The following is a 62,066-nucleotide window of genomic DNA, read 5'->3' as shown; positions in this document are numbered from 1 at the left end:
AGATCCCTGCAGTCATCCCCTTGTTACCACCACCCTCCTATCCACCTTGGAGAGTCGGGACTGAAGGAATGAAAGACATAGGAAAAACATTCCAGGGAACTTTTTTCCATTTTATGTGGCAGGGTGGGGATTAAAAAAGCACACAGCAGTGTTGAAACAATTCAAGTTTAATTCGTTGCTATACGTTCTGTACTTAGACAAACACTAAGTTCTACAACATACATAATGTCAACATGGGAAAATACCAACTTTGTCGTTGCACAAACCAATAAATAAATACATTTGCTCCAGAATACCAAAGAGTTTATTCAAAAAGTCACTTAATAAAAGCACAGTTTTGCAAGTTTGTCTAAAACTCCAGATAATTTTGAACAAAAATAAAATGTCTGACCACTCCAAAATAGGAAAAGACAATCTTGTGCAAATAGACACACACATTCTAGGCATTATGGAAACGGGCTAACTGTATGCTCCCCGCGAGAGAAACGCCCATGTCTAGCCTGACCAGGTCGCCTCCGTCACCAAGTGCAGGATTAAAGAGGCAAGACTCGGCCTTCCCTTTCTGAGTCACTGAGTTACCCTCAAGGAGACTCCGGGGCACAGCCTCCTCTCCAGCTCTGCCTGGACCTTGATGGGGGGACAGGGAGGGGCAGGAGAAAGGGTGACGGGACGTCTGTCTGAGGAAAGGAAAAAGGCACCGTGATGAGCTAGAAAGGGAGTGATGAAAGCAAGGCTCAACTTTCATTCACTCTGAAGCCTGCTACAAGCTTGACCGTCCAACCTCATTTTGTAGATGAGAAAACAGACCTAAAGACATTACATGGTTTGCTCAACACCTCAGAAGCCACCGAATGTGGCAGGGCTTCCTGTAAAACCAACTTAACTCTCTCAACTTGGTTGGAAAACTTGGAAGCCAAACCCGTCCCGGGATTTCTGCTATGCCTCTTCCCCGCTATCCTGAAATGACAGAAAACTGCAAACTGGAGGTATGGAAGGACAAGAGCCTGTCCCTCAGCCTGTTCTAGAGGCAGCTTCAGGCCTACCAGCCAGGACCCAGGGCCGTGCAGGGTCCCAGCTCCAGACCCAGGTAGCAGGGAGTCAAGCCCGCCCAGCTGGGTATCCCAAGAAAGCACACAGCCATCAAGAAGAAAGTGCTGAGCGCCACCTGGCATCCTGAGGTCACAGAGATGTCATGACCAAGGTGAGCGATCCTAGAGGGGAAGGCCAGTGCTGCCGCAGGAAGGGAAAGCCAGGGCCTCCACCTAGGATGGGGTTTGTGCTTGCAGAACAGCCACGGACATGGCCAGCCTGGCCTCTTCCGTCACTGCAGACCCGCTGCGAGGAAAGCAAGGACTTCTGCTTCTACCATTCTATTACCTTTCTTGTCACTGCACGTGGGTGCCAATGGTTCTCTTCTGTGTTTATCACATGCCATGGCTCCCGGCCCGTCCTCAGCGTGGGTGTGGTCCTTACATGCTGCTTCTGAACTAGTGTCGTGATTTTTAAGGCACATTCACTAGAATATGTTCAAATTCACCCAAGAGCATGCTGTGCAACACACTGATTTCTTTAGGGAATGCAGAGTGGGGACTGAAAACTCAGTGGACGGTGTCCTCCTGGTCAGAGATGTTGGGAGAAAGTGCTGGCACTTTCCCAGGTATGCTTTCTGGTTAAAGGGCGTGAAATGAACAAAAGCCACAGGTGATCATAGCTACATCCTATTCCTTCCCTACTCGTCCTCATAATGTGATCTTAAGAAACCTCAGTTGATTGTTTGCAGATTGCCCTTTTCCCCGAGTACACACAGACACAGACAGACACACAGACAGACACAGAGCACCTTGAAGCCAGAAGGAAAGAAAAGCTAGAACTGGGGAAGTGAACTTCACCACTCTGCAGAGTTGTTGGGAGCAGAGGGTGCAGAATTTCTGGGGGCGGCTCCAGGAGTCACAGGGCCAGGAGCAGTTACAGAGGAGCTGCCTCAGCCCCCCGCTGCCCAACATGCCTAGGGATTACTCACGCCATCGAGTTTCCTGCTTGACCAAGGGCCACCTGTGTGGAGGGTGGGAGAGGCTGAGCCCAGGTGGTCTCCAGGGGCCCTGGCAGCTTTATGTCTTTGGGACCATGGCTGTGAGGCCAGTGGTCAGAGGAAATCAGCATCACAGGAACAGGGTTTCAAGAATAGACCTCGTGAGGCTAAGTCTTGAGCAGGTGACTCAGCTGACTTTTCGCTTGTCACTCAATGCCCAAAAGGGGTTTTGATGCCAAGGCTAACCTTTCTCCATGCCTTGGCTGGGAAGCTCAGTCCACGTTCCTAACCTCACTGAAATTTCCAACCAATCCTTCTCCCAATAACTCGAGAAGAAAGTAGAGGCCAAGAGTTTTCCATTGTGCTTCTGATTTCTCTACTCTGCCACTGGATCCCCCTTCTCACTAGGACCCAAGATCAGCCGGTTCACAGAAGAGAAACAACTTGAGCAGCCTTTAGAGAATCTTGTTTCCATCACCCCACATGTCAGCAGGTGTCTTCTTGAAGTCAGGGAAGGAAGAGCTAAGCTGGGACTATAGAAGGGAAGGGGACACCACAGTAGTTCACTGGGAAATGGACCCACCTGTGTGGAGTCCCATTGCCCTCAAAATGTCCCCAAGTTTAGAGCTGTCTAGAAGCCAGATCACCATGTGAACGAAACTAGATCACTGGAGGGGCTTCTCACAAAGACACAGGCCCGAGGTGCTGGCAGGTCCAAGCTGGAATAGGTAGGCCTGTCTTCAAGCACTCAAGGTAGATCACAAGGAAATGAGAGCACACTACCTCCACCCAAGCCCAGACCACCTCGGCACCCATTACGGAGCCTCACTAGCATGTTTCAAATATGCTTTTCATTTTTTTTTTTTAAATCCTACGTAGCCTGTCCAAACAGGCTGCAGTGAAGTGAAGAAGTGAAGAATAACGCCTGCCTGCTTCCCATGGATCTCCAACGAGGTAAGTAGCCTCTGATGGGGTAAGGGACAAGCAGGCGAGAGCTTGGAGCTTCCAAGCATGCAGGGTAGCTGGTGCCCTCTATGGAGAAATGTGGTGGGGGGAGAGATAGGCCCAGCCCCGGACACTCCACCCCATCATCACCTGCAGAGACAGGCCAGCCGCCCTGCAGGGCCTGCCCTCAGGGAGGAATTGGACAAGGGCCAGTGCTGATCAGACTGGCCTGTAAAAAGCCAGGCAGCTTTTCAGCAAGGAACTGCCCAGCTTCCCATGGAAATGGTTTCAATTTCCTGCATCAGTGCTGACAGTCCTAATTCTCTGGCATAGGCGAGAGGAGGAAGATATGTGATCTGGGTCCCAGGAAGGCCAGAGAGCCAGGGAGAGCTGTTTCTCGGGGAAGACTGTGGAACAAAGAAACCAAGAGAGCTGGGTTCTGAACTCTGCCACTAAACCAACCAGGTGATGCACTTTCCAAGCACGATCGACCAGAAGTGACAGGGTGGTTCTAGCTGAGCTCTAAGGGTCCTGCCACCTCTGATCTCCTTGGGTCCAAAATATTCCCTGCCGTCTTCGACTTGTACTATTCCCACCCAAGAAGAACCACACACAAGCCTCGGCATCCACGACCTCAGCTGGCCACACTGGGTGCTGCAGGGCTGGAAAGAGTACCTGAAGCCGGTCTGTCCTGAGACCAGCAGTTCTTCCTGGAGCGTGCCATGGCCCAGGAAAGGTGCCTTGCCAACAGGAGCCCGGCGCACCGATCTGTGTGCAGTCTAGGGGTGGGGGCCCGGGCCCCATCTGTTTCCTGGGGGTTGTGCAGGGGCTGCTGGGCAGAGCGCTCCAGGGGTAGCCAACCAGGCTCCTGGTCAGTCCCCATGGAGGGAGGCTGTTTCCTGCAAGCTCTGTTCTCTCAGACGCTGGGCCTCAAGGGCCAGCTGTCCACTGCCTGAGAGCACAGAGAAAACCTAGAGACATCAACTGAGCCAGAGCCTGCGGCCAGCTCCCACAGTCACTGACAGCCAGGCTTCTGCGGTCCTGGCAGGGTCCTCCACTCGCCTTCCTCCACCCCTGCCCCCCATAACCTTTCCCAGTCTTGGCTAAGGTTTTCTGAAGTTGGAGAACTTCTGCAGCTGGAAGGGCCAACCTGGTCAGCATGCACTCTGCCGGGTCGCGTGGCCACACCGCCTACCACGGACACGCACACTCACTGAGCCCCTTGCTGTGGGGTCCCCTTGTCTTCCGAATCCTGGGCCACAGGGAAGGTGGGGCCTCAGCCCTGCGTTGTGCTTCCTCTCCCTCTACACCACTTCCTGCCTTCCCGATTGAAGGGGTCTCCCCACATGGCAAACACCATAGCAGCAGGACCCACCCGAGTGGGGTGTGTGTTGACCTTGGGGCTCACAAATAATACACTCTGGTCCCTCCTCACACACACCCACCGACTCCTCTGCCTTGGCAGAGGGGACCGAGGAGCCAGATCCTGGCTGGCTGGGCCACGGAGCCCACTGAGAACCAGAGGTTCATCTGGCAGGAGGCCTATGTACAGAGAGCAGGCAGGGCTGTCTCCACGGCAGGCAGCGGCTCCACTCCAGGCTGGGCAACCCCAAGGGGCACGAGGAGGCCTCTACTCGCAGGCCAGCTTGCTGTCGAAGCTGGACAGGGCAATGGCAAAGGCCTGCAGCGCGCACAGTGGGTAGTTGTAATCCATGGTGAACACATCCTCTGCTACCCGGCCAAACTGCATCACGATGTAGTCCGCTGGAGCCGGGCAGGACAGGAAGACAGACAGAGAGCCAGGGCAAGGGTGGTGGAGATGTGGAAGGACAGACACCCAAACCACAAGGAGGGAAAGGAAGTGAGACAGAGATATGCCAAGGAAATTAAAAGTGGGCACAACAGAGCAGCGGAGGGAGGGGCGGGAGAGAGAGAGATGACAAAGGAGAGAGATGCGAACAGACAGCAGGAGATGGGGGAAGAGGAGAAAGAACATTCAGAGGGTGCCTCCATGTACACAGGACTGCCGAGTGCACAGATGAGAGGGGCAGGGCTCCAGGGAAGGTTCTTGCAGGCCCTCCCAGTCGTGGTTACGCAGTTCTTCATATCTAACCTAAGCCGTGTAACCAGTTTTAAACTCTGGCCTGTATGGGCTGGGCTAGGTGAGCTTAATCTGAGCGAAGGGGGCCAGGTAGCATGTGGACAGGAGAGAGTAGGGGCAGACACTCACGGTCATTGCCATGGATGATCTGGAAGTTCTTCACGGAGGCCTGAGTGACACGACCGTGGAAGTTGAGCACGTAGGACTGGGTGTCGTCATTCCAGACAGGTGTCTTGTTTTGCAGCTCAATGATGCTCTCTGTGTTCTTATTCTGCCAGCGTGCCAGCAGCGTCTCATGCTCCTGGGAGGGCAGCTTACTTGAGCCACGCCCAGGCTGTGGCACCATGACCACCCCAAAGAGAGCTCTGTCCCGGGGGCGAGGGTCCCTAGATCTCCCTAGACCCCTGGGGCTCCTCACACTGTGTCTCCTACGTTACATGCACCAGCAGGAATTATCCTAGAAGCTCATGGAGAGGTTGGGAAGACAGGAAGGGGTGCGGCAGGGCAGAGACTCACATTGCGGGGTCGGATGGAGACTCTCTCGTGAACCATGTTCATGCCCGGGACAATCACACTCATCTTCCGTGGCCCCTTGAAGCCTAGGACATTAGTCTCCTGAGAAAGAGAGAGAGACAGAGCTCAGCACCGGCCATCTGAGGACTCTGCCTGCCTACTGGAGACTGGGGAGGGGGAAAGGGAATGGGGATGATGAACTGGTTTTCACCATCTACTAGGAGGTCCAACAGGATCTCTAACGCATCCTGTCCAGAACTGAGGTCCTGAGTCTCCAGCTGCCAAACGCAGCTCTGCTCCGAGTCCTCCTCACCTCTCTTGTTTGCTCAGGCAAACTACTTGGAGTCACTCCCGGCTCCTCCCTCTCCCTCACACCCACTTTTAATCCACCAGCAAATGCTGTCAGCTCTACCTCCAAATTAAAACCAAGGTCTGACCTGTTCACTGGCACCACCAATCACAGGCCATGGTGAGAGCCTTTAACTGATCTTGTTGCCCTCTGTGGCCCCGTCCAGCCTCCACTCCCACCATCTGTTCCGCACACAGCAGCACGCGGTCTCTATGTCAGGGTAAAAGCTGGCTTTGACCTTGACCTGTGAGGCCTGAAATGATCATGGCCCAATCACCTCCCTCTGCTCTCCCCTGCATTCACCCTGCCCTCCTGCTTCTCCCCCTACATACCAAGTGCCCGGGACCTCCGTGCTCGCTGTGTTCTCCCCGACACCTACACACGGGCTCTCATTTCTTTCTGAACTTTGCCCACGTGGCAGCTTAGAGAGATGCCCCCACCATCCTTCCTAAAAGCTCTGGACCTGTCAGATCCTCCTCCCTACTTCATTTTTTCCTTCTAGCATTTAATTTTTATGTTTTATAGATTGTCTCCCCCACTCTCCCCCTAAGAGAGTAAATGGATGTCTGCTTCGATCACTACTACATCCTCAGTGCCTCCAGGTCCTTGGGATGTAGTTCGGGTTCTTATTTGTTGGAGATTCAAGTTGCCTTCCCAAGCTTGACCAGCAGGTGGCATCATAGGTCCACACAAATAGCTATGGATTCCCATTCAGCCTCCAAGTACCACCTCACTGCAAGTTGCTGGGGGTACCAATCCCTCATTTTAAAAATGAGGTGAAAAAATGCCCTGTGTTTATATTCCAGTTTGGTCACTGATGAGCTGTGTCACACTGGCAAGTGACCCAACCTCAGTTTCCTCATCTACGTGATTAAAAAAAACAGGATCGATGGAGCTCATGCTGAGCACCCAGTGAGACAACTATGCAAAGGCCTGTAGTCCCTGCAGGACGGGATGCCAAGGGAGGACTGGAGAGGCACCAACATGAATGGGCCTCCTGCTGCCTCCTTCCCTGGGAGCACTCAGGTTCCCAGAGCTCCCCAGGCAGATGGGAGCCTGAGTTATAAATTAGGAGGAAAGGGCCAGGGCCCCCGTCCAGGCAAGGGCTGCCCACCTCTGCGCAGCCTTGTCCACCCACCAAGATAGATGAACAGTCTCCAGATCAGGCAGCAAGTCCTGGGTGTTAGGTCTAACTTGGAGAGGAGAGACCCAGAACCCAACACTCACGTAGCAAACAGCTGCCAATTCCTGACGCAAGGTTCCACTTTCCAAAGTAGAGGATGATGCCTTCTGAGGGTTGACTCCATTATCATAAACTGTGAACTTGGTACCCATGAGGTTGGACCTGAAGGGCAGGCACAATCAGGACGGGATCGTGTACGCGCTGCCCCAGAGCCACACTAGCTCAGTCTCTCCCACAAAGTGCCACAAAGCATTGTGGGCTGGGCCAGGGGCAGATCTAGGGGACTCACTGGGTCCCCATCTGTGAAGTTGCTCATAGGCAGAGGCCCAGAGGCCCAGCTGGACTTGTTCTGCATTAACCACAGGGCCTCTCAGATCAGTGAGGGAAATTCAGGGAAATACATGTGGGTTCCACAGAAATGAGGTGCTCCCCTAATGGGAGGAGACCAAGCAGAATGGCATCCGGCAAGACTGTAGTGGGGACTCGGCACGCTGTGGAAGCAGATGGGATGGTCTCCTCTCTCCCATGCAGCCTGTGATCTGAGCCAATTCTATGTCCAGCTTTAGCTCCTTTCCTTTAAGCTTTGACCACTGCTCCCCAAATCTGGCCCTGTTTCTCAGCAAGCCCTCCCTCCTCCTGAGGCTCTTCCCTAGTCCCAAGGTCGCTATGGCTCTTTTCTTTCAAGCCCTGTCTTTTGGCACTGAACATGGGGCCAAGGCAGCTCTGCATGGTGGCTACATCATCAGCGACATCTGGGGTATAGTCAGTCCCTCTCGGGGGACCTGCACCTCCCAGGCAGGTTATGCAAAGCATAACTCCAAGTCTGGCTGTGGGCTGGCACAGACCTCGGGCCACTGTTGGATCTGATGGACACAGGCGGCCCTTTGGGGACAGGAGCTGCCCTCACAGAGCCTGACCTACCCCCCCTCCCCCCACTTCCAGGAAGGGCAGGTACCTCAGTTTCCCGATGTAGCTGTCCCCTCCTCGTGACAAGTCTGTTGGGTCCACAGAGATGAGGTAATTGGAAGTTTTACTCTTCTTTCTCTTCCTTCCCGCCAGGAGGAACACCTTGGGGAGTGGAGTAGGTCACTTTCCAGACCCGCCTCTGGTCAGCCCACAATCACCGATGACCCTTATTCCAGCACGCGTGACCCCCCAACTCCAGCTCCCGAGCACATGCACACACATGTGCTCTGGCTAACACAAAGGTGCATGCTGGGCCCACAAGGAGGTGCTTGTTCCTTTGGGCAACTGAAAGGTCAGTGTGAGACCTGACACTTCTAGCCACAGTCTGGCCCCGGGACTACACACCAGCCTGGGTGACAGCCCTGTGCAGGCCAACCTCACCTTCTTGCCATCCTCACGGTCCAGGTGCAGGAAGTAGGTGGGGTACATGCCCCGGTCCATCCCCTTCTTGTCCCGTGTGATGCGGCACTTGATGGTGATACCCTGGGGGGCTGGCCTCAGGGCAAACTCCTCAAGGTCCTGAACCTCAACATCCACTGATGGCTCTGGGGCTGTTGGGCTGGGGGCCGAGGCAGCCTCCTGCAGGGGAGAAAAGGGCACCCTAAGCCCCAGAGACCCTAGGCAGCTGAACTGGTGGTCTGGGACCCTAAACTGTCTGGTGATGTGGTGGGAGGCGGGGCAGGGACCCTGGGATATGGGCCCAGCATCCCTGCCCTGGCCTCAGCAGTCCCTGCGGTGGAGGTGGGGTTAAGGCAGATTCTCAGGGGTCGTCATGTCCAACTCCAGCTCCTCCAGCAACCCCACCCTCGTGGCCTGGCCGAAGAGAAGGGGAGGCAGGCCATCATGTCCTCTCAGTCATGTCCCTCCGGCCCGAATGACCTGTGAACACTGCCGTCCGCCCTCCTGCCGGGCCGGAGCACCTCGCTCACCCTGTTGGACTTCCTGCTAGTGGCGGAGCTGGGGCGTGTGTTGCTGTTCAGCTGGGAGGAGCTGGAGCTGTTCTCCTCCTCCTCCTCCTCCTCTTCAAAGCTCATGCTGCTGGACATGCCTGGGCAGGAAGAGGAGTAGGAAGGGTAAGCGGTCACCTCCATGCACTGGCCACCCACCTAGACACACCCGCGCACACTGCCCCCCCCCCACACACACACAGAGACACTCACACACACACTTTCTCTCACACACACAGCCAAACAAACACAAGGGCACATCTCAGGTATACATGTGACTGGGGCTGGTCACCATCCTCAGGATGTGCCCCTCCATCCCCACCTCCAGCTCAGGCCCGCCATCGAGCCCCTTCTCTCCTGCAGGCAGGGCCTGTCTCCTCTGTAGCCAGGCCTGCACTGACCTGATCCTGTGCTGGGAACCTCCATTTCTGACTCAGGCCCACTAGAGGCTTGGCTGCACAAGACCATGGAATCTGCTCGGGAAAGGCTCAGCTTCTTACTCCGTCTGACATGTGGGCCCACCAACTCCTACATGCTCCCCCCACCCAGAATGCCATCCCCTGCCCCGTGTTGCCCGGACCACCCCGTCTCCAGGAAGCCATCCCAGATATGGAGTGTGTGTGGCTCTGCTGGGTCCCTTCTGCTCCCCACACGAGGCTGCCTAGGGCAGGGCTTACAGGGAAGTCATCAGGGCAGCAGGCTTCTTAGATTTTTCCTTCCTCTTGGCATCCTGGCCCCGTTCTCCCCCAGTTCATCTGACATAAGGGGAACTTTCTGCACAGGGAGATTTTTCAAAGGAACAAAGGGAGGGAGGATCTGTCCTCAAACCTGGGCCTTCCTGGCGCAGATGAGGGTGGAGGTGGGCAGAACCGAGAGCTGGGTACTCTAGTGCATATTTCTTTCCCTTTGGCCTGGAGGAACCCCTATCAGGAGCCCCTGCCCAAGTTTCTTATTGGTCTCCAAGTGTGGCCCCGACCAGGGCTGGGGAGGGGCTGGTGCAGATACAGGAGGGCCTTGATCCTGAAAGAGGATACACATGAGAACCTGGGACTGAGCTTTAGGGGGTGTCGCTGGACCCCCGCGGGGCTCACCCTTCCTCTGCATCGCGGTTCGGAGTTCCTGCCCGCTGGGCCGTGTGCCCCCACCAGCTGCCGTGTCCCCTGCGTCCTGGGCATGGTCCGACTGGCCCACAGTCAGGATCTGCACCGGGCCTCGGGCCTCGGACTTGTCTTCTGCCAGTTCTGCTGGCCCGCCAGTGCCTGCAGGCCGGGGACATTCCTGAGTCCCAGCTGGGGGGGCAGGGAGGGGTGAGGGAGGGTCTGGATCCTCAGATGTCCAGCAAGTAGGTGAGGGATGAGCTGGGGAGACTCTCTGAAATACTTGATTCACAAAACTGATTTTAAAAAAGCTAATGACAGCTGCCAGCCTCTTCACGATCTGTACGTGATGAAGGAACATGGGCTTCATTTCTTGTGAATGCTTTCCCTCCCTAGGCGACAGCAGCCTTCTACAAGATCAACTGCATGTGGCAAAAAACAGGCTGGAAGAAAAGGTTGATCCAGACCACAGCAGAGGTCACCACTCGCTCACAGCCATGTCAACTCCACGTGCCAGCGCTGGTCCTCGCTCGCTCTCACACACTCTCACATACACACATACATAGACACACACAGACACATGCACAGTGACACACACACTGTTAAAAAAACATTTGGATCTCTTAAGACTGCGGTTGGCATATACCACTTCCCCATGGAGGCCCTCCACCCCATGCGGATCTCTCTGCTCAGGGGCTGCAGCTTCAGCAAAAGAAGGCTGGGTCCACACAGGTGGCGCCCCCTGTTCAGGGGGCTGTGTCCCACATGCTCACTCAGCTCAGGACACCTGTGAAGCCTGACACCACTCCCAGCTGTGACCTGGAGGCCCAGAAATCACTGCCTGGAAATTGTGCCCTTTGCACAAAGGGTTCAGGAAATGAGGCATCCAGCCAGCACAGATGGGACTCGGGTGGGGGTGACCGTACCTGTCTTTGCTCTCTGGGAGTCTTTTCTGGAGAGAGAGAGGAGTGGAGGGAGCAGAAGGGTCCACAGACCCACAGGGTGGGGCTGGAGCTACGGCAGAGCTGAGGAAGCACGCGTGAAGAGTGAGCACTGCACAAGATGGTGCAGGCTGCCTGGGGGAGTGAGGTGGGTGTCCTAGCCCAGACTGAATGAGATCTCCAGTAGTCAGGATGGAGGAAGAGGGAGCTCAGGCCAAGCAGAAGGGCTTCTGAGTCACAGCTGAGCTGGACTTCACTTCCTGGCAGTAAGGCGGGCATGCCTATACCCAGAAGCCAGCCCGGAGGTCCTATGAGCCAGCTAGGTGGGTCCGCATGCCATTCTGTACCTTCGCTGGGGCCTCCTGTGCTGTCCCCCACCTCTAAGTCTGGAAGATGGTAAATCTCCACCCCCCAACCAAGAGTGAGGGCCAGACTTCCAGGGACGGGTGGTAGTGAAGAGGAGCCAACCTTTATGCTTCCCCTTCTTGTCCTTCCTAGAGGCCCCACCCTGGCCCCCCGCTGCAGCTGCTGCCTTGGTTCTCTTGGCTGTGACTGGTGCTGTCGGGTGAGCAGCTCCCAGCTGCACGGTGGCGAGTGAGTCGGCCTCTTGAACTGCTCAGGAGAGAGCCCAAGGTTTGGGGGGGGGGTGGGAGTGAGGGGGGAGGGGAGAAGAGAGAGGGAGAGGGGACACGAGGTGAGACCAGAGCTCCAGCTGGAACACACTTCCATCACAGCACTCCCAGGTCCCCGCACCACCACCCAAGCCCCACAGGGCCTCTGAACGCCTCTTGGGCCCACAGAGTCAGCGCCAGCTCATCTGCACCTGGGACAACCGAGCATGGCCCAGCACATCAGTCAAAGGCCTGGTCAAGCTGTGATCAACTGAAAAGCAGAACAGCCCAAGCCTGCACCAACAGACTGAGCCCGGGCAGGGAAGCAGAGAGGGCGGATGTGGGTCACTGCAGATGGTGGGTGGAGACAGAAAGGCTGTATCTTCTGCAAGAGACCACACCAGGCAAGTGCTCTAGGGAGTTTGCATAGGCCCTCTGGGGATGAGCCATGGGGCAGCAGCTTAACTAGGGGATACAAGGAACAGCATCCACCAATAGCAAGGTCTGGAAGGTCACAGCTGGACAAGTCCTTGAAAGGCTTAGTCTGATTTCTCACTGTCCTGATAATGGAGACCAGCCTCCACCTCCCACCCCCACCCTGGCCTAACTACACCCCTCACCCCCGGGGCGCACAACTCCCTGCCACTGCAGGGTCTTTCAGCACCTTGCTCACACTGGACTCCCTCTGTCCACAGGGGCCTTGCTCTAGCTGTTCCTGCTGCCTGGGCTGCCCTCACTACTGTGTCACCCCCACCCCACCCCCACCCTGACCCCAATGCCCCATTAACTCCCTCTTATCCTGCAGATTCCAGCTCAGGTGATTCCCACCTCAGGGAAGCTTTCTCTGACTCCCCTCTGGGATCAGGCTGTGGTTCACGCAGGGCCTGGCTGCTTCTGCACACCTGAGCAGACTTGCTTAACTCCCTCTCGCCTCCTAGATCTTAAACTTCAGGAGAGAGCAGAGACCAGGGTCTCACCATGGACCCCCAGCTTCTAATCCAGAACCTGATACAAAGCAGGCCTCAATAAATATTTAAGCAATGCGTGTAACTAGGTATGCTGACCAGTGCTAACTAGACTTGCTGTGGTGATCATTTCACATTACATACAAATAGAGAATCATTTCCTACTATACCTGAGGCTAATATATTTTAGGTCAATTATATCCCAATATAAAAAAAAACCTGCTGAACCTACTCTCAAGTTAAAAAGAAAAAAAAAATGGATGAATGTATAAGTGACTGCGCATGGCCAAAAGGTGGAAAACTGTTCACCAGGACACATGAGAGTCACGTTCAACTCCCTCATTGGCCTCTGGGAACAGTCCCGTGCACGTAAGGCCAGCAGCCAGCAGAGGGCAGTGCAGCAGGCAGCTAACGTTTGGAGGCGGCAGGGATGCTCCTGGAAACAGCAGCCCCAGGTCACCAGCCACATGCGCAGCAGCATCCCCAAGCCTCCGCTTGGAGCTGGCAAAGCCTGGGCCCAGAGAAGCAGCACCACCAGCTTATTCTGCAGTCTTCCAAGGAAGAGCCTTCGGCTAACTGGGCCCTGGCCACACCGGCGGCTGCTTCAACTTTCAAAGCCCTGAGACAGAGTTTTTCATACTTCACTGGGGAGGAAGCAGACTCAGCGGGTAAAAGTGACTTGCTCAGTCACAAAGGAGCAGGGGACCAGTAGACCAGAAACCCTGTCTTCTGACGAGGGTGGTGCTCCCTCCAGAGGCACTAGTTTCTGAGTCCTGGTTCTGCTTGGCACCATCGGCACTCTCAAGACAACTACCAAAAAGCCTGCACAATGACAAATTGCAGACTTAAAGCCTGGTGACACCAGCCTTTGGCATAACAGACAGCAAGGGCCCAAGGCCCTAGGAGCCACTCCCAGTCCAGCTGTAGCCTTGGCAGAGCAGGGGCTGTGATGTCCACAGGGCAGCAGGTGGCTTCTCTGCAGGGCACCACCACCAGCCTTGGGCATATCCACACAGGCACACAAGGGGGCTGCTGGGAAAGGGTGGGGTTGGGGCCAGTTCCACGTGGAACAGCCAGTGCTGAGCTGGGAGCACTAGCAGGGGATTTACTGTGGACGGTCCTCTCAGGGAGCCTGGAGTCAGACAGGCCTGGGTTCCTGGGCTCACCCCGCTGCTTTCTAGAAGCCTACCATGGGCAAGTTCTTGAATCCTCAGAGCCATCTCCTACCTGATCATGTGGGACTTGTGAGTGACTGTGAATGAGACAATGCAGGCAAAGCAGCTAGTGCCATGCCCCGCCACTGGGAAATACTGAGTCATACTTTATTATTAGGGGTTTCTTCAGAGAGGGCCCCACTGGCATGCTAGGGGAGGGTCTAAAGCTGCAGACAAGACACAGCTGTCTGTCTAGGCAGACAAGGGGATGCAGGGGGCTAAGGGCTGCATTAGTAGAACCTGAGAGGCTGTGGGCCAGGGGATATGGTGAAAAGAGGGGCCCGGCAGTTAGTTGACAACGCTGTCTGATAAAAGGCAATGATCAGCAATTTGCCCTGGCTGGAGGCTCCAGATCTTGAAGCTAGAGAAGGAGGCACCAAGGTCGCTGAGGTTCTTCCCAACTGCAAAAGCCACGATAGTCAGTGGGTGAGGAAGCTGCCAGGATTGCTGACACCCACAGGGGGCAGTGTGAACTGGGTCTGAATCCCTTTTCCAGGCTCAGAGACCAAGCCTCTGGCAGACCCGAGGTACACATAACCTAAGCAGGCGATGGTCCTGAGCACAGGGAGGCAGTTGAGTCCATACCCCCTCCCGGGATGCGCTGCAGACACTCGCCCCGAAGGGGGGTCTGCTAAGCGTAAGGATGGGAGCTGGAGGCTGCAGGTCAGTGCCAGGTAAACCGAGGGTGTGGAGAGACCACGGAGAGGAGGGAACAGGGGTGTTGCTGGTGTGGGGCAGGATGCTGAGAGGGGTTTCTCTCGGGATGCAGAGCCCTAGCGGGGAGCAGACTCAGCTCCTGGCAGCGGCCTCCGGCTCTCAGCGAATCACTCCAGTCAGAACCATGAACTTTCAACTCCTAGACCCATGAAGTTCCAGCCCAAGCTCCAGGTTCCAGCCTCCCCCTGCCCGCCCTGCTCCACCTGGGCTGGGAGCCACCTTCAGCCTGGCAGGAGCCCGACCCCAGCTAAGGTCAGCAAGAAGTCCCTGAGCTCCCTAAAGCATGCGGGGGGCGGGGGCGGGGGAGTGTGGAGCTGCAGCACAGGGGCCACCCAGTTGGGTGGCCCCTGGGACAGCAGGCAGGGTGTACCTTGGTAGCTGGTGCTGCCACTGCTGCTGAGGTAGGACTCCACCAGGGGGGCCTGCTCCTCCGACTGCCGGGCCCGCCGACTCCGGGGCCGCCCATCAGCATTGGCCTGCACCATCAGGGGCTCCTGGCGCTTCTTTTTCTGCTTCTGCTCCAGCAGGGCCCGCTACAGAGATGGCAGATGGCACAGAGGTTGGGGTGCTTGGAGAGGGCAGCCCACCACCTCCACCTGGAGGGAGGGGCCTCCACATGGGACTGAAGAGAAGGCCCTGCTGGCAGGGTTCAAGAGGAGGCAATGGCATCCACAGCCTACTGGACTGTGGTCTTTGTGCCTTTGTGCCTTCTGGACTGTGGTCCCATGATTTGGGGGGTTCAGAAAAAGGTAGCAAAACAGCCGAGAAGGCTGCTCACAGCAGATGTCAGGCCCCCTGTCCCTGTCGGCAGCCCCTACAACTGCCTGGCAGGCAGAAACCCTGTGAACTGGAATAATGTAACTACTGAGCTGATGAGAGTGCACACCCCTCTTTCTTCTGGGGGTCCTCCTCTCATCTTGTATAAGATCACCCCAGACAGTAGGACAGCCCACTCCCTTCTTTCCTGGGAACTCCTGGCTTGGGCTCTGGCCAGGTTGACAAGCGCTGACCACTGCCCAGCCCCAGCCTCACTTACCTGCCGGTCAAGCTTCTGCTGCCTCAGGTTGCTGCCCTCATCATCTAAGACACTGCAGAGGGAGAGAGGGCGTTCAGGGCCTGCCCGCCAGGTGCCAGGATACAGCCCAGAGTCCCTCCTGCCCCAACACAACTGGGTTCTTTAAGCCCTCCCGTCGTGACTCCTGGGCCTCGGGGAGCCCACCTGGGGAAGGGGAGAGGGGGGACACTACTAGCTGGAAGTCGGCTCAGACAAAAAAGCTTCAGCTTTTTTCTGTGACTTGGGAACTTAACTCCTGCTGTGATCTCTGCTGCCCAAGGGCTACCAGTGAGAATGGCTCCTGGAGGAGACTTTCCCCATGGGCCATGAGTGGGGCCTGATCCAGGGGACCCTGTGCAGAGGCATTAGGTGCAACCAGATCCAAGGTCAGATCTCAAACCCAGAGATCTCACCAGATCTTCCCCCTCCATCTTTTATCATTTCCGGAGGAGGTTGGGGCAGACCCCTCTGGGTCTCTAGGTGGCAATGAGCGGTGCTGACAATGCTCCGAGACTGATGGTCCCCTTCTTTGGGAGGAGGTTGAGACCAGCCAGGCCCTCAGGCAGGGCTAGGGCTGGTGGGGGTGTCTGCAGGGGGTAACAGTTCATCAATGCACAGCCCACAGGCAAGCAGTCAGCAGGCAACAGACAGGGTGCGGGAGTAGCAGGGTATCAGACCCTCGAGTCCCCGGGGCCTTGGGACACACTGCCCCATCTCACACAGACTGGCCCTGCCTCCTAGGAAGACAGATAACAAGCAGGAAGCTGGTAACTCAAAGCACTTAGCTTTTTTCCCAGTCCATGACATGCATGAGACCTGCACCCATGTTTTGTAAAAGCTGAGGTCAACAGAGTCCAGCTGCATGGGGGAGGGGAGATGGAGCCTGAGGACCTAAGTTCTGGGAACAGCCCTGGGCTGCCCTAGCCTAATTACGCTGGAGTCGACCCCTGGAGTCGACCCCTGAAGGACACCCCAGACCTATGGAAGTGGTGGGGTCACCTGCACAGGCATACCCAAGTGCACTGGGTTCATGTTCGAGGTTGAGGGAAGTCTAAGGAGTTTTACCTCCCACATGTACACATGCGGGAGGGGCCAACGGTGCGAGTGCATCTGCCTGTGTGAGCACAGACCTGGCTCGTCTGCACACAGATACCCGTGTCAGAGGCACAGAGGGTGTGCTTGTGTGCAGGTAAGTAAGGTGCCATGTGTAAGGGGGAAAGATGAGGTCAAATCACCCAGAGGATACAGCGAAACCCTGCCCACCTCCCCGGACAGCAGCAGCACTTTGCAGCTGGAACAATCAAGCTGAAACGTCCCTTTAGCCCATCCAAACTACTTGTGTCTCTGTGCTGGGGAAAGGCAGCCAGGGAATGGCAGGAAGTCTGCAGATTACAGGCAGTCCCTACCCCCTCAGGCCTCACCCACTCTGCCTCCCTGGCCACAACCTATGAGGACACTGTCTATGTTTGGCTGTCAGCTGTTCTACCTACTCGGCATCTGAGGTGACCTTTCCTGACACTGTGGGCTGCTCTGCACTCAGAAGAGCCCCTACTGGGATCTGGGCTCTGAACACAACAGCTTCTTTCACCAGCTCCTTGGCGGCCAGAGCATGGGAGAAAACACTAATTGACAGAGGGGCTGCTCTGTCAAGGCCCCGGTCTTCTAGAAGAGAGGGTACACCACTGCATTTGGGGCTCTCCAAAGGCACCTCCAGGATGGAGGACAGGGAGCCAGCTCCTATAAATTCAAGCTTGCTGGTTTGGAAAGTGTCTGATCACAGAAGGCGGCGCCACAGGCCGGAGGGCAAAGGGTGAAGGCACGGGGTGAGTCAGGCAGACACTACAACTCTTGTGACTGTCTCTCCACCTTAAATGATGGCCTGATGGAATGATCAAGGGCAAAACATCTGCTTCCACACTGACCTGCGCAGATGAGTCCCCAAACCACTGTGAGTGTGGTCTGCTGCAAAAGCAGCATGTGCCAGTCCACTATTTCCAGGACGGGGATGCAACTGCAGACTGGGCTGTGCATGCACCTGGCTGACGGGAGCCGCAGAGCCCCGGCCAGCTATGCTCTGCTTGCCAAGCTCTGTGCCAGGCATGCACGGGGCGGCCTGCTCTCTCACAGTCACGTGCTAGTGGCCTGGCCACAGCAGCCCATGTGACACCACTCCCCACCCCCCACTTTCAGCCAGCAGGAGAGGCCATTTCATGGTTTCCTGGGATGATACAGGGCACTCACATTTTCCCTGGGCAGGACAAAGAAGAGGGCTTCTGGGCCTCCCCAGTGGCACAGCGGTTGAGCGCTGGGCTGTGAAGCTGCCCACAGCCTCTACAGCGCCAGTTTAATCCCTGGCCGCCAGCGAGGGTCCCACATGGTGCGCAGACCTCTCCTGCCGCCCGCTGCTCCCCTCAGCAGTGTACTTCATCAGTCTGCCTGTTCTGTTCCCCGCTCTGGCTCTGGTGAATTCTCTCGCCCTCCCACGCTTCTGACTGTACCCAGTGCTTGTATAAATAAATAAATCTTTAAAAAAAAAAAGAAGAAGAAGAAGAAGAGGGCTTCTGTGGCGCTGACACTAACATCCAGGGTCACTCAGAAAACAGGACGTCTAGCTGGGAGGTGGGGCCCCACCGGCAGAGCAGCCTCTGCACTGCTAGGTCACTGGCTGCTCAAGTGTCAACAGGTGGGCCCTCCACAGTGTTCTCACTGCCTGGCCTCCCAATGGTGTTATCTGGGCAGTGGGGCGCATTTCCTACCCCCCACTCTCCCACTGCCACGAACTTCCCATGACGCCCCGGGAAGGGAGGCTGCTTTCATGCTTTCATGCAAACATGACTTCCTCTTCCTCTGTCCCCTGCACTCCCTGCTGGGGGAGAGTGATGAGGAGCCACAGGCTTTAGTAACACTGATTGCCAGTGAGATTTTAGGCAGAATGGACTCAACCACTGACCTTCAGAGAAGGACTGATGAATGCAACGGCTTCTGAAAAGAGATTCCAGAAACCTCAGATACCCTGGAAGTGCCTAGAGAGCAGCCCGCCCCCTCAGTCACCACTAGGCCTGCTGGAGCCATGCAAGGAAAGAGCAGGCCTGACTGGAGGTGGCAACTGGCGGGGGAGGAGAGGAACAGGGGAGCAACTTGTGCCTGGTGAAGAGGAAAGCGCCTGGCTGAGCAAGACCCACACAGGACGGCTGTGAGGGGGCATCCATGCAGAGTCAAGCAGATGCCTGGTGCAGCCGCATTTCTGGGAGAACCAAAAAGGACGGCGGTAGACGCCAATCGCTTGTACTGACAAGCTTGCACGGGGTGGGTGTTTCCACCTGACAGGTACCTGGAGCGCACAACATCTGTCCTGATGAATAGCAAAGACTCCTCTGCAGACAGCAGCAGCATGCTAGAGAACAGTGACAATGAAGGCTGACTGCAGGGAGAGCAGAGCCTCAGCACCTCCCGCAGCCCCCAGCAGAGGGCCCTGCCTCTCATCTCCCACACAGCACCTCCCCTAGGCATCCTCTCTCACCAATGCTCTTTGGCCAGCCGGAGCTGTCCTAGGCGGCACTAAACGATAACCACAAGGAGACAGTAATGGCTTTTTAATGACTTGGGCTCCAATTATGGAATCACTGCCAAGCCCAAGGCTGCCAGCTGCAGGCCCGCCAGGAGACTCGGATAAGGAGACGGGACACTGATGGATGGGTCTTCCAGCTGACCCTGGTGGCTCCTTTATTCTGGAGTGTCGCCTCCTTCTGGGGAGTGAGACTAGGGAGGCCCAGGAAAGCACAGGCCACTGGATCACAAGAGCCAGAGAAACCCAGTGTGCTGATGCACCAATCCATGCATCTGCCCAGGGCCCACAAAGTGGCACCCTCACCAACAAGGAGACAGCCCTTCAGTAGCCCTTTACTTCCCCAAGACACCCACAATAGCTGAAGAGTGAACCATACTTGACAACAAATGAGGGCAGGGAGGCAGAGGGCACATCTTCTATGGCCAATGAATTGGGAAAGCGATTTCAGATCCTCCTCATTTTGTGTACTCCACACTACATGCTCCAGCTAATCCACCAGAACTGACCAGAGGCCTGGAGGTCAGGTCACTAGGGGCAACCCCACTCCCCAAGCGCACTTTGCCCTCCCCGTCCCTGTCCTCATGTTTCCCTCAGTTGCACTGCAATCTGCCCTGCTAGAATGTAGGCAGTCAGGGAAGTGGGCTGTCAGAGGAGAAAAGATCACCCAGGGTACCTGGGTGCATCCCACCCACACCCCATGCCAATGCCAGACCCCCAGAATGTCAGTTCTATGGCTTCCATTGCCTAGTGATGGCTTAGAGCGCAGCAGAAACACGATGGGGGTAGAACTGGGACAGCTCCAGAAGGGAGACAATGGTGCTACTCCTGGCAGGAGCTCCAGCCTCCCTGGATGGGCACCTCCACTGCAGCCACTAGCACCCAAACTCACCAGGTACATGAAAACCTCTAGGGTGCTTGGCCCTAATGTGGTAGCTCAGAATGGCTGCCAGATGACCTAGAAACAATCCCCTGCCTTGCTGATGCAGGTGATGGTAATGCTCAGCCATGGAAATGGAGACCATGAGCCACAGCTGGTGGGCTCTGAAGACGCGAAAAAGAACTAGAGAGTTCCTCTAAGGCTGGAAATGCAGCCTTTATGTCCAAATGGGGGAAGGAATAAGAGTCTGGAGATGAGTGAGTGTAAAGTAAATGACGGTCAGGCATTTCTGCCCTCCTGCCATTAGGACTGATGGATCCCTGTGGCCCTGAATGCGTGCCTGATGCTGGACCCCTGGAGTAGGGTGTGGGCATACAAAGGTGGGTACACCTGGGCTGAAATGAGGCTTATAAGGGCGGCGTCGCGGAATGGAACTGGACTAAGAGAACAAACAAGAGAGAAAGAGAAGCAGAAGAGAGAGAACGAGACCACGAGGAAACGCCAGAGAGCCCAGATAGAGTAAAGATTTGCCGGGGCTAGAAGGCCTGCCAGCCTCCAGGTATCCTGTCACCCCTGCCTGCTAGGTACCTGGTAAAATCCCAATAAAACCCTGAAAAAGACACCAAGGGCTCCAGGACTCTCTCCTTTACCCGTCTGCTTGGATCATAGAAGACCTGCTCTATGCCATCCCGCCGCTACAGAGTCTAACACACCAGGCCACTAGGAGCAAGTTCACAGTCATGGCACATTGTCCTTTGGCCTATCAGAACAAACAGGGCAACAGCCAGCCTTTCGCATGGAATCACAGAGCCCAGAGATGCTAACTCATGGGCCGCGGGCAGCAACGTAAGGGGCACGTGAGTCTAATCAGACACCCACTCAAGGGTTTTTGCAACAAGTCATGCCACAGCCAAGGAACGTTTCCAGCATCACGCGTCTCTCAGTCACCATGTTTATTCATGACCTGAAGACAAAGCAGCCTCTCGGCAAACTTACAGATAGCACAAGGTAGAAGAGATATTAAACTATTCACTAAGACAGTGTGAATTCCTTGGAAGAAGACAGTGAAAAGCTGGGAGAGTGTGCAACAAGCAGAACCCTAGCGGGAGAAGGTCAAGTCCTACATGTGGGGCCCCTCCCCCAGCCCTTCCCCACACAGGCAAACAGAGGCGGTAGGTCGCCTGATGAGCCTGAAATCAAGACTTGGGTGTTTTGTTCTCAGAGGGCTGGGAGTGACTGGTCCGTGTGTAGGAGCCACCTGTAGGGTAAATGATTGCCAGGCTTTTCTGCCCTCCTGCCACTAGGATTGATGATGGATCCCTGCGGTCCTGAATGCATGCCTGACAGTGGACACCTGGAGTGGGGTGTGGGCATGCGTAGGTGGGTTCACCTGGGCTGAGACTGGGCCTATAAGGGCAGCATCACGGGGACGCCAGAAGGAGAAGCAGAAGCAAGAGAGTGAGAACACGGGGGAATGCCGGACAGCCCAGAAAGAGTGAAGACTTGCTGGGGGCTGAGAGGCCGGCCACCCTCCCGGCCCCCCAGCACTCCTGCCTGCCAATAAGCTGGTAAAATCCCAATAAAAGCCTGAAAACAATAAAAGCCTGAAAAGCCACCGAGGACTCCAGGACTCTCTCTTTTACCTGTCTGCTCCATCATAGAAACCTGCACTATGCCATCCTGGTACTACACCACCCCACATGATGGTGAGGGTTGAGGGGTCCTGAGTGAGGAAATAATCCCTTGCTCTGCCTGGTGCTGGAATGGCCACCCCTGGGACACAGCACGCGGCTCCAGGAGGGCAGAGACCAACCCGGAGGCATCCATGAGGGCCCTTGAGTCCTCTCTATCAATCTAGTGTTTCTTGCTCTCCCCACCCCAGGCAATGCAAGAACAATTTCACAGGGGCCTGGAGTTCGGGTGAAGAGACTCACCACAGGCTTAGAAGCAGAGGTTCTGCTAGTTCTGCCTGTTGCCAGCAGCGGGCCCAGGCTCCCAGAGCACCTCTGAAACTACACACAGGGAGGAATGAAAGAGTTGGGCGCTTCTAGTTAAGCAGCAATCTTTCTGCTTCCTGGGAAGTTGAATGAAAACGTGGAGGAAGGGCCCTAAAAGGGCCAAAAGGAGGGGAAATCCAGAGACATGCTTAGGCGCGACCCAAGGAAGAACTCTGGAAGAGTCACACTAGTTGATGCAAGGCCACTGGGCAGGGGATGCGACGGGAAGTGTTCACGAAGAGGCCTGGATGGCCTGCGAAGCTCCTTCTGTGACCTGGAGTTATGCCTTCCCAGACGGACTCCAGGAAACCCCACCATGACGGGAGAGCAGCTGATCCCTCGGGTGGGCCAGCAGAAGCAAGCACCGGGCATCTTTCTCTGCTGGGTCATGCTAGGCACACAGCCAACAACCAGATGAGCCCCCTGCTCTCCAAGAGTTCATGGCTGGTGAGGAAGATGCCAGGCTGTGGGCACAGGACCATGCAGAAATCACTGAGGATGACGGGTCCTTCAATGAGTTTGCAGGCAGCCGTGCTTCCTGACTCTCAGCGTGCCACCTACAACTCAGTAAGGTGGTAAAGTCATGAACCAGGGGTCTAGAATACCCCCCCAAGAAGACAGGTAAAGGAATATATCAGAAAAGGAATTAGTAATAGGAAAAAAAGGAAAAAAGGATTCCATTTGTTAAACCTCATAAGCTAATTGACACCATTCCCAGAGAGAATGTGAGATTAATCCATGATCACTACAACCTGAGCCACAATTACCCATTAGATTATCACCACCTGTCATTACTTCAAAGAAATTGAGCCAAGCCCTGGGAATGCAGGTGCAACCAACACGGAGGAACAGAATCCCTACCAGCACTGCTAACAAGAAATCCACCGATCTTTCTCCCCCAAAACAGATGACACATTCCAGGTCTGACATGCTGTGACATTAGGGAAACCTAAGGCCAAAGCACATGTACAGGTGCCCATCCCCCACACCTGCAAGTAGACTGCCTGCCTGCTCTCTGCCCAGTTTTCTGTGATCAGACAGACTCCAAAGCCACTGACTGGCTTTGACAGCAACCAACAGCCCAGTTAATACAAGAGGCAATCTGCAACTTGCCTTCGCAGCCCAGGTCTCCCCATTCTAGAAGACTGTATCCCAAGTTCAGTGCATTCCCAGGCTCCATGCATGCTCAGAAAAGACCCCAGCAAGGCAGGAGAGATTCTGGTAACTTCTGAACACAGTATTCTCCCAGCCAGACACTCACCCTCCCTGCCCCAGAGCAAGATGGCAAGGCTGACAGAATAATGGGGTCGGCCCAGCTGGGCTGCTCCTCAGAGCTGAGGGGGAGGGGGGCTGTGCTGGACAAGTGCCGAGTCATTCCTTGCAGGATGTTAAGTGTCCTGGCACTTGCTGGGAGGTAGAGCCGTTTCCCAGAGAAAACCCCATCTCCGCAGAGTCCCTTTCACAGGGGCAAGTTTCAGCCTTGCCAGCTTGAGGCTGACATTCTCTAAGACCTGTGTACTCACTTTATAAGTTGCTTGACTCCTGAAAGAGGCTTCCTTAAACCATGACCTAGCCTGACCCCAGTCTGCAGACCCTAAACAAGCCTTCTTCATAGCCACAGTACAGGTCCTGTCCCCCATCTTAGTGTTGACCACAACCCTGCCATCTGAACCCCCACATAGATACTTCTACAGCACTGGGGGCCATTCAGCCCATGGGCACTTCCAGGGCATCTCTGCTGGGTGGCTAGAAAAAGTTAGTGGCACTTTGTGGGGTTGCACTAACTTCCTAAAGGCCCCCTGCCCACGTGTCAGAAAGGCCAGGATGCCCCAGCAACCCCCTGTGCCCCCATCCGAGATGCCCTGTGCAGGTGGCAGCTCTTCTGAGTCAGCTGAGCCCAGTGCCCTGATGGGAAAATCTCCTTGTTCTATTTGAGACTCTGAAGTGTGACTACATGTGTCTGCAGAAAGTCCTATGGGTGACTTCTTGTGCATGTGTCTGTGTTAGCAGGAAGGGCACCCACAAATTCTAACCTGGGAAGCCCTAGAGCCCCAAAGAATCAGAGATTAGGCAACAAACGATTCTCAAGGTAAACCCTGAATTCCAGTGACAGGTGCTTGTTCGGAGAAGGATCTGCTTTTAACAAGCCTCAGGCGGTTTCGGCTGGTTTCCATTTTGGATGCTGTCTGGACAGACTCATTGAACAGCTCTGTCAAAATTATTTTCCATCAGTGACTAGAATCAGGTCCCGCACTGAGATCAGACTATAGCGAGGTGGGTTCCGAGGATCGGTTCCTACCACCAGGGAGGGCAGTTACACAGTGGACCTTAGCTGTCCAGCACCCTTCTTACACACATGTCTCTCCGGGAGGCCAAGAGGCAGCCTCGTAGCCCATGGCAACCAAAGAGCCAATGGGTGGCCATGGATCTGGTGCTGCCATGGCAATGAGCTCCTTTCAGTGATAATGGAGAAGGGAGTAGAGTGGATGGGGAAAGGCCTGCACCTGTGTGAGGTCCAGAGCTTCCCCCACCCCGTGCCACTCCCATGCAGGCAGGAAGGCCCAGATGTCCTTGGGACAAACCTGAAGGTTCCCTGGGTGTCTGGAACACAGAGTAGCTGTGCTTCCCTGAGTGTGCCAGGGTTCTTGAGTGCCCCTGTGCATGTAAAGATAGTTCTGTCTTGTGAGCTGGTGTGTGCCGGAATATAGACCTGTTAGAAGTGAATATCAGAGTCTCTGAGAGACAGGAGTAGTACTTGTGAGTGGGTAGTAGGTGTCAGATGTTCTTCAAATACAGGATGTGTATGTGCACAGATATGTAGGAGTGTGCTTGTGTGTGCCGAAGACTCGGGGTGTATGTATGTGTGTGTGTGTGTGTGTAAATACATGCTGCATATGTATATGAGCAGCTGTGTGCTCTTGGGTCAGAATAACTGTCTCGAGGAATTCATGATCTGAATGAGTGAACTGACCAGCAGGAGTGTCTCCAGCCCAACAAGCAGAAGTCATGTGGAGCATGCCTGCAGATGTAGGGGTGTGTGGTACGGCCAGGGCGCGTGACCCTAATCCCCAGTCTCCGAGGGGGCTCAGAGCAGCGTGCACTCCCTCCTCCCAGAGGGCGCTGCCGAACCCAACAAGGACCCCACTGGCCCAGAGCTACCCCCCTTCCAGCGTCCCCAGTGGATACGGAGTGGAGCAAGGCAGGCGGGTTGGGTTCGCCCGGGGCTCCCAAACTTGGGGTAGGTCGGACCCATGCCTCCAAACCACGTCCCCGTGCGGGGCTAGGTACCCGTGGCGGGTACAGGTGTCTGGCACCTCGGCCCGGTGTCCCCAGCGAGCCTGCGCTCCGGGCCGGGGTGGGGGGCGCCCCTGGCCAGGTGCCCCCAGGCGCCCTCGACCCTGCCCTACACCCTCAGCGTGGAGGGGTGGCCGAGCCGCGCCCCACCCCACTCCCCGGCTGGAAGAGAAGGCGGGGGCCGGCGCCCGCGTACCTGTAGGGAATCCAGTCGGAATGCGGCTTGGAAGTCATGTCTCTCGGGGGCGGGGCGGCGGCTGCGGCTCTGGAGGCCGGAGCCCGCCGGGGCCGGCGCGGGGGCCCTGCTCAGCTCCCGGGCCGCCCCGGGCCGCATCCTCCCGGGCCGGGGCGCTGGGCCCCGCCGAGGCCCGCACTGCACGCCAGGGCCCCGGCCGCGGGCTCGGCGAGCGGCTGCCTGCGTGGCGCTGCGCGGAGGGCGAAGCGGGGGGCGCGCGGGGCGCGGGCGGAGGGCGGCGCGCTCCGCCCGGCGCCGCGAGGGGGGCTCGGTCCGGGCGCCCGAGGCCGGGGCTCTGCGCGGCGGCGGCGGCCCGCCCCCTCCTCCCTCGCTCCGCCCCCGGCGAGACCCCTCCCCCAGGACGGCGCCCGCCCCGTTCCCCGAAACCACCGGCAGCCTGACTCCACCACGTGACCGCGCCCGCGCCCCCCGGGGCTCAGGGCAGCGTCGCCCTGGGCGGGTCCCCAGACTTCCCAGCTCCGTTTCCTCCTCTGGGAACGGGGAGAGTCCTGACACCTACCTACCCACTGAGCCCACGGATCTCCGCTAGGATTTGGGGGACCACACCTCAGGTTGGGGGCCGCGGGGCGTGCGGGCAGAGGGGAGGGTGATCCAGGTGTGCAGGAAGGGGATGGATGATGCCGGTAAGGACCGAGAGAGGCCCCGGGGAGCCTTCAGGTCAGAGATAGGGAGGCTGTCCTGCACCCCTGTCTGCTGCTCTTCGCTCCCCAGTTCTCACACGCACCCTTCCCTGCTTCGATTTGGTTTTGGTAAAGGAGGTGTTTCCAGAGTCCTTCCCGGCTAAAGCTATAGCAGTCTAGGGGAAAATAACGTTTACTGCCTATTGCAATCCCAATCCTTATAAATTTATAATATTAATCTCCACAATAGCCTTGAGAGGGTTTTGTTTTATCTCTGTTTCTCAGAGAAAAAAGCCTCTGGGATGTTAAGATGCCCAAGGACATAAAGCTAGGAAGCCATGGGGCTGGAATCACCTCTCCGGGCCTCCAAAATCCAAGGGAGGCAAAATCCTTGGTCAAAGGTGGTGTTAAAGTCTGAGTGTTGAGGTGGTCCTGGCTAGGAGGAGCCCCAACTTTAAAGCAAGGCGTGGCAAGCTGAGGTGCAGGCACAGCAGCCACAGCCAGGCTAAGGGGGGCACAAAGGAGTGGTGGAGAGGCCAGGGGATCAGGGAGGGATCTGCTGAAGACACAGTCTCCCCTTAAGAGCACTCTGGATTCATCAGCCCACCCCTTTCTCCCCCTAGGCCAGAGGAGCACAGGTGGAGCTCCTCCAGTGCTAAACAGGCCGCCCTCATGACTGCATGACCTGCGGGAGAGAGCAAGAGAACTGCCAGCTGGGCTGAGGGCGGGCCCCACCCCCACCCTGCTGCCCTGGGTCCAAAGCCAGAACTCCCCAGCCCCAGATTCTCCCCTCTTCAGCCTTGCCACATCTGTTAACCTTTAAAAAACAATCATATGGTGCCTGGCTGTATGGTATCTATATACCATAATCATTCATTCCTCACAACCACCATAGGAGTTAGATTCCCTTAACAGACCCATTTTATAACAGAAGAAACTGAGGCACAGAGAAGGCAAAGATGATGCTCAAATCACATCATTGGTCAATGGAATGGTGAAGCTGAAATTCACATATCAGCAGTTTAGGTCCACAGCCCTTGCCCTTAGCCTGCTTTCCATCATAATTCATGCAGCACACACACCCAGCCTCTCTCTCCAGGCTTCCCGAGTACAGGATCAGATCAGACCCATCTCTCCCTAACACAACATCCATGCTGAGAGCTGTTACCTCTGATTATGTATTAACCTTCAGGAGCTATCGCTGTTACTGGAGACAGAGAGCAGACAAAATAAATCACCCTGGAGTGGGATGCAGGAGGCAGAAAGTAGGGCGGTTTCCTTGCCTGCTGGGACACTGGGCCTGGGCCTGTTTTCACCCTTCTCAGGCACTCAGAAAGGACAGCAGAAAGGAACTGTCCCAACCTTGGAGGCCAATGCAGCAGAATAAGCATTACCCCAGGGCCTGTCCTCAGGGCTGGTGGACAGAATGCTGCCTCAAAGCAAGAGGCTGGCCCACCCTCCAGACCATTGCTCCCTGAGTTGGAATCAGGAGCTACCACTTCAGAGCAGACTAGAGCCTATGAGTTATCTTCAAGCATTGGAGTTTGCTTCCCCCCCGTTACTCCCAAATTATCTGACACCTTAACACAATCAGAAATGAGTTGGAAGGTCTCAGGAGTCTGGAGTAATTGAATCTATTAAACAGACATGTTAGGTTCTGTCCTAAGGGAGCAAAATCTGGAGGCATAAGGAGGTGAAGAAATAAGAGCTCTCCATGTCTCTTCTTGCGGAGGTTGTACATATGCTTATGAGATGTGGGGGAGCCAGTGGGGTTGTGTGCCCATGGATGTATGAGTGTGGGTGAGTGTGTATCTGTGGGGTTTGTCCCTGCAGTCTGAATGCGTCTCCATGAGGACATTTGTTGGGTGGGGTGTTGATGTATGTGCGTGGGGAAGATCTAAGTGCACTTTTGTGAATTCCGAGGGGTGTGTATACACACACTCAACTAAGAACTGGAGACGGGTTTTCCTGCTCCAATGGCTTCCCAGGGTGACAGTTTAAATATATCTCCTTAGCTTCTATCAAAAGCCACTCCAGCGCACCAATCAAGGAACGTTGTATTAGGTCCCAGTTAAGGCACAACCATACTGTGCAATGGCCCTTGAGGAAACACCTAAGCTTTTCAGGCTTAGCCCCAGGACAAGGTTATCTCTACTGAAGCGCTGCCACATAACAAGCTCATCCCCTCATCCCCCACCCCCCACCTATCCAAATCCTTCAAAGATGAGATATTTGCTATGAATTTCAATTCTTATTGCATTTTAGGAATTTTCAAACATGGAAACAGTTTGTAAGGGGAGTTTGTAAGTGAAGGAATGTGTGGGACCTGAAGTAGCCCAACAGACACCCTCATATGTCACCCCTATTGGGAAACCTCAGGCAAGCTCCAGTTCACCACCCAGTGTATTGGCATCTTGCTACTTCCATGTGAATTCTTCAATTTTCTATTTCTAATTTAAGTTGTATTGAGTGTAGGCTACTTCTAGTCAATTTTGGAAGCCAAAGGATATGAATAATAAATGAATATGAATTCAACGAGTCCCAAGGGACCTGCCTACTTGTATCCTTGCAGTCTCAGAAAACAATTCAATCAGTGAAACATGGACTAGACCCTACTGGGCTCAAAGGCAAAGGCAGGGCCACGGTGGTCTTGCTGCCGTCAGGCACTTTGGGTCATTAGGGGAGACACCAGATACCATGGTGCTAGTGTACAGTGTGTGAGGGGGCAGGGGCAGGTTAGGACAAGCCTTTCCAGGAAATGAAAAAGAGTGACCTTGAAGGATGAGCAGGATGTTGACAGACTGATAAGAGTAAAAGGAGAAGATGAACAGTTACTGAGATTCTACAACCAACCAGGCACTAGGCTGGGCTCTCCAGACAGAGAGGATGGCATGAGTAAAAACATGGGGGTTTTGAGGGTATGTGACCCACACACTTGAAAAACAAGATGTCAGCCTATATGGTGGCCTGTCCTAAGGGAGTGGTCCTGTGTGTCAGGACATGATTCTGGAAAGCTAAGATCGGCTCAGATCACGTGGCAGCCTGAACTCCAGGCTACAGAGTTTGGATTTTATTCTACAGCCAATGGGGAACTACTAGAGGATTTTATGCCAAGAGTAACCTGCCCAGCTGTACCTTTCAGAAAGATTTGATTGGGAGCAAAATGGAGACAGTGGGGGACGAAAGGGATTGGAAACTCCTGGATGACTCCAAAACAGAGACAAGCAGGCCTAAACTAGAGCCCAGTGCCTTTAAACACTGTCAGACAGATGTCATGTGTGCCCTCTGAACTTCCCACTGAGTAACTTAGAGTATCTAAAGATCATTGCCCCATTACATGAGTAAAATGAGGTCAACGGGCTTATTGATATCTCTGAAAAAAATGTATGGTAACCACTAGTAGAATTAAAACTAGCATGTCTATTTTTCAAGTCACTGCCAAAGGCAGCAACTAAAACTCAACAAACAACAAACAGCACAATCTAAAAAAAAAAAATACTCTTAAAGCATAAAGTAAGGTAACAGAAAAACCAATGATAAGAAGTGATAAAAGGCGAGCCTGTGAGAGCGGATCGTATGTGAATATCATTTGTCAAGTAAGTCCTCTCTGCCACGTGCGCCACTGTTTTATAAAAGTAAATATGGGCCAGAAACAGTGAAATGGAACTCTCTAGTTCAGGCTCCATGATGACAGAATTCAGATCCCAAAAGTGAGATGGGTCCCAATGTGACTTGGGCCTCTAGTACCTAAGAAATACGAAAGCAGCTGGAAAAAGGGGTGTTGGAGGTCGAAGAAGAATTCTAGATAGGGCCCTCAGGTCCAGTGAGCCCTAAGTGGGACGAACGGGGGGTTGAAGGCTTCTATTTTGTTCATCTGAAACCTAGAGAGTGCAGCCTGACTTAAAGGAGACCCCCCCACACACACAGTAGGCCTTAATATGTGGTTACAGCAGAGTTGGGGCCACAGAGGATGGCCTTCTGATTCACACCTGGCAGCTGCACAAATGGGGTGGCAGCTCGCTGCCCTGATGGCCGAGAGGGTGCTGCTGCCTCAGACAAGGCCTTTGTACCCAGGTTTGTGGGACAAAGGATACAGGAGTGTTTCCTGAGGACCTATGTGAGCCCCAGTATGAGAGCAAATGGGATTGTCGTAGATCCCAGTCATAAGCATTGTTTGAAGGGGAGCTGACTCTGGTGGAAGGTATAAGCTAAGGTTTCCTAGGGCCTGAGGAAGGAATCATTTTGTCCTATGGATCTATTGGGGGGTGGGGAAAATATCACCCACATCAAGGGAGCTGCATTTGGGGAAATAGCCCAGTGATGGACAGCATCCATGGACCTATAAAAGTATGCCATTGAGAGAGAGAGGCCAGGAGAGTGTGACATTATCTCGTTAGAGTATTAGCAGGGGAAGAAATTCCCTGCCCCTCTCCTCCTTCCCCTGCCTGTCCTCACCTTGGTTCCCGGAATGGATCAAACTCTCTTTTGTAAGCTGGATCCTCTACTACATCCAGGAGGTATAACGCTGAGGTTTAAATTTTTTTTTTTATTCCAATAGACAGGACATCCTAATTATTGACAGGGTGACCTTTGGTTGCCTGAAAATGCCCCCCAAAGTCAAGGGACCTACCCTCAGTTTCATTTAGGTTGAGGAGGAAAAAACAAACCCATAAGACATGGAAGACAAAAACAGTTTGCTATATGATTACATCTCCTGAGTCATGCCAATCCCACCTATCAGTGACACATGGCTTCTCTCCACACTCCATCATGCTCTGAGATTGGTATGATTATTAATCCCCATTTTAAAGATGAAGAAACTGGAGTTTACACAACCTGCTCAAAGCCATAAGTAAGAGTCCAGGGTTCAACTATGGAGAGCTGTGTGGAGATTTCTGGACCTACTAAACATAGAGCTTCCATATGATCCAGCAATTCCACTTCTAGGTATTTACCCAAAGGACACAGAAACATCAATTTCAAAGAGCACCTGCACCCCTATGTTTATAGCAGCACTGTTTACAATAGCTAAGCTTTGGAAACACCCCAAATGCCCAAAAATAGATGACTGGATCAAGAAGATGTGGTACATATACACCATGGAATATTACTCAGCATTCAAAAAAGATAAACACATGCAATTTGCAGCAACATGGATGGCGCTGGAAGGGATCATGCTCAGCGAAATAAGCCAAAAAGAAAAAGAAAAATACCGGATGGTCTCACTCATAGCAGGAATCTAGAAAACTTAAATAAGGGACCAGGAAAATGAATAACTATAAGAAAGTGAAAATCAAAATCAACAAAAAACTATGAACCAGAGACACTTTTTGGGGGGTGGGGGGCGGGAGGGGAGGGATTGGGGTCAGAATGGGGGGGTTGCAATTGTATGGGGAATATAAATATAAAATTTATTATTAAAAAAAAAAGAGTCCATGGTTCAGACAGTGGGGAGATCTAGAGTCCACAGTCTTAAGTGCTACCTCTAGAGAAAACCAAATGATGAGAGCAGAGCTTTTGATGCATTCACTCCTGCTCTGTGAATCTAGTCAAGAGAAAAATGCATTGGAGTCAAGTTTATGGACAGAGATGAGCATCACAGCTTTATTTCCAGCTGGGGGAGAAATGGCAAATGTGAGGGCTACACGGTGTCTATCCAGTGGGACTCAGGTAGGTAAATAATTCTATGTTCACAGGATGGGTCACTAAGCATCCATTCACTAAGCAACCGAAATATCCTTAGTCAGCTGGCGTGATGCATTACTAAGGTGATGCCCAGGTGGCCACATTGAAATGCATGCATTTCTCATTCATAAAAAACATCTGCAATTTTGAGCCCATCTGTTTACCTTGGAGGAACCTAGGGAGCTGCAGGAAGGATGCGGAACCTCAGGATTATTCTTTGCCTAGTTCCCCTGCTCCATTTTGAGGGTCTGAGTGGTTACTGCTCAGAGACCAGACAGGCAGGGGAGGCTCGGAGCGGAAACGCAGTGTCCTGGTCCCGTGCTCCACGGCCAAGTCCTCCGCCCACTTCCCCACCTGACAGCTAAGCCCAGGTCTCCAAGGAACAGGGGCTGAGGTTATAAATAGGAAAAAGCTTCTGAGGAGCCCGGGTCCCTGTGCACAGACTGCAGGAGGGGTTTGTTTTACCAGCATTATTGGATTTGCAGATAAGCAACAAGGAATTAAGCTGACCAGAAAGAGAGGGAGAGAGCTTTCATTCGTTCATAACACAGAATTTATCTAGCAGAGCCCTCTCCTTTGTCAAACAGAGCCACTGCCTTTATATCCTCCAGCAAAGAACATTTTATTTTGTAACCTTTCGGAAAGGCCTGTGAGGTTGCTTTTTTGACTTGTTTTTCTCCCCTCATCTAAGAAACCCATGGTTTTTAAATGTGAAATGCATTTTAAACAATCCTAATCTGAATTCACAAACCATAATCTCTAGCAAGAGGAATCAGATACCAAAATACAATTTAAACTATTTACAAAGTTTATTGCCCCTACACACCACCGTCTTGCTCCATGGCCCTTCCCCTTCTACTGCTGATGGGTTAGAAAGAGCAGGCTCTAATGGCAAAGTCACTGAAGAAAGGGTGCCCTGAAGGGCAGGTGCCACAGGATTATAGTTAAGTCAGTTCACCTCTCTGGCTCAGTTTTTCCAGCTCTGAAATGGGCATTAAAGTTTCAAGACCTATGAAAGCAGAAAGAAAAGAATACTAGACCCAGGTTTCAATCCTGGCTCTGTCACAAATGTGCTGTGTGACCTTGATGGAGTCTTTTATTTCTCTATGCCTCATGAAGTCTAGGGTATAGAGCATTCTTGAAGGTTACCTCTCAGCACTAAATTTCCCTGATAATTTTGACTCTTTGCAGTTAGGAGATGCAGGAAGATGATTATAGTTTCTACAACTAAGAAATAAGAACAAGAGTCTTATATTTTATAGAAGAAACACAGCAGTGAAAACATACCAGATTTAGGATTGCTAAATTCTTGTCCTCTCTGTTCTGCCCCCTCACTAGATGACCAGGGACCAATCACCTGGGCTCGCCTCAATTTCCTCTTCCATTAAGTGGGAGCAATGCATGCCTTGTCTGCTGCACAGGGTGACTGTGAACCTGTGACCACTGTGTCAAAAGTCCCAAGCCCCTGGAGATGTGACAGTATTTCCTAATTAGAGCTCCACTTATCGAGCCCGCATGTAGGGCCGGCACTGTGCTAAGCATTACGTGTATTATCTCATTGATTGCTCACAGCTACCAGGAGGAGCTATTATACAGAAAGAAGCACTAGCGCTGTGGGAGGTCACAAGAGCAAGGATTTTACTCAGCCTCAGCCAAAGCCTATGCCATGGGTCTGGGGGCATCTCAGATGAGAACGAGAAGAGGCAGTTCTGGGAGTGCTGCCCTCCTGAGCTCTGGAAGGGGATGGGTGCTCCCTCCATCCCCCAGCCCCAGCATTTCTGAGAGCAGTCCCTCCAGGCCTCCGAAGGTGAGATCTGCCAGGCTGCCAGGGATGTGTGGGGCAGTATCCTTCCCTGCCTTTCTCCAGGCCTCCCTCTATATCTCTCTCCCTGATTTCTGGCTTTCATGACAGACCACCCTCCTCCTAGTCTCCTCTGCAGGCACCACCCTCCCTACTGCATCCTTCCTGATCTTGCCAGCCTTGGGTGGCAGGAATGGGTGCCCTGGGAAGAGGGGCTCCATTCTGTGGGACTGGTCCTGGATTTTGACCTGGACATCTCCTGAGAGTTGATCCTGTCCAACCCCTAACACTCACAAGGACTTCTGGGGTGTCCTGGTGTGTTCCTCTAGTCCAGGTTACCCTGCGCTTTGCCTCAGATTCCTGCCATCTGCTCCACAATTCTCCCGGTCTCTAACTGGGCCCTAGTGTTCCACAATCAAACCTTAGCCTGTCTGACTTTCATGAGCTATTAGCACCCATTTCTCTGGCTCAACCCAAACTATTCTTAATGTTGACCTACCATACTGTTGGGTCTGGCACAACTGGCTTTTCCCCAGGTTGCCCACCCAAGCAGGTGACCAGAAACTTGCTAATGTCACTGGCTAATATGCTCACTTGATCTGGAGATGCCATGAGAGTCTTGGATGTTGCAAAACCTGAGTTCTAGATCCAAGTCTCTGGTCTCCTACTTGAGTGCAGACAAATCTCTTCCCAGTTTTCTTGGTCTCAGTGTAGTAGTCTATAAGACGAGGGGCATGGATTAATGTATAAGGCTCCCAGTATCTAGAGCCCCATCTGACAACTGACATAAAACAGATTATCCACGTCTCACCTCCAACCCAACTGCCCTGGGAGAGTGGGGGACACTCAGACTAAACTCACCTTGCTTTCATACCACCAAGCCAAAGCTACGGTGAGCAGAGACACCCCCCCCCCCTTGCCCAGTCACACAGTCAGAAGACAGATGCAGTGAGGCTCAAAAAGCTCCCTGGCAATGGCTGTGAATCCCCTCTGTCCACATGGGTACAGGGTAATAAGCATGTATGAACAACCCAAAAGCAAAAGTGAACAAAGTCCCAGATAACCACCAAATGGCCACAAACATATGGAAAAACTGGTTCCTTGATAGTCACCCCAAATGCAACCCATCACCAGGCCCTACTGATTTTAGATCCTATGTATCATGTCCAATTTGTCCCCTTGTTACCATCTCAGCGCCATCACCTTTGTCAAACTACTTCATCTGTGGTGTGGGACAGTGGTGTGGGACACCTGGGCTGCTTCAGGGTGTGATGCCTGCAGCCAGATCTGCTGGTTTTAAACCAGGCCTTGCCACAAACTCCCTGTGCACCCAGGACTTCCTAGTTAATATATGTAAATCACTTCAACAGTGCCTGGCACATAGTCAGGAGAAAGCTGCACGAGTTAGCTGTTGTTACATAATGATCTGCACCCCTTTCCCGCTGGTCCCCTGCAGTCTGTTCTCACGTGGCAGTGAGAGTCATCTTTTCAGAATGCAATTCTACCATTGCACCTGCTGCTTAAAAGCTTTCACCAACTTCCCTTGCTCACAAACCAAAAAAAAAATCTCAGTGTCTACAAGGCTGATCAGCTTTTGATCTGCATTCAGACAAGCTGGGCTTGTGTGCTACCTCCTCTGCAGGGAGGACTTTGCCTGGAATCTACCTTTCACCCACCCCTCCCAGTCTCAGGACTTACTGCTGAGCTGGAGGTTGTGGCTCAGTGGGGATGACGATGGGACTCGACCAACAACTTTTTTTAAGTTCCTGAGTGTGACACTGATGCACAGGCATTAGTCTACCATATTGGAAAAGTGAAATCATAATTTATGCTATTGGAAATGATACACTGTGCTGGAACCCTGAGAAAACTTAAGGTATCGATAAGAAAAACTCTGGAATCAAAAACTTCAATAAGGTCATCAGATGAAAAAATAAAAAGAAAATAAACATTTCTATATAGATCACAGAATGGAAATAACTACAGAATGGAAATATAAAAGCTATCTCATTGACAATGGCAGAATTATGCATAAAATGTTTTAAAATAAGATTAATGAGCTTATTTGTAATCCATATGAAGGAAATTATAGAATATGATTGAGATCTGTAAAAAGAACTTGAATTAAATGGAAATTCCTAATGTATGTCTTATCTTACATGATAAAGACTTTTTTAAAGATAGCAATTCTTCCTAAATTAACTTTTTTTTTCTTTTTTAAAAGATTTATTTATTTATTCACACAAGCACTAGGTACAGTCAGAAGCATGGGAGAATGAGAGAATTCACCAGAGCCAAAGCAGGGAGCAGAACAGGCAGAAGGACCAACGCACACTGCTGAGGGGAGCAGCGGGCGGCAGGAGAGGTCTGCGTGCCATGTGGGACCCTCGCTGGGGGGCCGGGGATCAAACTGTTGCTGCAGAGGCTGCAGGCAGCTTCGAAGCAGCCAGTGTTCAAACCCTGTGCCACCAGGGGAGGCCCTAATTAACTTCTTTTAAGTGCAAATCAAAATCAAAAGGGGATTGTAAAACTTGATGGTGTACAGGATTTCTTAAGGTTCCCATTGGAGATAAACTAAGGAATGAAGTGCAAGCTCTGAGATGATTTGTGAACCCAAGTTCTGAAATAGGAAAGCCAAAGTTGCTACCTTGACTGTCTGGCTGGTTTGATTAACTGTGTTCTTGAACTTGTCTCATGCACCAACTGGCTCAGTGATGCAATCAAGTATCAATTCTGCACAAGTAAGTGTGCTTTAGGAATAAATAGGCTAATAAGAGATGTTTCTGAGGTAACAACTTTGAGAGAGAAGGCAGTGAAAGGCAGACTTCTGCACCAAAGCAAAAAGATGTAGAGGTGGAACAGACTCTACAGGAGGTATGTGCCCTTGCTGATAGGTGTGGGTGCCACAGGTGCATGTCCAAAGGAAGCATGAGCTGGGCCTGTCCTCCAGATTGCCTACTCCACAAGGAAGCAGTTAAGGGGCTCCCAGTCTCAGGGAGAGCCCCATCATTGAGAGCCCAGGACCAGCTATATCCTGAGGAAGTGAGTCTACACTGTGAGGCATCCTACCAGGAGGCAGAATAGGGGGCAGTGGTGAGGGAAGTGGGCCAAGGAGATGGTGCCACTACTTTCTTTTTTGCCTATTTCACCCAATCAATGGGCCTCTTTTCCATTTTCACAGGCATGAGTTAAGAGTATCTGGTTTAGGGCAGCCTGGGATAAACTATTTCCTTGCCTTTAATTCCTCTAGATAACTCAGGTAAAGGTTATCTAGAAGAAAAAAATGTAGGTAAGAAACACAAAGGAGATCCTGATAATCATGATTAGTGAGAGCATCAGTTTCAATTACATATGAAAATATATTATAAAGCTACAACTACTAAAACAGTGTGGTGATGGACACAGAGCTCACATGAAACTTTAATGGAAGAAAATAAGTAACCCAGAAATATACTATTCTTTATAAGATATTAATTTAAATTTTAATTACCAAAAAAATGAAAGAGAATACAAAGCAAGAAAAGGTACAAAATTGTGATGACAAAGATGTAAGATAAAGTATGTATTTGGTTGTCTGGAAGACCATCATGGGATGGTTTTCAGTTGAATGGTTAGTATTACAGACTACTAACTGGGGGAAGTCTGAAGCAGCTCAGCCTGACTCTCTCTGGGTATTTTATGTAAAACAGCAAAGATAGTTCAGTAAAGCAGAAAGAATACTGAGCAAGAGGCAAGGATCTGAATTCTAGTCACCAATTCTCCCAGCTGAATGAGCCTGGGTTAAGTCTTTCCCCACTCTGGGCCTCAGTCGAACATATCAAACATATGAGATTAATGCAGAGGACTGGCCCTTCCAGCTCAGTCATTCTGAGATTTGACAATCTGGGAATCATTTCCCATTTCTGATTTCTACAGTAGGACTAGATGGGAAAATAGAACAGGTTGTTCTGTTCTAAACAGGTTCTCAATGCAAGCTCCAAGATGATTTGTAAACCCAAGTTCTGCCATAAAAAAAACCAAAGTTGCCACCATGACTGGCAGCTGGTTCGATTAACTGTGTTCCTAAATTTTGTCTCATGCACCAACTGGTTCAGTGATGCAATGAAGTGTTGACCAGAGGACCCAGGCAGGTCCGGACAGATTCAGGGTTGTCCTGGTGGGATGGGGACTAGAGGCCATTTGTAAAGTGCAGGGGCTGCCTACCTGGCAGGGGTCAAGCTGGTGCAGGTACTTCACACCCCTTCATAGTACGTTTATAACCATTCCTGAAGTCCCCAAATACCAGCAGTTATATGTAATCACTAGTCGTTCCTGAACTGTGAGTTCCATGACCCAGGATCGGGTCTGATTCTGCCCGCTGCTGCATGCCCAGCACAAGTACTGCATCTGACTTTCCAAAAAGAGAGATGAAGGGTAGGATAGCCTAGACTTGCCCCAGGTTTCCTGCTTGGGATTCAGAACTCAGGAATCCTCTTGCTCCACAGCTGTGGTACCCAGAGTAGGGTAGCCCTGGAGCCAGGCTGAAACAGCTCAGCCTCACTCTCCCTGAGTACCTGAACTCTGCATGGTCCTCCTGTCCACAGAAGGTAATGTTCATCACCTAGTCCCCTGTAAGAGACCAGGCTTGGGATGGGGGCCAAGACACAGACAGATGCGCTGTCCCGAGGTCAAAACCAGCACCAGATCCCTGTGAATTGTGTAGTCCTGCTTGGCACCCCCATCCTTACCCACCTCCAAGCCATGCTGGGCGCTTCCAGATGCCTTTGGTCTCCATGCTGCCTGCCTCAGGTAATACTCTTGCAGGGGACAAGGCTGTCCCACCAGGTGCCAAATGAGTCCTCTGCCTAGTGCCTGAGCAGACCTGCTAGCACTTGCCACTCCCAGAACACCTTGTGTGAAAAGAAACTGCTGAGTGCATTCAATCCTGGCCATACCCTGCAGCCCCTACAGGTCTGGGGGAGCTAAAGGCACCTCCTGCTGCCCCTTTCCCCTCCTCAGCCAACTCTAGGATGACATGAATAGCCAGAGACTGGCCAGAGGCTAACCACCATGCATATGCCTCTTCCATGTCTGCCAACTCCAAGCTAGGCCCTGGGGTGACACAGGGAAACCCCTCATACTAACTCCTCAGAGTGATATGATTCTGAAGGTAACATAGGTAGCCACAGAACAGACTTTCACAAATGCCATGTATTCATATATCTGTGACACACACACATTTATATACCTATTTTTCAGATAAGGAAACTGAGGCTCAAGAAGTTGCCAGACTGTAACCCATCCTCTTGCTGCTCCCTATGTTAAACACTGTACATCCACCTGGCTAAATTCACCATGACCGCCAGGTCATATTAAGTCAGCAGCTGAAGTTCTAGTCCAGCTCTGTTCCTGGGCTTAGCAGACAACACGCGATCCCTTCTACCTTCCCCCAACTCCCTACATCCCACCCAAGGTCCTTTTGGCCTAAGGTGGGAGCACATCCAGGTCTACACACACACTCAGTTCTGCTGCAGGTACCAGAACAGGCAAAAGGAAGGAAATTGCCATTTGCTGAGCAACAGTTATCTGTGCAATCTTTTTAGCCGGTAACTTATACCCATTTTTCATATAAGGAAATTGAGGTTCAAAAACTTTTTTATAAAAGAGGCTGCTAAGACTTAGGAACATAAAACTAAGGTCACAATAAAGTACAGTGCCAGGAGCAGATCAGGCCTCTAGATCTAAAGTCCACATTTCTATAGCACCAAACAGCTTCTCACTCTGTCCAGAGGCCTTTGGGAGTCTGGAGCACCTGCCTTGTCTCCTCTTCCATTACCCATCTGCCCCAACCCAACCCAACCCAACGCTGTCTTTATAAGCAGTAGGCCAGATATGACAGGGAAAGGGGATCTGCTTCCTTCCCAAAGCCTGGAGGACCCTGGCGAGTCCAGAACAGTTTCCTGCCACCCAGCAACATGCAGGCTTCACCCTCAGCCTGCTGTCTGTGACAGGGGCTTGCTGGTGCACAAGAAGCCCTAACCCAGAAGCTACGCTGGAGTGATGATCCCAGGACCAGCTTCTGCCAATTAACACCCAAGAGGCTGAGTCCTGTTTCTGTAGTACACACTGTCCTGTGTCCTCCCCTCCCCAGAGCACCTTGAATGTCCAAGTTTGACTCTCATTTGCTGACTTTGATAACTTGACTTCGGCAGCTGACCTCACACTCTATGTTTTGTTGGTCCAGACTCACTCTCTTCCTGTCTGTCGAGATCCCAAAATGTCCTGTGGCCCTGTCTACAACAGCCATGGCATCCAGTGCATCACCATGTCTCATGCCCCTGAACCTCATCATCTCTGTCCCTGATACAACTTAAGAGTCTCTGCCCAACATTATCTGCAAGCTGCAGTCTTGGGCTCGAACTTGGGTCATGGTCCCTCAAGCACTCCTTGTCCCAAATTCACCATGCTTAAACCTCAGCCAAGACACCTGAACCCAGATCTCCTGGCCTTTCCCAGGGCAGGCTCTCTGGCCATAAACCAAAGTCCCGGTTTGACAGGGAGACAAATGCTCGGCGCAACTCCCCAGTGGCCAGCAGGGTCAGAACAACAGGAGGTGTGCTATAAAGCCTTATGTCTGATTTGTCCCTATGGCCACTCCTGTAGCAGGTGTCAGTGCAGTGCTCGAGCAGAGAGCTCTGGTCAGGCAAGGGCCATGGGCATCCCTCTGCCCTTCACCCCAGGCTTCTTCCAGGGACCAGGGCTGCTGCTTTTAAAGCACACTCCAAACGCCTCTGAGCATTTGGAACCGTGGCCCGGGGTGTGTGCTGGCTTATGGCTAAGGAGTGAAGATTCTTAGGAACTCAAAACTGCATCTCCAGCTCTGGTTCAGTTCTTTGACTCAGGACTGATCTCACTGTATGTAACCCCTGCAGGGCAAGGGTGCCCACTAGGCTGACCTTTGGAGAATGCCCGCTTCACCAATCATGACAGCAATACCTATAGAAAACATCTTTGTAGCCCTACTCCTGACCAGTATGACAAATGAGGAACAAACCAAACAAAATAAAACAACCCCAAACAAATTAAAGTCATGCTCCATAATAGTGGAGGGCTGTTGGGACAGCCCTACATAATTGGTGTCATAGAAAACGGACTCAATATTTCTAGAGAACTATCTAGTAATATGTGACAGGAGCTATAAAATTGCTTCTGCCCTTTGACCTAGTAATTCCATGTGGGGGCTGCTTCCCAGTAAAATACTGGGAAAGTAATTTGCACAGAGATATTCATAGCAGTGATATTTATAATAGCAAGAAATTGGAAAGAGCCCAAAGGTTCAGCGTTTGGGGACTGATTAAGCAAACTGGGTCAAGTGAACACCTCAGCTGCCTGTCAGCCTGGAGGCGTGGACGTGTGCTCCAGGTGGGGTGAGGCTGGCCCTGGGAGTAGGGTGGAAGACACAGCTTAGGCACCAATTTCCCCACGTCAGTGCTCAGCAGGTACTCCCTGTTCCCTTTATAATGATTCACCTAAGTCTGTACCCTTCACATTAATCAGGCAGGCTTTAAAGGTCACTTTAAATTAAGTGGATTCTCCTTTTAAAAGACATTAAACTCATTAAAAAAGGAACTCCATCTACCAAATTTCATAACTGACCTAGGGCACACTCACCTCCCTAACCACTATTTTCTCTTCCCTGTGTCCAGGCAGAAAGAGCCAGGCTTCCCCAGATAATTGGTTGGGAGCACTATAGGGACTGGTGTGTCCCCAGAGTGCCCTGCACCAGGAGGCTGTGAGGCCCACAGCCCTGTAAGTCCCCAGACACTATGCTGCAGCAATTCTCATTAGGAGCCCTCCCTCTCCTTCCTGAGTCTTTTGTCCTCAAGGGCCTGCCCTGTACACTCATGATTCTCTTTCAGGTCTCAGGAAGAGGTAGCTGAAAAGCTGGCTGGGTCTTTCCCTTACCTGAATTCTGGATGACTATAACATCTTGAAGAGCCAAGGTATGAGTGTCTAATGGTGGCACTGCAGACAGAGGCCTGGCCTCCCCCACATCTGGGCCACAGGTGGTGCCCCAGAAGTGATGGTTTCTCTACTCAGCTACAGCTCTCCATCAGACTCTCCTGGGGAGCTTTTAAAACAGAAATACCTGGGCCCTCTCCTAGACTCTACGGGGTGGGGCTAGGGAATATGCATTTTTTAAACCCTCCTGGAGGTTCACATGAGGCAAGGAACTGTTGTAGAGCCTCCTGTCTTCCTGGGCTCCTGAGTTTGGAGGGCTTTTCTGTTGGGCCAGAGGCCAGTTTGCACTCGGTGGTCATGGCAGAGACCACAGTCCCTCATGTGTACACACATATAACACCCCCCTCCCCTCCAGGGGAAGATGCCAAGGCCTAAAGCCTGGGAGAGGGTGCTCCACAGGCTCCTGAAAGCACACAGGCTCCAGAGTTCCCCAGAGGCCCATTGCTAGCCTGGGCCTTGTTTACCCTAACACCCTTAACCTCCCAGCTCCCTAGGTCCCCCACGGCCTGCCGCAGGGCTGCCTGCTGCAGGTACTTCTGGTCCACTCCCAAGTCCCAGGTGGGGCCTCTGGCCCCACCTGCCCAGGTGATACTTACGGAGTCATTTTATAAAGCTGCGTCCTCCTCTCAAACAGCGACCCTCCCCAGGCCCAGGGCCACACCCCAGCCACTGGCGTGGCCTGGGCAGACTCCATCTCATTGCCCCCTGTCTCCGCGACACTCTTCAGCTTCACATTGGTGCTTGAGTCCCCCAGCCTGTTGTTAGGAAACACCGAGAGTCGTCACCCAAGTCCCCATCAAATCACCCAGGTTGGGGATAAAGTCTCTTCTCAGGGGTCCTGGAGCAATATTCTGAGGCCTATTTGAGATGTTGAGCTTTTCTCCAAATTGTTCCCAAAGTAGTAAGAGAGTTCCTCAAAGGCACTGTCTTCAAACCTGAGATTCTGGGGCCCAGCACAGCCTGATTTGGGGGTCTGGGTCCCCTAGGGAATAGGGGAAGCACAACTTCAGAGGAAGGAAGGGTGGTATGCGCTGGGACAAGAGCTTGGGCTGAAGGGCCTGGGATAAATGTGCATAATCTTGGGCCCCTCTGAGCCATCTGCCTTCACTCTGTTCCCTCACCACAAGATTCCAGAGCATGGGTGCGGCAGCTGCCCCTCCCCACCTCAGAGGCCCTGGTCTGAGGGAGGTAGTCAGATGTGGGCTTTTTGGGAATGGGGGATTGCAGACACCTAAAGGTCTGCATCTTCTCCACTGAGGCAACTAGAAGGGCATTTCGGCTCCCATCTTGGGCCCTCCCACACTCTGGCCTAGGCCCAGCTTCATCTCCAGTTCACTGAGAATGCCCAGCTGTCAGAGTTCTTTGGGGAAAGCTCGATGACACTACCCTTTGAGACCTCCAGCAAGGAGAGGCATCCTCACTGAGGCTCGGCATTAGGAAGAACTCAAGTATTTTGTGTCCTGTTCAGTCTTTTCTCTATCTTTGTAGAGACCATGGTCAGAGAACATCAAGGAGCAGGGAGGCCAACTTGCTGCTTCACAGCCAGGCTCACTCTGCTTGGCCCTGGGAGCAATGAAGGGCTGGGGTCACACAGACCCTAAAGGAACACTGTGATGACTGAGGCCGGTGACCACCACCAGAAGGAGGGAGCAAGTGGGGCTGCGTCAACTGCTGAAATTACCAATAAGTAGGCCGAGCTGAGTCCTATGTGACCAGGGGCATAACCCTGACTGTGCGAGATGGGAAAAGAGTGTTGAGGTTCACATAACATCTGGTGGGAATACTTGGTTTTCTCATTGTGTTTTACTACTCTTCAATCTACATCAGTTATCTCTGTTGAAAAGGCTTTGCAGACGTGGGACTTTCTGTCTCAGTGGTCTTCAGTTGTCAGTCAACACAGAAATCAGAAAAGCAAGTGGCCCTAGAAGAAGCCGGGGGTGGGGCAGGGAATGGAATTTCACACCCTCAGCCTCTCCCATCTCTTCACCCCCCATTCCTGGAGATACTTCTGAGTGACCCTGTGGCTCCAAATGTCATTTGAAAGTCACTGGTGTGGTCCAACCTTTTTCATTCTCAGGTGAAAAATCTGAGCCCAGAGTGGGTAGTAATTTGCCAGAGGTCACACAGCAAGTTGGTAGCAGAGCCAGGCCTGGAGCTAGAACTGGGGACCCATGACTCCTAACTATTATGGCCTCCAGCTCAACAAAGGAACTCCTCCAATCTTTGCTTGCCCACTCTCTGGCTCTCCTGCATGGGAGGACCTGGCTGTGTCAACACTCCCAGAAGTGAGACGAAGTCAAGCACCTGAGCTCCTGGCTCTTTAGGACTAGATCTGTGTTCCCCCAGGTTATCTCCAAAGCTCCTCACCCCTCTACAGTAGCTCCCAAGTCTACTTCATGATGCCTTTCCTGAGCTCCAAATGCCTCTGGACCCCTCCAGAAGCACCTCAACTCTCCAGATCCCAAGCAACTTTTTTCATGCCAGACCTACTCTTCCTGTGCTTTCTGGCAATACGATTGGCCCCACCATCCTCTCAGTCATCACTCCAGAAACCCAGGTGCCACTCAACTCCTCACTCCCTCTAGCCTTGGGGATCAGACCTGCAGTGCCCTCCTATTGACCCCACCTCCTATTCCTTAATGCCTCTGCCTGGGTTCAAGGTTCCTTTGTCCCTAGCCTCCTTCCAGTCTCCCTACCTCTAGTTCTGTCCACGCCAAGTGCACCACTTTTCAAAGCCAGGCTGAGCATCTCATTTGTCTGCTAACAAGAATCCTCTGTTGGATCCATATCCCACAGGGCAGATTGAGAGCTGATTCCCAGAATCTCCTGCCGAACTCTGGCCCAAACCTACCCCAGGCTGGCCCTCCTCAGCTTTGCTCCAGTCTCATTGAAAGTCTCTTTGTAGGGGCCTCCCTGGTGGTGCAAGGGATTAAGTTGCAGCACTATGAAGCTATCCGCAGCCACTGCAGCACAAGTTCGATCCCTAGGCAGGGAGGAGACCCGAATGGCACAGCAGATTTGCCCGCTGCTCCCCTCAGCAGTATATTTTAATCAATCTGCCTGTTCTGCTCCCATTCTGTCTCTGGTGAATCCTCTCACCCCCGTCCCCGCACCTCTGGCCTATACCACAATTCTTGTATGCATAAAAAAATAAATCTTGGGCCTCCCCAGTGACACAGCAGTTGAGCGCTGGGCTGCGAAGCTGCCTGCAGCCTCTGTAGCGCTGGTTCTATCCCTGGCCGCCAGCAAGGGCCCCACATGGCTGCGCCCGCTGCTCCCCTCAGCAGTGTGCTTCATCAGTCTGCCTGTTCTGCTCCCTGCTCTGGTGAATTCTCTCACCCTCCCATGCTTCTGACTGTACCCAGTGCTTGTATAAATAAATAAATAAATCTTAAAAAAAAATCTTTAGGGGGAAAAAAAGTCTCCTTGCAGATCTCCCAACACAACATCATCTTTCTCATCTCTCAGCCTCTGCCTACACCCTTTCCTCTCCCCCAGTGAATTTTCTCCAACTGTGCCCCAGGGGTCACCCACTTCACCATCCAGAGCACACTGCTAGCTCCTGGGCACTGCTCTGCCCTGACCTACTGCAGGACTCTCTCCATTTCTAACAGAGGTCCTGTGGGTACTGCACACCACATGCTGCTCTGGGTGGAAGGCCTCTATCAGGCCACCTCTCTTGTCCAGGCCTTCCTCCTTCTGCAGCTGGGTAAGGGGCTGCTGTCTGCCCCAGGCTCTCCAGGGAGAGACTAGCTAAAACTGCATCTCTTTCTCTGGGCTGTGAGCTCCATGGGGGCAGTGGCCTCATCTTCCCCCTTTTGTAAGTCCCTAGCACCTGAAACAGCAAAGGGGCTTAGTGAGTGCCTAACTCATTATGAATGGGGCCTTCAGTGAGCCCCAATGCCCAGGTCCAGAAGAAGATCACACCCTGTTTGTGATAAGTCACAGCTCATCTGGAAACCTGAGAAGTGGATCCCAGGGCTTCTGAAGGCTGCAGGTTGCAGCTGTCCCCTCCACTCAGGTACAATAGAGGCGGGTGGGGGGGGCAGGGTGTAACACAGTCCCCACTGAGAGCCTTAAACAGTGATGTTTAATTCCCAGTTCTCCAAAAAATATTTGCATACACATATACATACGTTTACCATAAGCTGTTCTGATATTTACAAATAAAAGTTCCATACAGTCAAGTGGTTATCCCAGAAATCAATAATTTCTGCCTTGCTTTTGACCTGGAGCCAACCTGCAGTGACAAACGCGTGTGGCTCCAACCTGAATGTTGGTGGATTTTGTTTAACAAGATGAAAGTGAAATAATGAAGACATGTCAGAACTTCAGTCATTCGACACTGAGTTGAGTGAGCTCTTTGCTGAATGGGTTAATGGTTTTTGAATCCTGGAAGACTAGTCAATGTTTTGTATTATCCACAATGTAGCAGCTGCAGAGAGGACAAACTTCAAAGTTTTTCTACAGGAATGCTATCTTCCCCCTTACCCCTGAAGCTTAGACAATCCACAAAACAATAAATCAAGTCTTAATTTGTGATATTTGCTGACTTCCTTGGAGTCAATGTCCCTTCCACGGCTGACTTTGTGACGTGACTGAACGCTTGACTGGGGAGAGACAAGCTCCTTGCAGCAGAGTATTTCCACCACCAGGCACAACAGACATAAGTCACCTCAAAGCACAGATGTAGAAAAACATAGTGAAACACTAGGAAGTGGTGAGTTTTGAGCATTTATCACCTCTGTTTTTAAGGTAATTTTTTTAGGTTGAACTTTATATATACTTTAATTCTTAAGACTATATTTAACACCTAGCTTACAGAAATTTTCCCTCTTCTGCAACTGGTTTCTGTGAACCAACAGAGCTGCTCCAGGAGGTACCCCTAAAGAACTGAACACTACCCGCCATAACCCATCAGCCCAGGAGAGGGGTCAGTCCCTCTCCTAACCCTCTGGAGACCATGTTGTGGGTGCTTGTCTCCCCTATTCAGTCTCAAGAGCCTCAACTTGGAGCAGAAAAATCATGCCTGCCAAGGCCTATTTCTTCTCCACATACACTGTACACTCACATGCTAATCCATTTCCATCATCCTAACACACACACATTGCTTTTCACACACCATCCACGTGTTTTGCACCCACACAGTCTGTACCCTCTCAAATCTCACCACATGCAAAAACATGCCAGCGCGTCCTCTATCACACATAGATAAACGACTGTTTCCATACATTCCCACAGACACGCCACATATTTTGTCTCCAACTCTATCTCATATACATTCCATATCCATATGCCCAATCCACCAGGCCGCAAATACACAGGCATATGTACACAGACGCCTTCACATGCTTCTCACATTCATACTCACCAGTGCCCACTAGCCCCCTCAAGGCATCTCACACATCTTGCTATCCTACCCACCACACCCATCCCTCCTGACATACTGCTCAGACTTCCCCTCTGCACATGCTGTCCATGTGAGTAGACCGTCACCCACCTGCTTCTCTCAGCACTTGCACATCACAGGCTTTCACACTTGCCACCTGCATCCACAGAACTCACTCTCAAGGCATTTTCATATCACCCCCATGTTCCAAGACAAAAGACACCCCACCTCTAGTCCTCAAAGCCCACCCTCTGGATCAAGGAGCATTGAGGGGGATCCTGGCAGTATGAGGTGGGAAAGGTGAGGTGAGCTTCTCTGAGGTACAGCTCCCTTCCCTGGACATCCAGCCCTGGCCTGAGTCACAGCTGGGATGACACAGGACAGGGGAGGGATGGGACAGGCACGTGACTAATCACCCTTGCTTCCTTCAGACCTAACCTCAGGCACCACAGAGGTCTCCTGCAGCCCAACTGCTCTCCCTAGCACCCCAAAGCAAGATGCCCCAATTGCTTCCAAAGGCCCTCCCATATTGGCAAGAGCAGGCCTGGGGGTGGAAGTGGGGGTCCTGTGGACCATGCGCAGACTGCAGCCAGTGCTTAGCTCAGGCTTTTCTGGGCTCAAGAGGACAGATCGAAAGCAAGAGGCACAGGATCCTGGGGGAGGACCTGGCAGGAAGAGGACTAGGGAAGTGTGGGTTCCCAGCTACATATGTCACAGATGCTCGTAGGACACCAGGGCTATCCCTTTCTCTGGCCACACTGAAGCTGTACTGAGATATACCCTGACCTTGGCTGTCCCAACACTTAGCCCCACCTGAAGGTGGGGTCTCCTGATTCCTACACTGTCCATGGCCCCAGTCCAACAGCAGCAGAGGTAAGTCCTGGGATGAGGGGTTTGCATTTATTCCCATAACCCCAGTGTCTGTGCCACCTGGGTGGAGAGAGGAGGAAACAGTGTCCAGCAGATGCCAGCTGGGCTTAGGGGCCCATGATGGGCAGATGCCAGCTCTTCCGCCAAGAACACTTCCAGCTCACTTTAAGAACACCCCCTCTTAGAGCACCTCTCAGCAATAATCCAGGCCTTAGAGGATGGTGCTGAGATGGGGACCTCCCTCTTTAGAAAATGCTACCATACCATCTCTTCCTCTTTCTCCCCCTAGTATCCCCCCACCACACACACACGGCCGTGCACACACACCACCCTAGACCAGCCCCACCCTAATGTAGCTTTTTCTCTTTGGACTTTACAGCCTGGATCACGCAGAAAACCACCTTCAGGTTTCCATGGCAACTGCAGTTGGTGTCCTTGATTGAAAAGTTACAATTTCTCCATTATGTTTAGTTTGGGGAGTCCAGGGGACAGAGGCCAGGCATCTGGGCCCGGACTCCAGACTCAGTTTGGCCATGACTCCCTTGTATCCTGGGGTGAAACCTCATTCTCTGGCCTCAGTATTCTGGGGGGCTCAGCGAAGTGAGATTTTGGCTCTGAGATACCAACTCTAAATAATTTTTCTTCATATCAGAAACATTTAGCTAAATATATAACAAGAGAGTCTATTCACAAAAGCAATGGAAAAAATAACATGGTAAGAAAACTTCTCAAGCAACGTCTCAGACATACATGAAAACATCCTGAGACTATAATAAGACAAACAACAAGCCTACCTAAACAAACATCCTTTAAAAAAGAAGATACAGCCTCTGTTCCTGTATGGTATTGAAATTCTGGCAAATGAGATTATGCATTTGATGTCATTCTAGTGACAAGTGCAGCAGGATTTTTTTAAACTGGATATATTTATTCCAAAATTCATCTGAAAAAATTAGCTAGTTTTCCGAGATAAGCCAAGAAAATTTTGTAAAAGCAAGAGAATAAGGAAGCAATGGTCATATCAGCTACCAAATGTATCTGAAATATCAAAATAGTGATTCTGGCCTGACAATGACCAAACAGACCATTGCAGTGTGGAAATAAACCCATGTCTGCAGAAGGACTCTACTGGTTTATGGTAAAGATGGCATTGCAAAACACTGAAGAAATACTGCACTGTTTAGTATGGTTAAGAGGTCATTTGGAAAGTGGGGAAGAAGCTATACCTCTATCTCACCTCAAAACAAAAGATAGATGAAAAATTTATTGTAAAACAACAACAAAACTGCACATAGAAATGTGAGAGCATATTTTCCTAATCATGAGTAGAGTGTTGAGGGGTTTTTCTAATCACATTCCTCAGTCCAGAGGCCAGATTTTATTAGGTTAAAAACAACACTCTTTTATGTGGCAAAAGACACTGTAATTTGAGTAAATGCAAAGTAAGGAAGGAGACAGTTCATAGATTGCTGGAACCATTAATTTAATTTCTCTAAAGTTATTATGAGAAAGCAACCAGGTAAGCATGGAGATTTATGCACAAAGATATTCATTACTGAGAATTTAGAAAGTATTCGAATAATCAAAATAAGAAGATGGTTAAATACATTTCAATAAGTCCATAAAAATAACTATCGGGCCTCCTTGGTGGTGCAAGGGTTTAAGATGCAGCACTATGAAGTTATCCTCAGCCACTGCAGTAGGAGTACGATCTCCGGCCAGGGAGGTGACCCACATGGCACAGCAGACCTCTCCTGTCTTGCCCACTGCTCCCCTCAGCAGTGTATTTCAGTAGATCCACCTGTTCTGTTTCCCATTCTGTCTCTGGTGAATCCTCTCACCCCCCAACTCCATACCTCTGGCCTGTACCCCAGTTCTTGTATGCATAAATATTTAAAAACTGTTATATAATCATTAGAACATTTGTCTAATAATATATAATGATACAGGCATATGCGTTACATGAAAAAGTTAGATGTTAAAACAACCTATGCAACTTTGCTAAAAGGACACATACAAACACACAAAGGGAGAATTTAAATCTTTTTTTCAATTAACAATTATCTACAGTAGCAACACAGCACAAACCAAACCAACCTTATTGTTGCCATGTACTCTATACTCTGCTCTGCAAAGCTCCCCACTGCTCTCAGTGGAACAACCATAGGAACTAATTCTGGGAACCCTCTACCCAATGCTTCCTTCCTCACTCTCAGTTGAAGCTTGTCCTTTGTCACAATGGCATTTCTTTGGAGAACATTAGTGAAAATCACATAAAAATGCTTCCTCAAAAGATAAATGTTGTTGGTGAAACATGAAAAATTAAGTCACTGGGAAAAGCATAGGAAGAAAGAGCTAACACCAGAGCAGAGCACATATTTTAAGTCTTACAGTTCAACAAAACTTGTTTTTAAGATAACGGTCTTCAGTGATGGGAAAAGTAACAATACTTTACCCATTTGTTGTTGCTTTATGGTAACAGCATTTCGATCTCACTCATTCTTTTTGGCACATACATAAAAGATTAAGAAGATATGAATGAAAAAAATGCAGCTCAACTTCACTATTCAGCAGGGAGAGGAAAGCAAAACCACCACACCATACTGTACACTCAGTGGAAAGCCTAAGTTACAAAGATGGAAAAGGACAAGTTCTAGTGAGGATGTGGGGCCACCAGAACTCCTGTATTGATGGTGACTGTGTACCGGCAGAACCATTTTGGCAGTATCCACCAGAGCTGAATAGAAAACTCAGCAAATCCATTCCAGGTACAGAGGCCACAGAAGTGTGTGCAGCAAGAGACCTATGAGAGTGTCCACAGTAGCACTGTTTGTGACTGTCAAATGCTTTAAACTTTCCAAATGTGCATCAACGGTAGAACAAAGTATGCTATAGTCACACAACTAAATACAGCAACAATATCGATCACTACAGGCCTGTCAGATGGGTCTTGCACACAGCATATTGAGCAGTCAGTCAGACTCAGAGAGGAGATGGCAATTTGTCCCACTTGCATAAATGTTCAGAAACACAGGCAAAGTTATGATATTAGGAGTCAGGATAACCAGAGTGTCTCAAAGGGGGCTTCTAGGGTGCTGGGCAAGGATCTTTTACTTGGTTTTGACTTTGTTGTGGTTAGCTGTGAAAATTCATTAGAAGCTGTGTTTAAAATTTGTGCATCATGTATATTACATATACTTTCAAAAAAAAGGTAAAAAACAAAAATAAATCAAAATGTTGATAGGATTTATCTTTGGATGTTTGGATTAGAGGTAATCTTATTTTTTCCCCTTACATTGTTTTATGGACTTCAAATGTACAGTCAACATATATTCTGCAGACAATTTTAAAGCTATTTTACAATATATGTTCACGCCACATGATGACTCCATACTTGTAAAAGGTGTTGTGAGTGGGACTGGGCAAGAGACCTTCACTTCTTTTCCTGAAGGAGTACCACTTCCTCTTTTCTGAGCCTGGGCCAGAGATTCACAAATCTGTCTGGGCATTAGAATCACCAACAGAGCTACTTACAAATTCAGATTGTTAGGCCCCACCCCAGAGACCCTGAGTCAGGTGGTTGGGGATGGGCTCCAACAAGTTGAAGGTGATCCAGGTCTAAGACACCAGGACTGTGGAAACCACGGAGCTGTGGAAGCTCTCCCTCTGGACAGGGGCTGGGAGAATGTGCCTCTGACATGGAACTGTTCCTCTTGGGTAGAACCACCTTGAGGGTTCAGAAGCTTCCTGGAGGGGCCAGGGCTTGGGGAGTCCAAGGGAGGTCCTGCCTTGGCCAGACCACGGGAAAGAGAGTGCACTAAAGCCTACAAGAGCACAACGTGGAGACTAGAAGATGTGGGCTCAACTCCTGCTCTGTAATAAGCTCTGGGCTTAGCCTCTTTGAACCTACATCAGAGAGACTCATGGGGATTCGATCACTGACTTCACAGAACTGTGAACATTGAATAAGACAATGCATGTATTTTTTTTTTTTCAAAATTCTCTGATGACATTTTATTTATTTATTTATTTTACATTTTAAATCTGATTTTATTGTAAAAATTCTTCCAAGAAGGTAAACTTGAGGTTCAGAGAGCTTCACCAGTCAATTATATCAACTATTTAAGGAGATATAATACCAAATTTATACAAACTCTTTTTATACAAAATCTGGCATGCAATAGGATCACAAAGCTATACAGCTATTGTATTACTATAGTTACATATTTATATATATAAGCATTATGTATACTTATATGCAATTACATTAATATATCTTAACTGATATTTAATGGATATTAAAACATATTGATACTGCTTATGGAGAGTCCAAATTATGTTAAATCTTATGTTGACTTAAGAAATACCCCTTTTGCAGAGGGGTAGAAATTTTAACACAGGTTCCTTTTGCAGACACTATAAATAAAAATATTTGTTCATTCAATAAAGGTTAAAGGCACAAGTCTTTGAAAGCTTGTCTCACTACTTTTGTGACCATGCGACCTTGGGCAATCTACTGAACCACTTGTCCCAGTTTCTTCATCTGCAGAGAAAGAATGATAATAGCTTCTCATCAGAGAGAGGTCATGAATATTCAATGAGTTGATATGTATAAATGACTTAGAACCATGTGTGGGACACTCTAAGTTCTCAATTAGCTCTGGCTGTTATTGTCCATTCAAGAAGTATCTATGCAGCACTTACTGTGTACGCATGTATGTATGCACTGTAGACAAGGGACAAAAAAATGAAAAACCAGATATGGCTTCTGCCTTTATGGGGTTTGTAATTGAATGATGATAAAGTATATCATTTTCCAGGAATGGGCAATTGAGACCTTTTCTAACAGATACATTGTGTGGTGACATCCAGTCATCAAAGTAATCACCTCCATTCTAAGATCCCTTTTCGATAAGAAGTTCCAATGACACATCAGCCTCCTTGTGGCAATTTCTGACCCACTGGCAGGAGACATCTGAGGTGAGAAGCTGAAAGCCCAGCTCCGAGACCTCCCTGCAGTCAGGCTCTCGCGGGACAGGAGGGAGGAGCAGGGCTCTCTGAAACAGATATAAACGCGACCACACCAAGGCCAACATAAGTCTAGTCCTTGAGAAGCAGGGAGGGACACAGCAGAGGCCCTCGAGTCTGGTGCTGGCTAGTGCTGGAAGGGAAGCTGTGCTGCACTGAGCCTTCCTGCTCCAGGGCTGACAGTGCTGGGGATGCCCAGGCCCTGGGCAGACAGCTGGCCTTGGGTCTCCTTGTTGCTGCCATCCAAGTCCCACATCCAGCTCTTACTCATCCAGTGTGTTTCTACTGAGCATGCACTGGGGCATGGCCTCCACTAAGGTTACAGAGCCAAGCAAGACAGAGAAGCCACAGTACAGAAGCAGACTTAGCTATAGCAATCTTTAAAGCTGACTAAGATGTACGATAGAGGTTTTAGCACAGCGTGTGACTGAGGACTTCCGAGTAGGCTTCTGGAGACGTTTACCAGGCAAAGATATGGAAGGAAACAGGTGCAGCTCAGAAATGGAAGAGAATGCATAAGTTTGGGGACTGGTACAGATGGTGGGGGAAGGCAGGAGATGAGAGGATGGTGGGGAGCATTACTGGAACTAGAGAGTAAAGTCTTTTATCTCCACTAAACATCAGGCTTTATGCACAACATTGCAAAAAAATGTTATGACGATATGATCACATCTGTGCTTTGGAAAAACCACCAGCTTCAGGGTACCTGATGGATTGAAGTAAGATAAGGCTGGAGGCAAAGAGGAAATTTGCAGGCTGCAGCAGCGATTTAGATGGAAAATGGTGAGGGCCGACCCAGATCTGGTGACCAGAGAGATAAAATGAGATGTATAGAGTTGAGAATAACTGAGAATATGAAATTGACAGGGTTTAAATTAGATGTCAGTGGTGGGTAAAAAGAGGCCACGGTGTTCTGTACAACTGGGCCTGGATAACCCTCATGAAATTGGGATGTAATAGAGGAAAATGTCGGGGGGGTAGATATTGGTTCAGGTTTGAGATTTGAGGAGTCTGTGTTATATCCAGTGGGGAAGTAGGGAAAGCAGTTAAATTTGTGAGCCTAACAGATGGGGTATTGGCATGGGTGGTTTGGTGGAGGGTGAGTGAACATGCGCACATATGGAAGAACAAAAATGTAACCCCCAAATTAAATTAAATTAAAAAAATTGTGAGCCCAAAACCAAGGAGAGACTTCTGTTTCCAGTCACCATGGAATAACTATATTTAAAGGGATTGTATTCACTTCTGCCTTAAAATTTAAAAACCACGTAAAACATATAAAACAACAGCTCTCAGACATGGGCCAAAGGACAGCATAGAACAATGATGCCTCAGGGAAGAAATTATAAGTGAGATGAACCCCATAACTGCCCTATTACAGCCATGATCTATGGAGGGAAAAACCAAATGGAGCCTGTGGTCTCACTGAGCTCAGAGTTCAGCGACACCAAAACAGCTAGAATTTGATGGACAAAATACCAGTGAGAAGAGCACGCATGGGGCAGAGAAAGGGAGAGTGAAAGCCCTCTTTGTAGAGGGCTCCCCCTCTTTTTTTGACTGGATGTAAGATAACTACACAGCAGAGGGGGCGAATCACCAGATAGGAGTAGGTAGAACAACCCAGAAACTCAAAGAAGTCTGGGGATAGCTTGTGGCCATGAGGGTGGAGTGGAGAGCACCCCCCCCACACCCAACAGGACATCAGGCAGAGTCCTCAGAGGACGCTGCTCCAGGAGGCAGGCCAAATGAGCTCTTTAGATACCGAAAACACAAATAATGACTAAAGAGATAAATTAGGCTTCATTAACTTTAAGGTTTTAAGACTTTTATGTTACAAAGGATAACAAGGAGAAAGTGAAAATACAGCCTCTACAGAATAGGATAAGATATTTCATCAAGTCATTATCTGATAAAGTATTTGTATCTGGAACATAAAGAATGCTTATAACTCAATAACAAAAAGACAAATGACCCATTTTAAAAATGGACAAAAGATTTCAATAGAAATTTTTCAAAAAATCAAAAAGACTTACAAATGGCCTTTAGTCACTTCAGTCATTAGTCACTTCAGCCATCAGAGAAATAAAAGTCAAAACCAATGAAATATCCCTTCAGGGCCTCCGTGGTGGTGCAGGTGTTAAAGACACAGTGCTATCAAGCAATTGTCAGCCACCACAGCATGAGCTCAATCCCCAGCTGGCCAGGGAGGAGACCCTCATGGCTCAGCGACCTCTCCTGTCTCGCTTGCTGCTCCCCTCAGTGTATTTCAGTAGATCTGCCTGTTCTGCTCCCCACTCTGTCTCTGGTGGATCCTCTCACCCACTTACCCCCACCTCTAGCCTACACCCCAGTTCTTGTATGCATAAATAAATAAAGCTTTAAACGAAAAAAGAAATAGCCCTTCACACTTGCTAGATAACACATATATACTGGCAAAGCTGTGAAGAAACTGCAGGCTTATGCAAACTTGAAATGGTACAGTCACTTTGGAATAGTCTGGCAGTTAGTCAGGAGACTGAGCATAGAGTTTCCCAGGGGTTCTACTCCTAGCTACATACCCAAGAGAAAGGAAACGGGCCCACAAATGTTCACAGCAGCAGCACTTTAATAGCCAAAGATTTGGGAATAACCCAAAGGTCTATCATCCAAGGAATGGATGAGCAAAGTATGGTACAGGCATACAATGAAATATTACTTGGTGGTGAAAGAGATGCAGTAGAGACATGCTCCCGACGTGGATGAACCCTGAGAACATCATCTGTTCTGACTAAGGAACAAAGCCAGTCATGAAAGACAGTGTGCTGTGATTCTATTCACATGAAATGCCCACAACAGGCAAATTCATAAAGACGGAAAACAAATGAGCAGTTTCCTAGGGCTTGGGATGGGTAGAGGAAAGGGGAGAACTGCTAATGAGTACAAGAGTATTTTTTGGGGGGGATTCATGAAAATATTCTAAAATACTAGTGATTAATACAACTAAAAACCCATTGAATTATAAATAGGTAAATTGCATGGCATATGAATTATATCTTAATAAAGATGTTGTTTTTATAAAAAGAGATTGGCTAAAGCAAAAATAATAACAATGTATTATCAGGTTTATATCATAGCTAAAAGGCAAAAAATGCATGACAACAATAGCTCAAAAGACAAGAAGGGGGAAGAAAGTGCGCTGTTGTAAGGTTCTTAGGATAGTCACCAAGAGGGTAACATTAAAGCATTAAGGTGGACTGTGGCGGGCCTCCCCAGTGGGGTAGCGGTTGAGCGCTGGCTTGCGAAGCTGCCCGTGGCCTCTGCAGCGCCAGTTCAATCCCCGGCTGCTCCCCGGCCACCGGAGGAGGGTCCCACATGGCGCGCAGACCTCTCCTGCCGCCCACTGCTCCCCTCAGCAGTGTACTTCGGTCCTTCTGCCTGCTCTGCTCCCCGCTCTGGCTCTGGTGAATTCTCTCACCCTCCCGTGCTTCTGACTGTACCCAGTGCTTGTATAAATAAATAAATAAATAAATAAATCTTTAAAAAAAAAAAGGTGGACTGTGGCAAGGTGAAGATGTAAATCCTACAGCAAGCACTAAGAGAAATGAACAGAAACAAACAAAAGAGTTACTATCAATAAGTTAAGAATAGAGGTAATGTGGGATAATAAAACATGCTCGATCTCAAAGAAAGGAAAAACAGAAGAAAAAAGGAACAAAGAACAAGTGGGCAAATAGGATGCTAGTGGCAAAGGAGTAGGTTTAAACTCAGCTGTGTCAATATCAGCATTAAATGTAAATGGTCTACACTCCAATGAAAAGGTCAAATCTTTCAAATGGAATAAAAATAACAATTATTATATGCTTTCTAAAAAGCATAGATTTGATTTTAAATATAAAGTCAAAGAGGTTAAAATAAAAGAGTGGGGGAAAAAGGGCCTCCCTGGTGGCTCAAGGGGTTAAGTCTCAGCACTATGAAGCAATCCACAGCCACTGCAGCATGAGTTCAATCCCTAGTCAGGGAGCTACCCACACGGCGCAGCAGACCTCTCCTGTCTCACCTGCTGCTCCCCTCAGCAGTGTATTTCAGCCAGTCTGCCTGTTCTGTTCCCCACTCTGTCTCTGGTGAATCCTCTTATCCCTTGCATCTCTGGCCTGCACCCCAGCTCTTATATGCATAAATAAATAAAATAAATCTTATAAAAAAGATAAGCCCCATAAACATCAACAGAAAGCAGGAGCGATTATATTAATATGGAATGTCAAAACAAGAAAGGTCAGCAGAGACAAAGAAGGACAATTCATATTGATGAGGAATTAACTTCTTGCAAGGACATCACCACCTTAAATGTTTATGTGCCTAAGACCAGAGAACGCTAATACACATGAAGCAAAAACTGAGAAGAACTTAAAAGAAAAACTAAAGGGGAAAGGTCTAGGGGCAGCTCTAGTAGTTTAGAGATGGGTGTGGAGGCCATGATGAGGGCTATCTCCAGAAACAAGTGTAGGGAGAAGACAGAGCAGGACAGAATCAAGGACCCGCATCGGTGTTTCCAGGGTGAACAGAAGAAGTAACTCTCATGATGAAAACTGAGAAATACTTATCGGAATGGTAGGTGGAAAAGAGGGAGAGAGGGAGGCCAAAGAATGCAGGGAAAATCGCTTCAAAGGCACAACATGCTCCATAATGTCAAATGCCACTGAGAGGCAAACTAGGAACTACAGGTGCTGCTCAGTTCACGGTGAGAATCGCTGCAGCAGCCCAGGGAGCAAGCAGGGTGGTGAAGTGTGGGCAGAAGCCAGGTTGCTGTGGATTAAGGACTCAGCGGGAGATAAGGAAGTGGAGGAGAGAAACACTGGCCACAGGCTTACTGGGGAGGGCAGGAGAGACAGGAGTTTGTAAAAATACAAAGGTATTTTTGGGTTTTTTGTTGTTGTTCATTTTTTTTTTAAAGATTTGTTTATTTATTTATGCAAGCACTGGGTACAGTCAGAAGCACGGGAGGGTGAGAGAATTCACCAGAGCCAGGGCGGAGAACAGAACAGGTAGACTGACGAAATACACTGCTGAGGGGAGCAGCGGGCGGCAGGAGAGGTCTGCGCGCCATGAGGGGCCCTCGCCTGGCAGTCAGGGATCAGGCTGCGGGCAGCTTCTCAACCCAGCCCTTAACAGCTGCGCCACCAGGGAGGCCCTATTTTTGTTTTGTTTTTAAACTGGGTTATGCTGGGAGAAGCCAGAAGAGGGGGCACAATGAGGAGAAAGTGAGGAGCAGCAACAGAGGGAGGTGCTTGGATGGGAGGGGCACCCTGCTGGAGCGGCGAGCTGGAAGAGGGACACCCATCTCAGTAAGATGGGGGCCAGAGGTTTGGATGGCATGGGTGCAGGTAAGTTTGGAGCTCAGGGCAGAGAGAACACCTGAGAAGTTTTCTTTTCTTTGCAGAGAGAGTCCCGCTGGTTTCTGGGAATAAATGAGGAAGGAGCAGTGCAGAAAAGTGGAGGGTCTGTGAGACCCTTGCAATAGCTGAGGTGGGGCTGGCGGAGCCTGGGCAGCAGGGCAGCTGGGGGCTCATGGAGGCTGCGATCCATGAATGGGGACTAGTGTGAATTCGGGAAGAGACCCCCAGGTCCAGCTCTACAAACGAGGACTAGAGAAGGCAGGCAGCTACCATGTCCTAGTGTTGGTGTGGGGGGCTCAAGGGGCTACTGGCAAACAGTGGGTGAGCAGTTGATGTAACAGACCTTAGGGCTCACTGAAAGGAGCAAGGGATAATCCAAGGCGAGAACAGGAGCAGGAGGGGCCTCCCTGGTGGTGCAGGGGTCAAGTCTCAGTGCTATCAAGCTATTCCTAGTCACTGCAGCATGACATTCCCCTGGCTGACCCGAATGGTGCAGCAGACCTCTCCTGTCTCGCCCACTGCTGCTCCCCTCAGCAGTGTATTTCAGCCAGTCTGCCTGTTCTGCTCTCCGCCCTGTCTCTGGTGAATCCTCTCACCCCCTGCACCTCTGCCCTATACCCCAGTTCTTGTATGCATAAATAACTAAATAAATCTTTAAAACAACACAAAACAAAAAAAGGAGCAGGAGCCCAAGGTCTCTGTGCAAAGGTATAGCGGAGGTGAGGAGACAGAAGGCACAGGAGGTACAGTGGCTGCTGGGTTCAGGATGAGAATCACTGCAGAACAGAGAGAGTAACACTTCAGAGGTGGAATCATTTCAAAAGATGACGAGGTCCCAGTAACAGGCGGGTCATATGGAGGGGACATTCCATGAGCTAAAGACAAAAAGAAGCACAGACGCTAGGGACGGGGCACTGTCCTCAGGATACAGACATTCCCAGAGTGACGGCAAAGCCCAGAATAAAAACACAGTGACAAGGTTCTTTCTCTCTGCTGCCCCATATGGCTGGACCATCTATTCCATTAATTCCAATTCCAACCTACAGATATCTGTCCCTATAACTCAGCCTTTAACCCTGAAGCTGCCTGGTTCCTCACCTTCATTGTCCAAACAAGCCCCATGGGTCCAAACGGAACTGGCCACCATGGGTGAAGTGTCACGCTTGTTGGTGCCATCTTGAATTAGTTTTTAAGAGACACTGGCAGAGACTTTCAACCAGGAAGAGCCAGAGGGGGTTGGGGCCCTGCATTGGGTGGGAAAAGCTCCAACTCTGAGAACTGAGTTCATCCCAGAAAACTAGGAAGCCAGGAGTCCCTGCCAGCCAGCCATCAGCTGCAGATATAGTCACACCAAGCTCAGAGCATCTAGCCACATAAGGCGAGGTGATACCCAAGGGATCACTCACTCCCAGGGAGTCTTAGACTGCACACAGCAAGGCTGGCTCCCTAGCCTGCAGCACAAAGAGCGTTGAGCAGGGGACCCAGGTTCCAGGCCTGGCTCTGCCATGAACTTGCAGTGTGACCCTGCATTGAGGCCCAGTTTTGCCTGCTGAACAAGGAGTTGGGTGTGGGGTCTCAACGCCTCCTGCAGTCTTGATAGTCTACAGGGGCAGGGCCGGAAGGAGACTCACCAGCTCCATCACTCAGAATGCACCTGCTGCAGAAGACAAATGAGCTGAAGTCTTCAAGTCTCATTAGAGTCATGCAGTGGAGTCATCCCTCGGGGGTTCACTACTGTACCCCTTCCTTCCCTCTCTTTCCCAAGAGCCTCTGAAAGTTGGTGATATACCCCCATACCTCTTGCTTGTTCTTCATGAGGTTTTCTTTGGTGAAAAAGTCAATCTGGTTTGAGGCTGTGTGTGGAAAAGGTGAACCCCAGCCATGGGCCACCCCTGAGGCCCACGACTATCCAAAGCTTTCCTCTTAGGACTCCATCACCACGAACTCCACCAGAAACCCAGGACCCAAATCCATGGAGCAAGTAGAGCCCCAGGTGCACCCCCCACCCCCAATTTCTCTGGCCTGGTCCCTGGAAGGACAGGTAGATTCCGCGTGTGCCAGGGACTCTCAGCAGCCATGCCAGGGCTGGGGAGGGAATGCCATCATCCTGCCTGATGTGTACCCAAGGCTGAGCCCCTCCTTCACCAGACAGCTGTTCTGCCCTTACCCTGGGTCCAGAAATACATCCCAGGGATCCTGCATTTGTAAGGAACACATTAGGTCCTAGATACTTCCTCTCCAGGATGCCTAACCTATCTGGTGACTGTAGGTGACAAGTTTGGGGGTGCCAGCCAGGCTGGGGGTACCAACCAGGGGATTTGGACAATGGAAAGGAATTCCTTAGTGGTCCTCAGCTGAGACCATATCCCCTCTGGGAAGGCCTGGCTGAGAGGCCCAGGACCAAACGGGGAACAGAGCCCCGGAATCTGGGTCCTCCTACAGTATCACCTGATAGGAATTAGGTCAAAGGGACCATAGGAGGGTCCAAAAGGAACAAACCAAGGCCCAACAGCTACAGTGAGTACAGACTTTGCCTGGTGTGACCACCCTCCTCAGGGCCCCCTTTCACACCCCCTCCCACCTATTTGGGGCCCACGGTCATTGAGCTGTTAGTGACCCCCCACCCCCAGCACACACCCTGCCCGTGCCAGCTCACCGAGCGATCTCCCTTCCTTCCTTCCAGTACTTCCTCCTGGTTGCTCTCCTGAGGAGAAAAAGAGGGGGTGACTCCATGCCCTTATTGCCTCACCTTGCCATTCCTGCCCTCTGTCTGGCCAGACCTGGTCGTTCAAGGCCTCCTTTAGGGCCTCGGTCTCAGTCACTTCAGATGGGAACTAAGTGGGATCAGGACGGAAGGGCTGCCATTGGTGCTTGCTCAGTGGGGCCTAGAACAGCAGGCAGGCAGCCCAGGTGAGGGAGTAGTGACTGGAGCCATGGGAATGAAGAGGGGGCCGGGTAGATGCTGAAAGGAGCAGCCCACCCGAAGAGGCAGAGGGCGGGAGCGTGGGGCTGTCAGGGCAGAGATCTCACTCCTGTGGTGGACTCACCCCCTGCAGATCCTGGGCACAGAAGGAGGGCAGCTGCACTCCTGTCCACTTATCTAGAGCCCAAGGCTTTGGGAGGGGCCGCCTGTGGGACCCCGTGAGGTGATGAGGAAGGGAAGGCCTGGGAACTTCCAAGGGAAGGGTCAGTGAGGGTGGGCTGCTGTCTGGACATGGGGGTGGGGGGTCTGAGGGCCAACAGCAGGGGTGTTGAGTGCTTACCCGTCTCTCCGATGGCCCTGTTTCAGGGGCCCGGGTTTCCCGTGTTGCTTGGAATGCTGAGATCCCATGGGCCGGGGAGTGCCTCCTGGGAATAAAATCCCTGTCTTGGCAAAAGGCTGCAAGCCCATACAGAAAGCAAAGGTGTCCTGGCCCCCATGGCGGCCAGAGGAGGGGTAAGTCTGGGGGTTAGTCCTGCTTCATGCTGCACACAAAGACCTGGAGCCTCCTGCAATCCCCTGTCACCCGGCTCAGTGCTGGAGCGAGCAGAAGCCCACCGGGGTGTCTTCCTCCATCACCGTAGCAACAGTCAGATTAAGAACCATCATTAGTGATTCATTAGGATATGGAAATCCTCTCTTCTGGTCACACTTTCCCTCCCAAGCCCTTTAGGATTAAACTGAATCCCAAGTCCT

At 51.2% G+C, this 62,066-nt stretch overlaps 1 protein-coding gene across 1 annotated transcript; it reads right to left on the bottom strand.

Annotated features, from left to right (window-relative positions):
- Window positions 1-4,521: 4,521 nt before the first annotated feature.
- On the bottom strand, window positions 4,522-61,810 carry TUB (TUB bipartite transcription factor; the record flags this gene model as incomplete). Its single annotated transcript, XM_084236971.1, is given in 14 exon segments — window positions 4,522-4,738; window positions 5,205-5,376; window positions 5,592-5,690; window positions 7,165-7,282; window positions 8,076-8,188; window positions 8,468-8,665; window positions 9,016-9,134; window positions 10,125-10,292; window positions 11,540-11,683; window positions 14,949-15,111; window positions 15,615-15,666; window positions 61,047-61,094; window positions 61,654-61,775; window positions 61,778-61,810. Coding segments are annotated over 14 exon segments (1,683 nt in total). The 3' UTR covers window positions 4,522-4,604.
- Window positions 61,811-62,066: the final 256 nt, after the last annotated feature.

Source organism: Talpa europaea (assembly GCF_964194135.1).
Source record: "Talpa europaea genome assembly, chromosome: 1".
Taxonomy (NCBI): Eukaryota; Metazoa; Chordata; class Mammalia; order Eulipotyphla; family Talpidae; genus Talpa; species Talpa europaea.
Note: the sequence above shows the minus strand (reverse complement) of the source record. Positions and strands in the feature narration are given on the sequence as shown.